At 39.6% G+C, this 66,815-nt stretch overlaps 2 protein-coding genes across 4 annotated transcripts; one reads left to right on the top strand and one right to left on the bottom strand.

Moving 5' to 3' along the window:
• The first annotated feature begins 6,912 nt into the window (after positions 1 to 6,912).
• Positions 6,913 to 8,953, top strand: LOC104604602 (protein RGF1 INDUCIBLE TRANSCRIPTION FACTOR 1-like). Its single transcript, XM_010269032.3, has 4 exons — positions 6,913 to 7,112; positions 7,252 to 7,431; positions 7,524 to 7,739; positions 8,393 to 8,953. The coding sequence occupies exons 1-4, from the start codon at positions 7,110 to 7,112 to the stop codon at positions 8,600 to 8,602; spliced, it is 609 nt and encodes a 202-aa protein (XP_010267334.1). The 5' UTR covers positions 6,913 to 7,109; the 3' UTR covers positions 8,603 to 8,953.
• Positions 8,954 to 23,638: 14,685 nt separating this feature from the next.
• On the bottom strand, positions 23,639 to 49,816 carry MAA3 (P-loop containing nucleoside triphosphate hydrolases superfamily protein). Of its 3 annotated transcripts, none has more exons than XM_010269030.3 (20): positions 49,601 to 49,816; positions 49,370 to 49,520; positions 49,102 to 49,235; positions 46,927 to 47,127; positions 36,606 to 36,797; positions 36,343 to 36,378; positions 34,285 to 34,370; positions 34,049 to 34,099; positions 31,797 to 31,908; positions 31,608 to 31,713; positions 27,493 to 27,590; positions 27,295 to 27,408; positions 27,128 to 27,220; positions 26,616 to 26,669; positions 26,072 to 26,130; positions 25,905 to 25,989; positions 25,263 to 25,631; positions 24,546 to 24,668; positions 24,362 to 24,451; positions 23,639 to 24,282 (listed from the first exon to the last, which is right to left on the bottom strand). In XM_010269030.3, exons 1-20 carry the CDS (start codon positions 49,700 to 49,702, stop codon positions 24,064 to 24,066), a joined length of 2,475 nt encoding a protein of 824 aa, XP_010267332.1. In that variant the 5' UTR covers positions 49,703 to 49,816; the 3' UTR covers positions 23,639 to 24,063. The 3 variants fall into 3 exon arrangements, with proteins under 3 accessions (XP_010267332.1, XP_010267333.1, XP_088746292.1); XM_010269031.3 differs by having other exon boundaries at positions 49,370 to 49,517; positions 49,601 to 49,815; XM_088890166.1 differs by lacking the exons at positions 49,102 to 49,235; positions 49,370 to 49,520; positions 49,601 to 49,816 and adding an exon at positions 48,634 to 48,758.
• Positions 49,817 to 66,815: the final 16,999 nt, after the last annotated feature.

Genomic DNA, 66,815 nt, shown 5'->3' with positions numbered 1-66,815 from the left:
CTATTGTAGATGAAAGCCATCCACACAAAACAGAATACCACATTGCCTAATACCATCCCATTGACATGCCCTAAGGATATGTGGGTCTAGGTCAGGTCAGTCACTGTCTTGAATCGATGGATCTGATCTGACCCTACCAACTCATTTCCACCCGCAATTTACGCATTTCTGTTGGGCTATTTAACTGAGTTAAATATTCCCTGATTGGCTTGTTTATTGTATTATGGCTTCTGTTTTACTAGGAATGTCAACAATACTTACTTTTTAATTTGTCTTGAAAGACCTTACAATTTATTAGTCAATTACGCTTTGGGGATAAAGTGACATAACAGAAAGAAGTGCTTGTTTGTAGCTGAGATGTATAGATGTATAGGTTGTTAAAGGAAAAATCAAAGATATGGGGTACCCAAACCAATCAAGACACAAAATCCATATGATTGGTTACCCGTTCATTGAATGGGTTTTGGTGGGTTTGCTGAAATTAAATTTTTTATTACTATATTGCAATTCATAGTTTCATTTCATATCTTGGATAATAAAATTTTCTTTTACGTCAATTTGGTTGCAATATAGTAATTTTTTGATGCATCGAAGACATTATCAGGTGGTCCTGGAGGGGGCCGACGCACACTTGTAATGGCGTGGGTGCATGGGTGAGTGCCCTTGACGAATGCGAGGACAGACCAGGCCCCATGGCTATGGCTCGCCATACACAACACTTAACCCAGCATTAAAAGTCCACAGGCACATTTTTACAAGCATGTGCAGGACAACACTGTTGAGGCTGGGGCAATGCATGCGGTGTTTATGAGCCGCACATACCACCAAAGGTACCACGCACATCCACTCCCTTTTGATGGGGAGAGGGTAATTGAATACTATCATTGATCACTGACGCAGGACACAAGCTCCACTTTGTGTTCCGATGGCACCACGACCATGGAGGATGTAAATTTATGGTGTTATGGTTCTGTTAATGATCAATAACGGTAATCTAAATCTGAAGGAAGGTGAGTTTTGGACAATAAAATTCATGGAGGAGTTATCTGGAGGTTTTGAAAAATCATGATAATTTTAAGAGATATACAGAAAGTGAGTTTTAGATAATATCTCTAAATAATATAACTCGGCAACTTTGAGGCATAGAAACTAGAGGGACCCTTTCTCTCTCTCTCTCTCTCTGCCCCTCCTCCTTTCAGGATATCAACTTTGTTCACATTTGTGCTTGCGGGGCACCCCGTGGGGCACCAATGTGCTCGATCTCATGTTATAGAGACAATATTGTCAAACTTGGATTGGACATAGATCTATTTTGGTGACTTATCATGGGTTGAATGTGAATAGAATGGAATGGTAAAGCAGGATTCATGTAGCCAATCCCATATAGTTGGAACAAGGCCTAGATGATAATAATGAATGGTTTAACCATTTGGTTTAACTGCTCAATTCATTCAAATAAAAAGTTGTATAAAAGAAAAGATCTTCAAATTCAAATGAGATAGAAGAAAGAAAGAAGGAAAGTGTTAGGTATTGGATGAATACATCAAAAGCATTAAGACTGTTGGAACATGTCAAGTCAAGATATTTAACCTTTGGAAAGAAAGGAAAGTCTGTCTAGTTCAGGCTATGAAACCTAGAGAGTCCAAATAGAACAAACTAATCAAGAAAAGAAATACCCAATAATTTGATAGGAAAAGTCTTCCATCCACTTGAGTGAATTTGATGTAAAATAATTTCCACTTGAAATCCAACAAATGTGGTCCATTCATCTCCTTGCAATCAGGCTGCCAGTACCTCTTGCTTGTTAATAAGTCATAGTTGTAATCCGAAAGATGGATCGGACCTTTTGGATTTATGTATTTATTTATTCTTAATGCTTTTATTCATTATCGTTGAAAGAAATTGGATTTTGTTGGGGCATACCACTATTTCATTTTTGGGTAGTGATTTAAACCAGACCGAATCAGCCCCCCACAATATCCCACAGCACATCCCTGCCGTGTATTGGGAACATCTCCCAATGATGATATCATCATTTTCAGTATTATCATCAGGAGATATTCTCAATACATGACAAGGATGTGCTGTGGGACATAATGGGGGGCTGATTTGAACTCGATTTAGATGAGACTAAAGTGAGAGATAATCTCTAACAACCAATGAATTGGAATATAATGGTGGGATCCATCAATGTGCATGTGCCTGGTTTAATAATTTAGGTGGTGTTTGATATGAACTCCCATCTCTTACCCATAGCTCTACATTAGGAACATTTTCCCATGAATAATAACATGTAAATACCAAAGATATTCCTAATGTATGTACATGGGGAGAGAGAGAGAGATTTTCCTTTAAAACTAGGAAGTTGACATAACTTGAGTTTTGAGAAACTTGAAGGCTAAAGAGAATTAATTATCTTAAACCCTACAAAGAGAGATGAGAGAAGAGCACATAACATCAGCACATGATAGATTAAAGTGGTAATAATGAGCAATAAACCAATAAGGGAAAGTTATTGGGAGGAGCATGTTCCCATGCATGTTGCCAGCTTTCTTCTCCTTATTTCTCACACAAAGGGATCTATATTATCAAGTATCAACACAACTTAATCAAGCAATGCATACTTATTAAATCTAACTTCTTTCAATTTTTTAGGGTAAATTAGAGACAACCACCCTGTACTTCAGGAGTGATAGCACACTAACATTTAGACCCCCAAACTTTTAGATTCCAAACAGTACTTTACCGCTGACCTGCTATATGGGGTTGACTGTGAAAGTAAATTCACTAAATTGCCCATTGGAGACTCTACGGTCTAACAACAACAAATATTAAAATGCTGAAAATAACCATTCTAAAGTACAAGTCATTCTCAGGGTGTTGAATTGATCATTTTCAAAGTCTCCTTAAAATGAGCTTTGTTGAAAGAAAATTGAGATAAACATGTGAGTTAGGATTTCATAAGATAAAGGGCAAAATAGTCTCAAAATATAAAATAGGGGTAATTCGGAGATATAAAAAATGTTTAAAGGAATATCCATGAAGTTAATTGATGAAATGCTTATGGGAGGGTCAAGACGCTGGAATCCAAAAGTTCAGAGGGGTTTTTGTAACAAAACAAAGTTTGGGGGGCTAAATGTTACTACCCACCAAGGACAAGGTGGTCATCTATAATTTATCCTTTTTTTTTAAATTACTAATTTCCAATAAATTTCGTTATATACTTTTCTAAGGTCCTCTTTTATCTACTTTAGAGATTGTAACCATATATTTCATTTGGCTTATGTAAGGGAAAGCTTGATATAAAGATAATAAGGTTATCATGGTTATTTCATTACATGGCCTGCATGTAAAGAGAAAGCTGCTTGTTATCCCATGGGTCCCAATTAAGATATAAAATTTGTGTTTTTCATTATTGATTTTTTTCGGTAATTAATGATTTAACATAGCTGATTCATTGATAAATGTTGTTATAAAACCCCAAAACAAAACCTTATATATACATCATAGATATATTTATTTATGTTGATTTTATGTTTAGTAGTTAATTCTTTTGAGAATTTGTATACTAAATAATAATTACCATCCATTAATTAAATATGGATATAAAATATGAAGTTAAAAATAAATAAAAATTTATATAGATAGAATTTGAATTCTATGTGTAGGTAAGGATAAGGGTGCCAATAGTATTCAAAAATCTGATTTTGAATATGAAATTCGACATAATTGAATCGAATTTGAATATGACCTGATTTTATTCGATAAAGATCTGAAATCAATCGATTATATAATTTATATATATATATATATATATATATTAATTATCTAAAATAATTAATTGATCAAATTTGAATCAAATCGAATAAATGGAGATGGGTCCAGCACAAATTCAGCCCAACTCAAAAACCAACTAAGAGATGGGAAAATTATAGAATATGAGGAGAGCCAATTACAATAAGCAATAAATAAGATACTATTTGGATATTAACTGTTTGGTGTGGGTTTTGTACAAGGCTGTCTATGCAAGATTCAAAATATTGATATGCCTGATACGTTGGTAGGGGTGTATCGAGCGATATCGATACTGTTTTTTTTTTTTACTTTTTTATTTTTTTTTCAAAACCAGTTCAGGAGCCGGTTTAAGGCTCCTCCACCCCCTGAACCAGTCAGAACCCCAATACACCCACTGTAGGGGCGTATCGAGGAGGTCCCAGAATGATACATATCGGTCGATATAGGCCAATACATGTTGATACTTTGAGCCTTGTGTCTATGATATCTGATTACTTATTTGGCATATATACTCAAGCTTCAAAATTCAAAAAAAAGGAAAAAGAATTACAACCTATCGATCAATATGTATCGATTTTGAGGGTCAATGATATACTAAATACAAGGATCTAAGACAAGTGACTATATTCAGGTATTAATACTCTGGCCAGAGATGGCCTGGTTCAAAGCTTGAAACCTAAAATAATTTCTATGTATGGACATCATATCCGTCAATGCTTTGAATTCATTGTCTATAGAGATTTAATTCAATGTGCATTTTTAGAAATATTTTTGAGCTTAAAATAAATGTAGCAACCACCCACTTGCCTGTAGAATAATTAAAACTTTGTTTGGAGACTAGGTGATGGTATTCAATATCAGCAAGCATAAACAGTGCTCCATAAAACGAGTGGTCCAGGTCCATGATGCAAGGTTCAAAGTATCAGCTGATACTTATTGTGCCGATGGCTTCCTGATACGCTCCTATAGAGGTTGTATTGGGTCAGCCACTGGTTTAGAGGGTAGCCGGGCCTTAAACTGGCCCCTTTAAACTGATTTTGAAAAAAATAAGTACAACATAAAAAAAAGCATCGACACGATCTGCCCATGTCGATATTTAGAACATTGCCATGATGTTCATGGGTGATGATACCCTCTATACTACCTAATAGCCAGTTTTTAATTGCAATTTTTAGGCTCAGTACAAATATAAATATATAGAGTGCAAATACAGGTTTAGAAGTACAAAATATAAGGTTTTGCACTATGCATCTTTGTATTTGTCCTTTCCCAAACATAAGGTTTGGTTGCGGTACAAATTTATTTGTACTAATGCAAAATATTGATGGTGCACTGGTGCAAATGATTTGGCTGCAAATTCTGATTTATTTTTGTCTCAAATTTCACCTTATTTGTTTGATTATAGTACAAATGAGATAAAGTAAGACCTGAAGCAGAATAAATTAAAACCCAAAATAAAATAAAATTAAAATTTGCATTCTTTTCATTTGCACTCCCATTCTTTTATACTAGTGCAAAGAAAATTAAATTGCAACCAAACACAGCCTAAAAGAAAAAATAAATCCAATTGCAAATGATCATTTTGTAGAGCATGGAAAATAAACAGCGGAATTGCTTATTGGATGATTTGCCCACCAGACCTACCATAGAAGGTGGGACTTGATTCCTAGTTTCTGTCTAGTGGAATGTCTTTTCAAGTGTCCTACCATGTCTGTAGGGATTAGGCATATAAGAGTTGCACCAACTCGTTGCTTATAAATAAATAAACAATATATATTTTTTTTTCAATTTTATCTCGATGACATACTCGACCTAATTCAACGTCAGCCCAAATATTACCATTAATAAGTTTTTTGAATTTGGAGGGCATTTTGGTAAATTAGTTTTCCTGTACACCCCCTATACTTTCATGTATTTATTAAAACCTTCCTATTATTAAAACACTTATTGCAGTTTGTAACCGCTTTATTTAATTCAGTTAATTGACTTTGTATCATCAACTATTTGTATTTTTGTTTAGGAATGGTCTCAAGGGACTGTTTGGTTTTTAGTCGGAATTGGAATCTAAATAAATTATTTTCCTTATCTGTTTGATTTAGATGAAAATTGGAATCGAAAATAGAATGAAATTGAGATTTTTTTTAATGATGACTTACCACATTAGAATTTATAGGTAGGGTTCATTTGTTCGAGGGGGCATCGAGATGGAAGGAAAGAGGTGTTTACAATGGAATTCTCATTCTTAGGGGGTGGGGAATGCCTTTCTGCCATTCTGATTCTAATTCCAAACCGTTATTCCTATAAGCCAAACAAACCCTATAACTCAGTAAAATACCATGGCAAAATAAGCATTTTTTTTTTTCATTTTCTTTTGATTAATTTAGTGGAATTGATACAGGGGTAAAAAATGTGAATTCTTTCTCATGTCTAAAGAAAAGTGATAAATAAGCCGGTTGCAAAGTGCAAAGAATAAGAGATGTCTTAATAATATATAAATTATAGGATAGGTTTTGTAAATTCATGAAATTGTAGGGGTGTCTATGTAAATGACCTTTTTCCATTATTTTTTTCTTAAAAAGTAAAAATTAGGAACACCTATGCTTTCGAAAGTTGAGCCACCCAAGAATCTTTTGTGGCAAATTGATATTTTACGTCAAATTTCAGTCTATCTTTTGCCACGTGGCCATAATAAATCTTTCTTTTAGGAAACTTAATTGGGAATATTAAAATATTAAAAGTTTCTATTTCTACTGCCAGAATAACTTTGGGAAAGAGTAACTGGTGGATTGAGAGTAGGCGACCAAACCAGAGGGTCCACTAGCTTGGATTTGCCATGTCATCCTTGTCCGTTTCACTTCATCACCCAAAAATAGACCATGGGAGCCCGCCACGTCGACATTAATACACACATGGCATCCACGTGAGACGGAAGTTCACGAACAGCTTTCCTTCCCATACATAACATAGCTTGTTGCCGACCAAAGAAGAGTCAAAGCAGCGTAAGCGCCTAAGCCCAACTCCTCTCTCCCCATCCAACGGTCGAGACTCCACTCGAACCACAACGGTCAATCTCGACCGTCAATGTCCATATTTGTTCATGTGCTTGTCCCCTAGTCGAGGCGTTGTTTTGTCGTTGAATTCTAAGTCGCAGGTCGTTCGTTTGGGCATCGCCCACTCCCACCCACTCTCTCTCTCTTCTCGCTGTTCATGTCTCTCTGTAAATTCTCCGGCATTATCAAGAGGATTCAACGGTTATCAGTCGAACAACACTTCCATACCTTCAAACTTCTACTTCCAAAGGATCGGCCTTCATAATGGTAATGTTCAGCTGCATGCAGTCTGAAACAGATTCAATTCACAAAGCAAGAATCGATTTATCTTCTTCTTTTAGTATTATTTCCCGTTGCTTGATTTATGATATTCATGGATTTGTGTTCTCCGGCGGGTTCTTGACAGGGGTCAATGTTGGTGCCGCCGTGGCTAGAACCATTGCTGTCGACGGCATTCTTCTCCATTTGCCGGACGCACGGCGACGCAGCTCGAAGCGAATGCAACATGTATTGCCTAGATTGCAACCGTGACGCATTTTGCTTCTATTGCCGTGGGTCGAAGCACAAGGATCATCGAGTGGTTCAAGTGGGGATTCAACTTTTTCTTTCTTTTTTTTTTCCCTTACAGATTAATTATGGCGTTGGAGTCTGAATTGGGATTTGGCTTTTCGGTTGCAGATAAGACGGTCGTCCTATCATGATGTGGTGAGGGTGGCTGAGATTCAGAAGGTTCTTGACATCAGTGGAGTTCAGACCTATGTGATCAACAGTGCCAGAGTTCTGTTCCTTAACGAGAGGCCTCAGCCGAAAGCCGGCAAGGGAGTGGCTCATATATGTGAGATATGCGGAAGAAGCCTGTTAGACCCCTTTCGTTTCTGCTCATTGGGATGTAAGGTTAGTTGAAGCTAGCTTCTCTCTGTCACACTCATCGCCATTATCAATCATCCATCTCATCTACCAAAACCCATTAATTGATTAAGCAAGCTATGCCATTATCACACAAAACAGTAGTGTTTGTTAATGTTGATGAAATGGGGTTGCTTGGATTGATCTTGACAATAATGGGTTAACTTTTTTATTCATCGCCATTATCATCCATCCATCCATCCATTCATCTACAAAACCCATTAATTGATTAAGCAAGCCATGCCATCACCGCACAAAACAAGCGGTGTTTGTTAATGTTGATGAAATGGGGTTGCTTGGATCAGACTTGTCGAGAATGGGTTAATTTGTATTCATCGCCATTATATCATCTATTCATCCATCCATCAATCTATCCAAACCCATTAATCGATTAAACCAGCCATGCCATTATCACAGAAAACTAGTGTTTGTTAAGAATGGGTTAATTTCTATTCATCGCCATTATCATCCATTCATCTATCCATCCATCAATCTATCAAGACCCATTAATTGATTAAGCAAATTATGCCATTATCACACAAAAACAAGTAGTGTTTGTTGTTAATGTAGATGAAATGGGGTTGCTTGGATTGGTGTCGACTGATTGACAATAATGGATTAATGTTGTGTTGTTGATGTAGCTTGTAGGAATAAAGAAGAATGGGAATGCGAGCTTTATCTTAGACACCGAGAATGAAGCAATGGAAAGAGGAGAAGAGATATCGAGGAGGAGAGAGGAGGAAGAATTGCGTGAAGGTAGGCAGCAGGACATCTATCCTCCCACGCCTCCACCTGCTTCAAATCCAAGGAGAAGAAAGGGTATCCCTCATAGAGCACCATTGAGGTCCTAACTGTACAAAAGAGAAAGCCAAATATACCCAACATTCAATCCTTCACAGTAATCCAACCCAAATGTCTGTCTCTAATCTCTACTCTCTGCTAGGGGAGGGCTCTGAGAAGGAGAAGGAAGGAGGAGGGTACAGAGTAGGTACCCATTTGGGTTTGGGTCTTAATCAACATCTCACTTTCTATCTTTCTCTTCTTTTATCTTTTCTTTCTTTTCTTTCTTGTGGAGATGGGGATCGAGGAGATCAATAATGTTGAATTATTATTATTATTATTATTATTATTATTATTATTATTGGAAGTTGCAAGGTGTACATGTAATTAATTTATTAATTAATTGAATTGATAAATAAAAGTAAGTCATTGTGGAATCCATTAAATAGTTTTATAGCCCCACCAACCACATGGACCTTTTATACAAGGAATCAGTCGACCTTTTGCTTTCTTTTTCTTATTCATTTCTTTAACCCATGGAATGGGCAAATCAGCTTTCCATCTTTCTAACTGATTTGGTGGAACTCCATGAATGTGGGTCCTTTTTATTTACCTTTTACGTGAGAAAGAGAGAGGTGTTTGGCAATTCTTTTTAGGTAGATCTTTCAATAGCCCAGCCCAGTAGATGAAAAGATGCATTAACATTTTTGGGTCTGGTCTTTAACGACCTTTCGTGGACTCGTGGTCTATCAGCATGTTAAAAAGGGATGGGAAGGCTATTTTCATTGTGGAAAGATTAAAAGGCTTTTTCAGTCTTTTCATGTGTTAGTTTTCAGGTCTTTTAATCTATAGTTCTATACAATGCCAAACGGGAAAAGACAATTTTTTATCTCTTAAGCTTCTTACAAACCGAAAAAGGTTCAGTCTTTCGGCTGTTTACAAGCTGGACAGGCTTGATTTTCAGTCTATTCCCATTTGATTCTCAAAAATCTAATTGCTAAAAACTGGAGCACCAAAAAGATGTAAGAAGCTTATTTTGGGCAGATTTCAGGAAGTTCCAAATAAAGTTTTTCGTGTTTTTTACATTTTATTTTCGCGTGGAAAGACACGGAAAGATGTATATCTGCCAAACTAGCTTCGGGCTGCTCAAATCTTCATACAAAAGCTCAATACGTCATTTGACTGCCAGAGCTACCAAAAGATCTTTCCAAAAAGACTTGTCAAACGGGCCCTAAATTAATTAATTAATTAATTAAATGTGAATCCACGTTTGTCATAGCCACACCTTAAATTAGATGAAGTTAGTTCTTGGTGGGTCCTTGCAGTAGATTCAAGGCTATGATTTTCTGTTTTAGCCCTGTGTTGCGACAATGTTGTGACAAAAGTGAACTCATTAAGGCTCTGTTTGTTTCACAGAAATAGGGGTTTGGAATCGGAGTCAGAATAGGTTATTCCAATTCCAACCGTTTGGTTGGGTGGAATCGAAATCCCATACCCATTTCTAGTGGAATGGCATTCACCCAATTAAGAAAATGTTCATTCTCTCCCCCTCTTGGGAATGAAATCCCATTCCTGCCAATTCCAATTTTCATTTTCATTCTTGTCTGAACCAAACAGACTATGAGAATAGACCATTTCGATTCCAAAGTATTTTGATTCTAATTCCAACTACAAACCAAACAGACCGTAAATGTTACTATTTCCCTTCTTTTTATAACTCCAGCAAGTAGTAATGGAGTTTATAACGGTTGTTTCAAAAATCACATGAAGCAAAAACAGAAACCAAATTGCTTCCATGTGTAGATGGTATCATGGTACTTGGCACGGAGGCCAAGATCAAATCCTGAGCCAGCTTAACTGGACCACGACCGAGCCTGGCCTGATCGTAGCACAGTCCAAACCTGGTCCCAACTACATAATATATGATAGTTAATACGTACAATAAGCCCTTTACCCACTAAGCCCGACCCAGGCCCAACCCCAACCGAAGTGTGTCAGTTTTTAATTTGGGTTGGGAAATCGGGATTATCTTTGGGAGAGTCTGGATTTTTTGCCCACAAGAATTCTGTTCACATTTATCCATATAATATCGCAGTCACACATGAGGAACATCTCATCCTCTTATACGTACGGGAAGATATTCTCAATGCACAGAGATAGTATGTTATGGATAGATATGAATAAAGTTCTTGTGGACAGAAGATATAGAGTCTCTTTGGGATGGATTTGGGGACGGGCCTCATACCCAAACAGATGGAATTGAATTTGGATTGGGGTATATCTAGATTCAAATCGATGACAAATACATGATATCCGAATTCAATTCGAGTCTGACGGATACCCCATTTTTCTCTAATTAAATTTGATTTGATTGATTAAATGGATATGCGGTTCAAATTTGTTTCAATTCGACAAGGAGATTCAATAGGCCAAACAGATCTTTTAACGGTTTAACCATTCAAATTGCATACAAGATTAAACACATATTCAATTCTTATTTAAAAGTTTCAACTCAACAACTAGGTCCAACGAAATATAACACAGAAGAAAATTCTATTTGCAAAAATGTAAAACAGAAGAGAAAAAAAAAATAGTTCTATTGAAACAAAAATATAACAAATAGAGACAAAATGGTTAATAAGTTTTGATGATGCGCAATCCGGCCGGTCTTAGCTGTCAACGACCTTGCCTTTGAACCGAGTTACGGGGGACCTGAAACGGAGGAGATGAAAAAACTCCGGGGAGAATCCGGTGTAAAGGCTCTGAAGCTTAAGTTAGAATCCTTCAAAGGCAAGATAAACCAGATAGCGCAAAGTTTGCATACCTCCTCTTTGGGGATGGAGAGCCTTTTATAACCACCTCGCGCACTCACTCCTAGACTCCTGTCAGGTCGGGAATGAGTATTTCCGTGCTTCTGCCAGTTCGGGCGTCATCGCCTCTACTGGGGCAGAACCGTCACTGCTCCTTTTGTCGGAGCCGTCTCTGTAACTGGAGGCAGTGGTGACAGGTGACGGTGGCAGGTGGCAGGTGGCTGTTTGAAATGCGGCCGTCAAGCGTCAGATCCCAAGTCAGTCAAGTGCGCCGCCCCTGGATACGGACTCCTTCGGTGTCAGGTACGGCGCGGTTCGTCCAGTTCAATGCTCCGGAAGCGAAGTGCCTAGAGCGGTGCGTGAGGCGAAGTCTCGAGTTCGGATAGGGGGGGGGCCCGAACTGCCATAAGACGGGCCAGTTCGGGTCTCTACTTTGTGTGACTCGGGGTCAAAGGGAGAGTTCGGGCACCCTGCAGGGAGTTCGATCACTAAGTATGCAGTTCGGGCACCTTGCAGAGAGTTCGACCACTAAGTAGGGAGTTCGGGCACCTTGCAGAGAGTTTGGGTTCCTTGTAGGGAGTTTGAGCTCTAAGTAGGGAGTTCGGACCTGCCGGTCCCTTCCCTTTGGCGTTTGTACCCTCGGTACACTGTTTTAAGTGCCGAGCTACTTGCCTTCTTTGCCACGTGTCGTGATTCGTGAGGTCGGGCCAAATCTTCCTTCATCAATTGCCCCCCAATCCTCGTGCTAAGGGTCTTGCCCTGGCGCGGGGAGTTCGCAAGGTGTCAGGTAGATTTGTCTTGTACTTTGAATCTTGGTTCTGCTGGCGCGAGGTGCGTTGTCAGGGTTTCTTGGGTTTCTTCGAGTGTCCATTTATGCGGGAAGCGTGTCGGCCTGTCTAAATGCTGATAGATGTGGCGGCGCGCGCGTTGCTTCAAAATTTCAAAAAAAATGCGCTACTTGGGGGCGCGAAAGCGGGCGTTTTTTCAAATTTGAAAGAGACGTGCCGCTGCCGTTTTTTCTGAGGAGACGTGCGCTATCGTTCCGTCAGTTTCGAAAAGATGCGCGCCGTTGCTGTCAGTTTCAAAAAGACAAGCGCCAATCACGTCTCGGTCTCGGGCGATGTGCGGTCAATGCGGCTGTAGGTCATCGGATTGGCTTTGATCTAAGCCGTTGCCTTTTGGTCACTGTGAGCATAAATAGCGGGGGGGGGGACCCCAGTTGTTGTCGCTTTTGTATTTCTCTCGAGCTCGCGTCTGAGTTTCAGCTCGCATCCAGTTCGCGTCCAGGTTTTTTTTCAGTTCGCGCTCAAGGTGTTCCGTTCGTCCGAGCTCCTGTGGTCTACAGCTTTTGTCCGGGTGAGTACTTTCCTAGGTCTCGTCACTCCCAATGTCTAGCTCGGATGGCTCTGATAGTCATTTCAGCGGGTCTATGCAGGTTCTACGAACCAAGTTGCATCCCCCGATAGCCTCAGCGAGCCGGAGGTAGAGCTCGAGGAAGAGTTCGAGCCTGTAGGCCGTGGCGCTTCGGGTAGTTTGGTGTCCACCTCTCGCCGGGGTCAGATGTTAGACAAGTTCGGCCCTTCGACTATGACGCCCGAGGGGCTCCAATCACTCATTACTTACTATAACTTCCTCGGGGAGTATGCTTATTTTATACCTTCGGGTGGCTTTCCTTGGGAACACGGTCCTGATGAGATCGTAATATTTCGGGAGCAGCTCGCCGCGGGGCTGCGATTGCCTTTCCACCCCCTCTTCGTCGAAGTCTTGAACCACTTCGGCGTGACAGTCGGCCAGCTTCACCCGAATTCCATTCGAAATTTGGTGGGGACAATCTCCCTTTTTTGAGATGAGAGCTTTCCGTTGGACTTGGAGATTTTTTCTTCAATCTTGATGCTTAAGAAGCAAGCGGGTCCTCTCCCCGGGCGCAGACGGGCTTACTACTTGTCTCCTCGCCCGGGTTTTAAGCTTTTACACGAGCTCCCTAACAAGGTCCCAGCATGGAAGCGGGACTATTTCGGGGTGCGAAGTGTGCTGGGGTGGCCTTTTCAGACCGGGTGGGGGATGGCCGCTTCTGACTCCGGGAATACGCTTGACAAGGAGACGGCGAAGGGCCTCCGGCAATGGGCGCGGCTTGGGCTGAAGTGTGAATAGTATCTGACGGAGGCCAAGCTCATTGCGGCCGGCCTGAGCTCGGGTAGGTTCTTCACTTAGCGACTCTTATATTGCTGTCTTTCTTGCTTTTTACTGACGACGAACTTCTTTTCGCAGGTGTGATGGATTCGTGAGGGACCCAAGGTGGGCACTTGTTTCAAGGTATGAAGAGGAGAAAACGGGTTGCCAAGCGAACTCGCGCCGAGGTGCCTCAGGATGCGGAGCCCGAGGTGCCGGAAGATCCGCCCAGGGGGCCCGAGATGGCCCCTTCGATGCAGGAGCCGGCGGGGGGGCCTTATGCTGAGACTACATACACAGGGGCTCCTACATACTCTGGGGCTCCAGCTTGCTCTGGGTCTGCTCATACACGAGCTAGGCCCTCGGGCTCGGGGGCCCTGGGGGATTTCAGGAGTGTGTTGACGCCGACCCATGCTCTTCAAAAGAACAAAGAGGCAATCTTCCCCGAGGAGGTCGCGGCGTGGACTGATCTCCCTCTGCATCAAGTGGTCTGCCGTGCTGTTACCCATGCCATGGTGGTAAGTGTTCTCCTTTTTTAGAGCTCTTTCGCTTTTGTTTTGTTGGTTCTTTTGATCATTCAGTCTCTTTTAGTAGGTGAATTCTTCCATTCACGCCTTGGCGAATCAGGTGGAGAGGAGCTCAAGGCAGGCGCGAGCTGCTGAAGAGGCTCATCGTGCTGCCGAGGAGGCTACTTGTGCTGCTGAAGAGACTGCTCGTTTTTCCCGGATCAGGCAGGCGAGGTCTTAGAGAAATGCCGAGGCCATGGGACTAGTAGTGAAGCACATGGCGGACTTGAGGCTGGATCTGCAACATCAGGTCGAGTATCTTCAAGAGGACATCAGGGAGAGGACGCAGATCTTTTCTCAAAGTATCGAAGATGCCAAGAAGAAGGCCGTCGATGAGTACATCGCTTCGCAGGGTTTTGATGATCTGATGGTGGATTCATATAGGAGGGGTTTTAAACTAAGCCGGTGGATGATCCGGAATACATACCCCGAGCTTGATGTTAGTGCCATATCCACTTCGCGCATAACTCAGGAGATGGCTAATGCTGCTGACGCCGAGCCAGATTCCGAGGGCCAGGCGGGGCCTTCGGGTTTTGTCGAAGTGCCTTCTGATGACGAAGAAATAGCTTCGGGCTTGTATTTTTTTTTTTTGTACTACCCTACTTTTTGGAATGGAATGATTTGTTTAAGTGCTGGTTGTTCTCTCCTGAACTGAGCGTATTTGCCGAACTGAATGTATTTGCTGAACTGACTATACGTCCGGTCTGTTTTCTACCTGAGTTACCGCACTCGCACGGATTGTTTTCTTTGCTTGCTTGTGCCGAGATTCCTTCGTTAGCTCGGCATCCTAGCCCGTAGACTTTGGTGGTGATTTTATCCACTTTGCTTGGTGGTCTATAGGTAGTATCGCCTTAGGTTGACAATGTTCCATGCTCGGGGTACTTGTTTCCCCTCTAGGGTTTCGAGCTCGTATGCCCCTCCGAGTGCTTTCTTTACTCTATAGGGTCCTTCCCAATTTGGTCCAAGTTTTCCTACGCCGGGTTCGGGTACCATGACCTTTCGGAGAACCAGGTCGCCGACGCGGAAGTTCCTCTTCTTTACTCGTGCGTTATAGTACTGAGCTACCTTTTGCTGGTAGGCCGCAGTTCGGATGTGCGCAAGGTCTCTCACCTCGTCTAGTAGGTCGAGGTTGGTGCGTAACTCGTCTTCGTTTGTCTGCTCGTCGTATTCTTCTAGTCGCAGCGTAGGTACTTCGATTTTCGCTGGGATTATCGTCTCGGTGCCGTAGGTGAGGTTAAAGGGGGTCTCTCCTGTGGCGGTTTTTTCTGTGGTTCGGTGATCCCATAGAACACTTGGTAGCTCGTCCGCCCATAACCCTTTGGCTCGGTCTAGTCGTGCTTTCAGTCCGCGGAGGATGGCTCTGTTCATTACTTCTGTTTGGCCATTTGCCTGTGGGTGTGCGACCGACGTGAAGTTCTGACTAATTCCCATACTTTGGCACCATTCTTGGAACTTGATATCCTCAAACTGTTTGCCGTTGTCGGAGATCAGTACCCGAGGTAGCCCGAAGCGACATACTATGTTCTTTCAAAAGATGTTTTGTATGTTCCGGGCTGTAACTGTTGCCAGAGGTTCAGCTTCTATCCACTTTGTGAAGTAATCTACTGCCACCACTAGGAATTTTCTCCTGCCTGTCGCTGGGGGGAATGGCAAGGTCGATGCCCCATTGGGCGAAGGGCCATGGACTGGTGAGGTATTTGAGATCGGCAGCGGGCTGATGGTGGATATTGGCATGCTTCTGACACTTGTCGCATTTTCTGACGAGCTCGATGGCCTCTGTCTTCATCGTTGGCCAGTAGTATCCTTGTTGAAGTGCTTTTTGGGCGAGGGCTCTGCCCCCCAGGTGTCCGCCGCACAAGCCTTCATGAGTGTCGTGGAGTACGAGCTCGGCTTCGGCAGGGCGCAAGCATCGCAGGTAGGGGGAGCGTGTAGGATCGTCGGTACAACCGTTCATCTATTATGACGTATTTGGCTGCCTAGCACTGCACCCTCTTGGCTGCATTGCGGTCCGCAGGGAGGGTTCCGTCCAGCAGGAAGCTCGCGAGTGGGTCGATCCAGCTCGGCTCTGCTTCAGAGACGGGAGTGACCTCTTCTGCCCCACCGAGAATGCTGGGCCGAGGTAAGTCCTCTACGTACACGGTTCTCTTGGCGTTGTGGCTCGTGCTGGCTAGTCGGGACAGAGCGTCGGCCTCAGTGTTCTCTGACCTCGGGATTTGCTTGATGAAGTGTGATTGGAAGTTGAGCAGAGCCTCCTTTACCTTTGCCAAGTATGCGATCATTGTGAGCTCGCGCGCTTCGTATTCGCCTGTAACTTGGTTGACCACGAGCTGGGAATCACTGCAGATAACTACGTGCTTTGCTCCGACCTTGTGCGCTAGGTTCAGCCCGGCTATCAGTGCTTCGTACTCCGCCTCGTTGTTGGATGCCACAAACTCAAAGCGTAATGTGTATTCCAACTTTGTTCCGCTCGGGCCGCGTAGCATTATTCCAGCCCCACTGCCCTGCTGGTTCGAGGAGCCATCTACGTGAAGGAGCTAGGGCTCCTCATCCCAGTTCGCGTATGGTATAACCAGGAGAGATGCTACACTGGCTGCTACTTCACGGGGTTCGGACTCGATTGGCTTGGGAGCATCGAGCTCGCCCGAACTGGGGATCTCGGGCTCGACCGGCTCAGGGGCTTCGAGGCTAAACGTGCATTCTGCGATAAAATCTGCCAAGGCTTGGGCCTTAATAGCAGTTCTTGGCTTGTACTGGAGGTCGTACTCACTGAGTTCGATGGCCCATTTCGTCAGTCAAGACGATGACGGTGTGAGCCTGGAAGTACGGGCGGAGTTTCCGAGCTGCTATCACCAGTGCGTATGCTAGTTTTTCTATCTGCGGGTACCTTGTCTCTGCTCCCTACAAAATTTTACTAACATAATATATGGGTCACTGGACCCGGTCTGTTTCCTTTATTAGTACCAAACTGACCACCTCGTCGCTTGCCGAGAGGTATAGTTCTAAGACCTCGCCCTCCTCGGGCCGGGCTAAGGTTGGCACACTGGCGAGGTAACCTTTTAGCTCGTCAAATGCGAGCTGGCAGTCTTGGGTCCACTCGAACCCTTTGCCTTTGATTGCTTTGAAGAAAGGTAGGCAGCGGTCTGCTGACTTGGACATGAAGCGGCTTAGAGCGGCTATGCGGCCGTTTAGCCTCTGAACTTCTTTTACTTTCCGAGGTGGTCTCATATCTAGGATGGCTTTTATCTTATCCGGGTTGGCCTCAATACCGCGCCGATTGACAATGTAGCCTAGGAATTTGCCTGAGGTGACGCCAAAGACACATTTGTTGGGGTTCAATTTTATGCTAAACTGACGCAGGATTTGGAAGACAGAATCTAAGTCTTGTATTAATTCTTGTGAAAATTGTGTTTTGACGACCATGTCGTCTACATAACACTCTATCTTCGTGCCAATCAGGGGCCAAAGCAGCCTATTTACAAGTGTTTGGAAGGTCACCCCGGCATTTTTTAATCCGAAGGGCATGACCTTGTAACAGTACAGGCCGAACTCGGTTATGAAAATAGTTTTTTCCTCTTCGGACTGGTCCATCCGGATTTGGTTGTAGCCTGAGTAGGCGTCCAGGAAACTTAGCAACTCATGTCCCGAGGTCGCGTCCACTAGGCGGTCAATCGTAGGGAGGGGGAAGCAATCTTTCGGGCAAGCTCGGTTCAGGTCGGTGTAGTCGACGTACATGCGCCACTTGCCGTTCGCCTTTTTTACCAGCACAGGGTTGGCCACCCAGCTCGGGTAATGGACTTCCCTTATGAAGTCTGCTGCAAGGAGCTTCTCGACCTCCTCGTCGATTGCCCTCCAGCGTTTTGGGGCTAAGTTGCGTTTCTTCTGTCTAACGGGTCTGACTACAGGGTCAGTGTTAAGTTTGTGAGTTATAAGGCCAGGGTCAATACCGGGCATGTCAGCCGCGGCCCATGCAAAAATATCTAAATTTTGAAGTAAAAAACTCACCAGTTCGGTTTGTAGGGGTTCCTCGACGGAAGCACCGATCTGGAGTGTGCGAGTTGGGTCCGTAGCCGAAGTCGGGATTGCGACTGTTTCCTTTGTGAGCGAAGCTCGTTCCTCACCTTGCTCCGCAGGCCGCTCCAGTTCAAGGTCGTCAGCTGCCTTGGTTTTTCCCTTTAGGGTGGCAACATAACACTTGCGGGACTCGAACTGGTCGCCCTGCGCTACCCCCACACCGAAGCCCGTAGGGAACTTCATGGCCAAATAGTAGGTGGAGACCACCACCCGTAGGATATGCGTGATCGGCCGCCCTATTATGGCATTGTATGGGGAGGGGGTCGCGACCACCAGGAAATCATGGTTGAGTTTGACCGCACAAGGCCATGTGCCGACTTCCACAGGTACTGTTATTTTTCCGAGGGGCCTGACTTCCTCTCCGCTGAAACCCACCAGGGGAGTGTTCGCGAGCTTCAGTTCGCTCCTCTGTAGCTGTAGCTGGTCAAATGCTGATTTAAAGAGGATGTCCGCCGAGCTGCCCGAATCTACGAGTACGCGTCTGACCTCGAAGTCGTTGATCCTTAGTTTAATGACAAGCACGTCATTGTGGGGGTAGTGGATCCCTCGCGCGTCGTCCTCCGTGAAGAAGATTGGTTCTTCGGTCTTTGGTCTCTTTGGGGGGTTCCGTTCCTCGAGGGCCGCTTCGTGAACTGAAGTCCGAGCTGCTGCCGAGGTACATCCTGCTACCACCAAACCTCCCACGATTACATGGACGGTTCCCCGAACTGGCCTCTCTTCCGGAGGCTGTCGCTGCAACGGTTCGGCAGGTCTACTACTAGATTCGGGGGCATCCTTTTCGTGTTCCCCTGGCCGACCTGCCTTATTGTTATTATGGTTGTGTTGTACAAAGTTTCTCAAGTATCCACAACGGATGAGCCCCTCTATCTCGTCCCGGAGATTATTACATTGCTCAGTGCTATGACCATGGTCTCTATGGAAACTACAATACAAATTCTTATTTCTTTCGTTCGGATTTCCCTTTAGGCGAGGTGGCCACTTCACGTATGGGGCGTCCTTGATCGTCATTAAGATTTCGGTCCGCCTTGTGTTCAGTGGCGTGTAATCCGTCCGAACCGCTAGGGGAGCTCGGAACGACTGGTTCGGCTTCGGCTCTTGGGCCGGGTTCTTCCGGTCGACTGGGTTAGAGGGCTCGCCTTCCCTCTTTCTTTTCTCATTCCCGCCCTCGGTTCGTTGGTTGATTTCTTCCTCTGTCCTCATGAACTTGTCCGCGAGCTTGAGGAATTCGACCACGGTTGCGGGCTGGTTAGCTACCATGTGCCATTTGAATTCTTTGTGCGTTACCCCTCTTTTTGCCGCCGCGAGCTGCACTGCGGAGTCTAACCGCGGTATCTGCAAGCATGCTTCATTGAATCGCTTGATGTAGCCCCGTATGGATTCTCCTTCCCTTTGGACTACTCCGAAGATGCTTTCCTCTGCTTTGGGGCACCATTTGCTGGTGACAAAGTGTGCGGTGAAGACCTGCACGAACTGAGCCCAGCATTTTATCGACCCGGGGGCCAGGTTCCTGTACCAAGTGCGGGCTACCCCCTGAGGGTGGTGGTGAAGGCCACACACATGCATGATTCGCTGGCCCTGGCGAGGTGCATTTGGGACTGGAAAGCGTCAACGTGGTCGTTGGGGTCGAAGGACCCGTCATACTTGTCCAGAGGTGGGAGCTTGAAATCTCTAGGCAAGGGGACCGCCAGGAGTTCTGATGCGAGGGGGGAAGGAATTGAGAGAATCGGGGCAACTCCTACCTCGTCCGAGCTCGTCTCTTCTTTGCCTCTGAGCTCTGACAGGACACGGGTGGCGGTTCGGCGACTTTGCTGGCGCCTTCGCTGTTGAGTGGGCCTTGTACTGGCGCTGCTGGCCTCCGTGTTGCCGAGCTCGATGGGCCCGGAATGCTGGTAGTCTGTTGCTGTTAATGCGTCGAATCGGTTTTCCGTGAGTGGGAACTCGGGCTTGGAGCGCCGAGGTGCCGATCTCACGGGCGAGGTTCCCGACCCGCCTGCGAGCTGCGAGGCGGGGATGATTTTTTTCCCTCTTCGGCCTGGGGACGAGGCCTAGCTATTAGGGGGGTTCTGGGGCCTGGAGGCCTTTCCTTGGTGGGGACGCCCATCCTGCGGGGAGGCCTTGACCGGCCTCAGAGCAGGGTGGCGAGGTGGAAGTAGTGGTTGGTTTAGCGGCAGTTGGGGGAACTGCTGTTGATAGTGATACTGGGAGATATTGTGCAGCACTTGGTGCTGGTGAAGCTGGTGTTGCTAGAACTGTTGCATTTGGGCTTGCATTGCCCGCATGCACTGCATCAGGTCGTCCAACCGGTTTTGGCAGGCTGCCGGGGGGACGGCAGTTGCTTCAGTAAAGGTTGTCTCAATAGGGGGAGGAAAGGGGATGCTTGTGGCAGGAAGGTTTACGAGCGCCACTGCTTGTGGCGCATTCAAACTGGGGATTCCATCCACCGAAAGGGGGATGGTGAACTGTCCAACGCACACCACGGGAACTTGAAGCTGTTCCTCGGTGGTGTTTGTCTCCGTGCCGCGTCCGGCGTTGCTGGAAGAGGCCATGAGTGTTGGGTTATTTGAAGAAGAAAAGGGGGGTATGAGAGTTTGGAGGGAGGCTTTTTTGAAGCGTTTCCCACAGACGGTGCCAATTGATGATGCGCAATCCGGCCGGTCTTAGCTGTCAACGACCTTGCCTCTAAACCGAGTTGCGGGGGACCTGAAATGGAGGAGATGAAGAAGCTCCGGGGAGAACCCGGTGTAAAGGCTCCGAAGCTTAAGTTAGAATCCTTCAAAGGCAAGATAAACCAGATAGCGCAAAGTTTGCATACCTCCTCTTTGGGGGTGGAAAGCCTTTTATAACCACCTCGCGCACTCACTCCTAGACTCTTGTCAAGTCGGGAATGAGTATTTCCATGCTTCTGCCAGTTCGGGCGTCATCGCCTCTGCTGGGGCAGAACCGTCACTGCTCCTTTTGTCGGAGCCGTCTCTGTAACTGGAGGCAGTGGTGACAGGTGACGGTGGATACGGACTCCTTCGGTGTCAGGTACGGCGCGGTTCGTCCAGTTCAATGCTCCGGAAGCGAAGTGCCTGGAGCGATGCGTGAGGCGAAGTCTCGAGTTCGGATAAGGGGGGGCCCTGAATTGCCATAAGACGGGCCAGTTCGGGTCTCTGCTTTGTGTGACTCGGGGTCAAAGGGAGAGTTCGGGCACCCTACAGGGAGTTCGACCACTAAGTATGGAGTTCGGGCACCTTGCAGAGAGTTCGACCACTAAGTAGGGAGTTCAGGCACCTTGCAGAGAGTTCAGGTTCCTTGTAGGGAGTTCGAGCTCTAAGTAGGGAGTTCGGACCTACCGGTCCCTTCCCTTTGGCGTACCCTCGGTACGCTGTTTTAAGTGCCGAGCTACTTGCCTTCTTTGCCACGTGCCGTGATTCGCAAAGTCGGGTCAAATCTTCCTTCATCAAGTTTCATGTCAATCCACACATTAAAAAAGAAACAAAAATACTGCAATAGTGCCCAACTGAACCCTTGAAGAACAGAACTACAAAAGGGTTTGCTCTCATATCTTTGTCAAATAGGAGCTTCAAACGAACAATGAGGCTCAGTTTGGAAGGAGTACAAATACATACAAAATGTAAGGTTTTGCACTCTACATATTTGAATTTATACTCCTTCAAAATTGAGCATGAGATTTGTAGCTCGGTGATGCAATGCCAGTGACAATATCTCTAGCACGGGTGAATCTGATTATTGAAGGAGGTATCAGTTTATGAAACATTTCCAAAGCATTCAATCTCAATGTTAAGGCATCTGAGATTAGAGATGAAACAAAAGAAAAAAGTTTCAAAGGGTATAAGAGGGAGAGAGAGAAAGATCAGTAAATGCACTGGCATCCATTGTTGGCGATGCTCGAAGGGAGCAAGAAGATGCCGGTAGTCTTTAGTGGTGTCGGCATCCTTCAGTGGTTCAATGTAGTTTTGGGCAAGATGTTAGGGATGAGAGATGGTACTTGTAACAGAATTTGTTCTAATGAGTGCTATAGATGGTCTTCCATGCATGTAAGCAAACCGCCTCAGTCTACTTTCTCTCATTTTACTGTCTATTGGAGCTATTCCCAGGTTTCTTTCTATGACTTCATTTTTTTTTACTATATCCTCTTTAGTTTTACCACTCAGCTAAGCATACATATTTTTGCCGATCAAACCTTAGATATCTAATCTCCAAATCTAAAGGTTTTGAAGTATGGGAAACACAGAGTAAAGACAATTCTAAAAAATGTATTGCCAAATGTCTTGGAGATACATATGGTGGAAAAATTAAAATATGCATGGATACACTAGTTTTAGATAACTATAAATAAGTTATTTAAACATAAAAATAATTTTTATAAAATGTGAGATATCGGGGCACAATTAGTAATGATAGATGAACTAAAAGATGTGTGTGATTGTCTTTAATGTAGGAGTGATTAAAAAGTTAATGCATGAAATAAGAATTAAAACAAAAATTTGAATTTGAAAAGTTGTAAATTAATGAGAGAGAGAGAGAGATCGTAGAGGGGCAATCCTCAAAAGATGTTATGTATCAGCATTGGCAAATATCGATTATGGTTATATATGCACATATATAACCATAATATTTAAAGTAGCACTAGTAAAAGTTGTCTTCTTGCCTGACAAGAATGGCAAAATCGAACTTGAGAGTAGGGGTGTCAATTGGACTGGATTTGATGCAATCCGATCCAGTCCAATGTGAGTCCATTATAAATGGACCTTCCAATCTGTTCAAGTTCATTTTAATTTAGATCGGTTTCAACCCAAACCCGGTCCATTGACACATATATTCTCATCTTATATCAATGGACCAGATATTGGCTTAATCCAACCCAATCCAATATAAATTTATTATGGATGGACCAGGTCAAATCTAATCTAATAAATATTTTGGATTGAATTAGTCCAGTCCAATGTGTCTTGTTGGTCCATCCAATTCGTCCAAATTGATTTTGGACTGGACGAGGTCCAATCCAAAACCGGTCCATTGACACCCTTACTTGAGAGCAGTGCTTATAATGGGCCACTAAAAAATCTAAGCCCAGAGCAGCCTTGTGAGACCATAGACACGAAAACTTATGAGTTTGAACTTTGAACTTCCTTTCAAGTTTCGGATTTGATCGTCAAATGCTTGTAGGTGCTTAAACAATCTGCAATGAAAGTGTTGCCCCAACTATTTAGGGTCTACCAATCTAAGTTATAGGACGAACCGACGCAGTCACTTACATGTGTTGGTATAAAATATAAGCCAATTCAAACTTCAGATACTTGAACCCCATTTCACAGTAGCAAATTTTGGAAATGTGAATCATTTTCCATGAAAATCATTCCTAATCCTTCATTTTATGTGCAATCAGAAACAGCCTAAATGAATTTAGTGGAACGAGTTTGCTTCAAAATGGTCCTTTAAGACAATAGATAGGTAGTTCTATTTTCTGAAAACAAATGCAGCAAAGTTGTTGACATTAAAGAATTTTATAATAAATTTACAATGCTCTACTACATAGTTCAGACAGGGTTTTTGTTCTCAATAAATCAGTTGTGTTAATGCTAAATAAAGTAATAAACAAATGTGTAAATCTCAATATACATATAGCCAAGTTTTGGTACAACATTCCTCTTCCACTGCTCACCAATCAATGTTCCAAAACCGGATTGGAGTGGACCAGTGAACCAGGCAAAAGAAAATGACCAATATCCTGGGTCAATAATTAGTGAATGATCTGATGGTATAACTATTCCTGACTTCGCCTTCCACTGTGACCTTCGATCCAGTTTTACAGACATTACCACCAAACCACAAGCTGCAAGTATTTTCTGAGACCTACCACACCATGTTAAGGTGGGACTTTTACGCAGAGCAGTTTGACGAAATATGGGACTAGTCCTCATCAAAGCCCCCATCATCTCCATCTCCATAGTCATCTTCATCCATTTGTCCTTGATCACCCTCACCAACACCAACAGGATTACCAAAGAGGACTCCAGTATTTTCAATCTCATCAAGTTGGTTTTCCATTGCTTCAAGCATGGTTTGGTGCTTCACTTCCATGGATTTTAAGTTCTCATCAGTGAAGAATGATTTGTAGGGTTTCAAAACCTGCAAATATAACTAATAGATTATGACTTTCTGGTAGAGGAGAATATTGCAATTCAGAAATAAAGGAGAAAAAGTTCACCTTAAAGAGACAATTTCGCTGTTCAGCACTCTCCACCAGATTCCGCCAATGCTTATCTGCTCGCCTTAGTGTTGATGCAGAGCCTACCACCTAAAAGCACATCTAAAATTCAGTACCTAAACCAGAAGAGGAATTCAGTTTTATCTAGTCTCACGGGAAAATATCTGAGCTTGAATTGACCTACCAAGACGGAAGACCTTGCTCTGGTAATCCCAACATTCATTCGCCGGAAGTCCGCCAAAAACCCAATACCTTTATCACTGCTTGCCCTTACACATGAAAAGATTGCAACATCTTTTTCCCTGCCCTGTAAAGAACATGCATTTTCATTACTTAAGGGTAATTTTAAATGGCAAATGCTAGTATGTGAAAAAACACTGTATAGACTCTATGCTATGAGAATGAATTGTGACCACACAACTGCCTTTGTATTGGCATGCATGCCACTCTTGTGACCCCGGGTCCCACTTGATGACCTCAGCTTCCATGAAGTGAGATATTAAGGTTTTCCTTTACCCTATGATTCTCACCAACTAGTATAACCCCATCTCCACCAATGGCATCAGGAATTAGGCAACACAGATATTCAACCAAAGAAATAGTTGTATATGTTCTTGATGAAAGGTGGAGCTTGCCCTTAGATAACCTCCTTCAAATATCTCCATGGGCAAAAACTGACTCGATCATAAAACAATTTATACTAATTTGGGAAATAATTAAAATAATCCATTTGAATTAGCTTCTTCTCTAAGAAACCTCTAGAATCCCCATGGAATAGGAACCAGCCATTACATGTTAATATGGATTCTATGTACGAAAAAAAAAACATATTTTTTATCAATTCAATAATTAACTACCCCTAATTTAACAGAAAGAGCTGTATGAAATATAGCTACATCACCTGGAATCCGTCAACTGTGTTTATATCTACTAATTTATCTGATTCCACACCAAAAGTATCATGGAAACGTTCACGGAACAGCTTCACTTGATGCCTGTAAGGAGATATAATGGCTAATCGAGAGCTAGACTTCAGCTCTGGAAATCTTGTCACTAATTTATGATACATGAGGAGAATAAACTCGACCTCATCAACATTTATCCAAGAACCACTTCCAGAAGGCTGTGATTCAATCCCTTCTTCTATATCAAAGAAGCAAAATGGTGCAAAACAACGGTAAGCATGCCATGAACGTTCAGTTTGGTCCTTGACATCAGGTCCATCTTCCAAAGCCTCATTGTAGAACTCCCTTGAAGGAAAGCTTCTTATCTGTGTGAAAGGTGGATTTGAACAATTAATTTACTATATAAATTTTGTCTTGATAACTACTAGAGGTGATCATAAATTAGCAAACTCTGTTCTTCTGCAAGGTCACATATTCAAGACTTTTTCCCACTTTCCAGTAAATTGATCCATTGAAAGAGAGGCATAGCCTATTGATAAAAAAAATATAGAGAGAGAGAGAGAGAGCCAGGTAGCAAACATCTTTTCTATTTGAAGAACAAGATAAATAAAAAAATAACTCAATTCTTATAGACTAACCTCTGGATGCATGCGGTATTGGGTTTTCAGCATCTGAACCGGATAACCAGCCCTCTGGAATCTCTTGAACAAGCTCATGCCATATCTACAATGAAAGATTTTAAACATATCACACCATTGAAGAGGTATTAATTAACAATATTATTACAAGATAAGTGTTACATTACCCGAATCTCTCAGCAGTAGGAGATATTACAGTTGCTGGCAATTGAACTGGATCACCAACCTAAAATTGATAAATCATCCATGAGAGAAAAATCAGATATTTTCTCAATAAAGAAGCCACAGAGATATCACATAAAGAATCAAATACTTTATACATGAAAATGATATGGCAAATAGCAACTTTAAGAACAGATTGATTATTTTGAACATTTACTCCATGATTTTTTTTATTTTTTTTCTTTTACCAAGTCCACACAGGCAAGCTTCATTTTATGTGCTTCGCAACTAATGCTGATGACCAATTATCACTATCAGTTTTTTTAACCTGGCATAATGCTATTTTGACATTGCCAGAATCTAAAGTAGCAAAATTTGTTCAGCTTTGTGCAATTGCAATTTCTTCTATTTTGCACTTGATACCACCAATTGTATCCATGAACAGGAAAGAATAGAAGCTATGGAAAGATTATAAAATAAATGATTTCCTATATATAGAAAAATTATAAATTTACAAGGAATCATTAAAGAGTCAGCACAAGAGTATACCAGAAATACTTGTTTGCATCCATTAGCTAATGGGACAAGAGTTGCTGGTTCCACCTGTTAACAAGGGATAATTAGATATAACATGAAATAATTACTTGTGCAAGATTAAAGATGGGCAGGAGTAAAACAATCCTTTTTTTGAGAAAAACGATCTTCTGATATAACTGAATAGAGATTATGGCATGGTCATTGTGAAAATTTGAAAATGTATTTGTATACTCCTATATAATGCATCCCACAACTGGTAAGCATACAAATCATCCCCAATGCAGCTGAATAGAGATTATGGCATTGTCCTTTTTGTAATTGCTGTGGAATTTAAGTATGGAAGAGGTAGAAAGAAGAAATAGATAGGTGTCCATCATGTGGAATATGGTCCCTACACAACCAAAGGCTTCAATATAGCATGCAGTCACAGAGTGCAAAATCATGAGGAAAGCATGAACCGACTAAGCAGCAATAAGCATTAAAGAAATTTATACAACATAATCACAATAGGTCAAGGAGCTTACAGCTTGAGCAGCTTCATCTATTATAACGACATCAAAAACATGATTCAATTTACTGAAAAGATGTGAACCACTGAAACTAAGGGTTGAGAAAACCTGCATAATATCCGTAAGTTACCAATACGATTAAAATGATGTTGTAAATCACTTTCCATGGAAAATGCACATACAATGGCTGCTTCATTAAGAACGGAAGCACGGGCATTGTCCAGATCTTGTGGTCTAGCACCAGGTTTTCGTGTATCAGCTATAGAATGATCCATGCCAGAAAGTTTTTGTTGCACCTGCAGAGGGGAATTAATCACACTATATGGATTCAATCAGAAATATGGTATTCCCTTTTCTGTTCATAATTGTCATATACGTACAAGATAATCCATGGATACTGCTTGAACAGAATGATGTGGCTTTAGACCAATTCGCACTATCTTTGGATTATATGTATGGTCATTTTCATCACGAATACCTGACAGCATTTAACTAGAACAGTAAGTACCCTTGTTGTTGAAGGAAAAATAATGTATAAGTTCTGAAGGTGTTGCCTTAACACCTTTATAGGTTGTAATCTTTTTATTTTTCTCGCATCTTAAGCTGTTAGGTGAGGTCCCTGAGTAGGCCTTTTTTATTCTCTAACACACCGCCTCACGCGAAAGCTCATTGGGCTTGAAGTGTCAATAAGCACAGGCTCACCCATACCTTGTGCTGAAATTTAATAAATATAACGAGGAATGAGGATGACAAGGATCAAACACTAGATCACTTGGTCAACAGGCTCTGATACCATCTCACGAAACCATTTGGACCTAAAAGCATAAGCTGTTACATGAGGCCCCTGAATAGGCTTTTTATTCTCTAACAATTTTAATGAAATTCCTTTTCCTTTACTAAGAAAAAAAGACACTGAATACCTTTTAAATTTTGACTATAACAACAAGAAAGAATTCCTGATCGGCTACAAGAAGGGTTCAAAGTATCGATACTCTTCTGTGTTGATTTTCACATTTCAGTTAAGTATAATACCTGTTGCGGTACCAACGGTATAGTTGTTAAGATGGCACCTAGACAACATATAATTCTATTGGGGGGGGGCGGAATTGGTGTAACACCCCAAGTTTAGAAGACCTTTGTTGGATCGTAAGGTGGGGGAGTGTGTTCCATTGTTGAGTAGACTAGAGAAGAAGAAGATTTCAAACTCATCAAGGGATGAGTTGTAGTAGAAGTACTGAAAAATGGAAGATTTAGAGAGAAATCTATCTATGCAGCTTTAGTTGGAGGTCAGATGGAATCCTCTTCTCTTGAAGGTATTTGAGGTGTGGTAATCATATACCTCTGAGAGTGGAGGCTGGCTTTTGCATGGATAGTGGATCACTTGAAAAGTTGAGGTTACAGCATGGCTAGTGTGTCCTACATTTGTTGAGAGGAAGATGAATCATTTTGCCACTTGTTCATCTTATGTAAGGTTGCTGAAATTTCAAGGAAATAAGGTTGGGGCATTTGGAAGGAGAGGAATAAAAGGACTTCTGAAGGCAAAGTCCGGAGAGTGGAGAGAGTGGTGACAAATATTGGAAAATTAGTTGGTGATTCAGTGCTGATTTTACCAGGCTTTACTCAGATTGATAGATAAGAATTTGGGGGAAAAGTTTTGGGACCTGTTAGAGTTGCAAAATTCTGCTAATGTTTGTATATCGGATTAGTCAGTTTACAGGGGGTCAGTCTGCTAATTTTTGTATCTTTGTTTAGTCAGGTTTTAAGGTGTTGTCTTCACACCTTTATGATGATGAACTCAGTTACATTTTGAGTTTTAATAAACTCTTTTTTTTCTTTTTCCATAAAAAATGGTGATAAGACTATAGACCCAAATGGGTGGTCCCTTTAGCTTTCCATAAGCATGATTTCATTAGGATGATGAAATATTTTTTCCACCAATCCAATCTCTAGAGTAGCAAATTTCACTGTTGTTACTGGGAGCATTAGGGGTGATTGCTTGGTGTAGTGGTTAGTAGTATCTTTGGCTGACAAGCATGACAATGCAGGTTCAAGTCTGAGAGCATCCACTTTGTGCAATAAAGTACTAAAGGTTAGGTTCATATCCAGTCCACTGCTCCCAAGACTCAAGATAGCTAGGACCAACTTTTGTTTTTATATCAATTACAGGTTAGCTGGGACCAACATTGGGTAATGGCTTTGATCAAACAAAAAAATAAAAACATTGGGTAATCCGGTAATGGTCTTTTTCTTTTAACTTAATTGGGAACATTTATAAGCTAATCTCCAAAATTCTAGCAAATTGCTTGAGAAAGGTTCTCCAATACATTCTCACTTTTCTAGAGGATGCTTATTGCTGGGTGTCATATCTTGGATGGATTTCTTATTGCCAATGAATGCTCTAATTTATTTGGGCCTTCCTTCAGGTAAGAACTAAAGTTCCAAGGAGACATGGGATCTAATAATGGAAATATTCAGGAGGAAATTAGCTGGATGGGATGGGAGGAGGGACTCGTATTAATTCAAATTGCCTTATTAAAACTACTATTATAGTTTCTCAAAAGAGACCAACAATCTTTATCCCAGCCTTGATAGCCACAAGATTGGAGAAGCTAAAGAGATGATTTTTTGTGGGACTGTCCCAATGATTTTAAGGAAATTTCATCAAGTGGCATGATCACAAGTATGCACCTCTAAAGTTAAAGGTGAAGGAATCAGATCTCTAGGGATGATGAATAAAGCTCTGGAAGAGACGTAGTCTATGGAGAAGAACCATCTCTAATATGGACAGGATCCCATGCATTAGGAGACAAAACCCATCCAGAGCACCTACAACTCCAGTATCTAGAAGGGAAAAATGTATATAACAAATAAGCTCTCTAAGTACGTGACTTTTAAACCAGGAGGAGGTGAACCAGTAATTTTTCGTGTGGAGACAGACCTCTGAGTGAAGAGCATCCAGATTCAAACCTTGCTTCAAATAAAGATGCCATGCAAAGAAGTGTTATGATTGTGAGTGTGGCAACACTTTATGGTTATCTTTTCCTATTGCACAATCTATATGATTTGCATTCTTTGGCAGCTTTATTGGAGACACTCAGCCATACCATATTCTAACCAGGTACTTCTGATGCTAGATTATGTGGGGCAAATAGCTTGGATAGTTCTTGGTAATGGTAATATCACTTTATGACAAACTAGAAGGCTTAGGATCTGATTCTCCCATGCTGAGGTAGCTACGAAAAAGCTCATTCCCAATTTAAAGTCTTATTTTTTTATATGGACAGGCACTTTGAGTTTGGACTGTATATTATTAAGAATTGGCCATCTACCTGACAAGGATATAATAATCATTGATGGATGCAGTCTTTGTGTGGGATTTAGTGTAGTGGTCAATTACTTGCTAATTCATTGCAAAGTCACTTGTCTAGTGTGACTTGGAACCATTTGCTACAATTGTTCAAATGTCATCAGTTCATGCCTCAGAATCCACTTGGAGTGCTTTAAGTGTGGCATATGAATGGTCTTAGTAGGAGGTGTAAAATACTCTGGAATCTGATCCCACTTGTTGTATATTGGGGTGAATTGGAAGGAAGTAACATAAGGATTTTTTTAAATACTTATTGGGCTTGAGCAAAAGAGCTGTTGGAATTTGATGCCGAGGTCGGTAAAAGAGCTGTTATGCTGCTGGCATATCTTGGGCTTGAGCAAGAAAAGAAGACTTTATGGAAGATGATTCCAAGTGCTGTAATTTGGTGTATCTGGACCGAGAGGAATAGAAGGGTGTTCAGTAACAAGTTTCTATGTCTGGAGGACTTAACCCAGAAGTTAGTGGGCAAGCTGATTTCTTGGTTGTCTGTGGTGGCAGATTTTAGAAACTGTAATGTGTCAGATGTATTATTTTCTTTGTCTTGATGGCTTGTGTAATTGCTGAATAGATCAGTCAGCCTGTTTTGGGACTGATTTCGGCCTCTTGTGTGTATTTCTTTCTCAATAAATATTACTTTACCTTTTCCAAAAAAAAAATAAATACTTATTAGTAGAATAGAGTTGAAGGCATTTTACTGGGTGAGCATTCTCAAGCTCTCCATGGGCTTCCGGCAAGACCATTTCAGGAAGGATGGGGTCACATAATTGTTTAATCTGCTTTTGAGGTGTGAAGAAAATTTTAGTTTACTCAATTGTGTCATGCTAGAGAACCGATGTATAGTATCTTTTCCTTTTCAGTACCTCACTTTACTGAAATTCCACCATTTATTAAAAAAAAAAATTCAAACTGAGCCAAGATAAGCAAAGGCTGAAGGTAATTCATAAATAGAAAACATGAAAATTATTAAAAAGGATAAAGATGATCTTAAACATGAAGTTTTCTTTAAAAGGTAAAAATCATCCAGAAAATCATCAAATCACCTCAAAGTTTGCACTCCACCCAATTAAATTAGTAATTAGCTGAAATATGAAGATATTGTGAAGTTGTGCACAATAAAGAAACTCCTACCAGTGCTTAGAAGGCGCAACACAATTTCATCTAGTGCAGAGTTGGATGGAGCACAAACCAACACACGAACACGATATTTGCGATGTGAATTAACTACTTCAGGTTTCTGCACAAAAAAAAAGTGAATTTAGAAGGATCGTGAATATATACAGTCATCAATGCCAAAAATAAAAGAACAAATATACTTACCAACTCATTGCCAGTGGTTGGAAAAAAGCCATCGTCGCCATCAATGGGCATGATTTTATCTCTAGGATTAATATCTGTCAACCATGGAGATGCATTGTTCCAGTGCCTGTATCTGTAAACCTCCAACGAGATGCCTAATAAGCCCTTCTTACTTAGATTGGTGTTTACTACCAATTATTCTATTTGTTTTACCAAAAAATCCACTCAATGCAGCTTTAGTCTGAATTATTCTGGGCTTGCTACACAAATCTTGTCCTGTCATTGTGCTCTATTAAGAACCATGTGTCCTACTTTTCTTTTTTTTTTTTTTTGAGTGGTGGATAAAACATTGCAAATCATTCATAATCATGTATAGTTAGGCACTATACAAAAGAAGGCTAAACTATGGTAGCCAATATACAAAAAAACTCAAGGAAAAAAATATTTCTAGGTTGAAGCATGCATGATATGGAGAATTTTTGTAATTTGCATATATAATATCCTGAACTGATAACGGATAACCAATAAATAATTGTCCCCATTGACCTTATAATTGGCTCCTCATATGAAGAGCTTTTTGTCCTCAAATATTCTGAGATTTTTCCTTCCATAGACATCAAGTTACAATAGCTGGGACCACACACCATAATTTTCTCCCCCTTCTATTTAGGTTTCCAATCTTGCAGGACTTCAAGTGCTCTGGCATGCACTGGCTCAGGTTTACAAGATTGCAAAAATAATTATACACCCCACTGGCTATTGGACAGGAAAAGAAAAGATGATCTGTAGTCTCCCTCTCCCCTCCACAAAGCACAAAACTCAATGATTGGAGCGCCAAACAGCCCACACCTCAACTCTGCAGGCAGTCCCTGGTTAAGCACTTGTCTAACATAGCAGCCCATAGTAATTATCATAAAAAAAAAAAAAAACATAGCAGCCCATAGCAGACAAGCCACTTTGGAGGGGATACGAGGCACCCAAACTTCCTTGTATAGGAAATCGATCTACCACCTAAGCTTAGGTTCTTGAAGAATGACCTCACTGAAAATTTCCTGGAGCTTTCCCATCTCCATATCTTTTCATATTCCTGATCTAACCGTGGGAGTGAGGCATTGAGCACACTGACCAAGGATACCAGGTCCTCAATTTCCCAGTTGTTTAGATTTCTTCTAAATGTTAGGCACCATGTGACAGCTTCACCATGTGCCTCTACAGATCTGACACCAAAGAATCCATATTATTTGCCAAGATAAGAAGTGGCAGGAACCTATCCATCAGGGTTCCATCATCACACTAGGTGTCTCTCCAAAAGCATACTCTATCTCCCACCCCTTATTTTAATCTAACACCTTGCAGAAAGCTAAGATGAAACTTTCTATGGCCCCGCCAAAATAAACAACCATAACTCTCATTACTGAAACCTGGATCCCAACTGTAGTTCCTGGTACCAAACTTTTCTACAATGATTTGCCTCTAAAATCCTTGAGGTTGAGAGCTAAACGTCCAAAACCATTTACCAGTTAGGGCTGTGCATTCATCAATTTTAGTTTTTCAACTCACAATCCCCCAGCTACAATCGGTTGGCACACCTCATCCTGATCAACTAAGTGCATCTTCTCCTTCCTCCTACCTCTCCATAGAAAATTTCATTGTAATTTCTCTAGTTTTTTGCCACTTCAACGGTTCAACCTGCATTTGGAATGAAGACATGAAAAAAGTGGACACTTGAGATAATATACTCAACAAGGTGGTTTTTGCCCCTGTGAGTAGATACTTGGATTTCTACGTGGCCAATTTTCTGTCCACATTTCCACAACAAGATCACATAAGATTTTTTAAGTATTTTTTCACCCCAGCAGAAGACCCAGGTATGTAGTGGGCACCTTGCCCACCTTGCAACCAAGGAAATCTGTCAATTGCTCATAAAGATGTACATTAGCATAAAATCTAGATAAGCAACTACCATCCTTAACATTGATTTTCCATGCAATTATAGTATACTCATATATCGATATATGTGTGTCCATGTGCATGGTATAACTTATTGAGGTTCTCATACAGACTTCTTTGAAACAAGCAACAGTGATTATAAGCAAAGGCAGTGTAATCTACCTTCTACAAACCCTTTTCTTCAGAATATATTACTTAGAAAAATGACTAGGAAATTTCACCATACTTCAGAAAATGATAACCTAAAGAAAACACTGATCCTCTTAAACCAACTCTGAACACCAAAAGAACTAAAGGTCTAATATTAAGTAATTGAAACATACTTCTCCTCAATGGGAAGTAGAGGCCGACGTTTAGCATCATGCAATGCTCCCCTGCATCAAACAGGAAATAGATATCAAATGTCTCAAACTGATAGAAGTATGAATGATGACACATCCAATTTCTTTTATCTTATTTTATTTTTACAGGAATGAAACCAAAGAATAACACAATTTTCAAAATAAAATGTAATTTAATTATCAAATAATTGTGGAAACAAAACTTGCAAAAGATTTACTTGGATTGCACTCTTTCTGGTGTTGCATGCAGAATAGCACTAAGGAGCCCAAGGATGGTTTGAGTTTTCCCTGTTCCTGGGGGACCCTAGAAGGAAGCAAATGGTCAGGTGCTACGGACACCAACATAAGAAGTTCCTTTTAGTTATATGCATATTTAAAGTGGAAAAAGCCTCTGGTATATAAACATACACAAGTAGTGCAGAGGTTTTTTCTTTTTCTTTTAACATGCAATATTGTACTCCACCTTAATTTTAAGAGTTGAGTTGAGTTGAGTTGAGTTATCACAATGTTTTTACAATGTTGATAAGAAAATGGAATGTTAAGGTACAAGCTAAAACACGTCAAGCTTGTTAAAAATACTCCACAACAAGAATAAATAATGCTGACCTTGTAATGGATTTAACCAGAATGCTAAAAAAATGGTTTTAACTAGAATAACACAGATGCCTTTTTTAGAATACTACAGATGCCTCATAACATCTTCAATCTTGACAGCAGCATAATTCATATTTTTCTATGAAGCCTAGAAATTAAAAGTGTATAACCAAAAAGGTCAAAGCTCATAAATATAGGCATGCCATTCAATGAACTGCTCTCACCATTTGTCCTAGTTTAATAACATTTAGAAGATCAGGCCTACAAACTGTTAATTAATAGGAAGCGCAAGTCAACAAAAGGATTTTGTTTCATTCCACTCATGGGTATCTCTAGTTGTCTACCTCAAGAACATAAGCATCTTCTTGTAGAAGAGGAAAACCTCAATAAACAGATGAATGTAGGATGTCTTATAACTTAATACCAGTAAAGCTAATTTTAACACAAGAATGAAATGCACAAGTTAGGAAAGATTTTAAAGTGTTCACCTGTAGATCTGCACTCGGCAGAGTCCTTGAACAAGAGATGTTCAGAATGTTATCCTGTAGATGAATGTCTAGCACAGTTGAAAGAGGACGCTTTGGACTGTGCAGAGATAAGGTGATTTGGTCATGATTTGTGGAATAGGGGTGCAACATGGGTTGGCCCAACCCAAGCCCTATCTGACCCAACCTAAAATTTAAGACGGAGTGGGATTAGATTTTCAGTCCATGGACTTGGGCCCAAAACCCCAGATTTTTTCATCTTTCAGGCTAGGCCAGCCTAGCCTGATCCTAGCCCAGCCCAGACCTGGCCCAACTACATAATACATAATAATTAATACATACATTGGACCCATTAGGTCTGCCTAAGGCTCAAGCCCAACTGATAACTCTAGCCCAGCCCAAGCCTGAGCCCAACCCAACTCTGTCAATTTTTAGTTTGGGTTGGGCTTGGGTTGGAAGAACAGGCTTATCCTTCAGCTAGATCTGGGGTCGTGACTTAGACCAAGCCTTAGGGTGGGGCCTTGGTTGACCTTAAACCTGACCCAAACTGCCCAAGTTTCACCCCTATTGTGGAAGGTGACTTGTAGAAGGAGAAAAGATTCAAGATTTTTTTTCCCCCATACTTCCTTTTCATTTTCTTCCTTAAACTTTTAACTGGAAAATAATCTAGGAAAAGAAGAGAAAATCAAGGAACTGATTATTCTTCTATTTATGTTTTTTTTTTCTTTTTACATGTGCGTGATGGGGGGGTCTCTACACAACAAAACTGTAAAAACTAGGTTATTATTTCACTTCCATTTATTTTCCTTATTTTTTATCAGTACATTTATTTTCCTCATTTTCTGCACAACCAATAAAAAATGTTTCTGCAATCTGCATTTGATTTATTGTACAAATCAAAAAACTAACCTAAAGATAATACCCACATATTATACTGCACCCAGAAAGTCTAATAGTTCTAGTAGCATGTATTGAATATGCACTTGTTAAAGCATCTCTAGATCAATCCAGTTCTAAGGAAATTGTTCACTTACAAAGAATCTCAAATATTCTTTTTTTAAGCAAACTCCCAAATGTTTTATTAACAATTAAACATGCAAAAGCAATTTTAGAACCAATAAATACAACCAGAAAGTGGGATATGCATGATTTAAATTGAAATACACAAAAAAGAAACTGATAGAAGACAAGTCGAACCTGTATCAAGACAAAGGTTTTACGTGACAGGCCTGCCTGCATTTTGAAGATAATTTAGAAAATATTTGATGGAATACTAATTTTAAAGAAAAACAGAAACAAATGAAAAGACCATTCTATAAGGTTGTTTCAACAAATAAAGAAATAACATCCTAAATAAGGCTAGTAAAATATGCCCTTGCAGATTGACTTAGTCAGCAGATAGGTGATACCTATTCTCAACCAAGAATTAAGAATATGTTGTAAGGATTTTGGAGACTCACACGTATGGCTTCAAGTTGCGATGTATTATGATTACTTTCAAGAAACTCCATAAGTGCTCTAGGAATTTTCCAGGCCCGATCTTCAGGATATGCATCCCTTTCAGCAGCCGACAATATTAAATCCTTGAATGGAAGGGAGCCAACAGACCGCAGAGCCGCATATTCACGAAGAATAGTTGATAAACTGCAAATCTGCAGAGAATATTGCATTTCAGTTAGGATAACTAAATTATGATTAGAAATTGAACAAAAAAGCCGATACCAATGGAACGAGTTCATATATAAAGGCTAAGCATTTTCCTGAACAGTATGACAAATTTTGCATCTAATCTGTAGGTTGTTTCAATTGATCAAATAAACTTTTTATTAGTAAAAAAAATAATTGTCTTAATATCAAAAGAAAGATTTAGAGGAAACAAAGGGAGAAAATGAAGGATTAGGATGAAAACAAGTCATCGCTGTTGAAGCCTCGAAGCATTGTGAATCTAGTTTAGCTTGACTGGGATAAGGTTGTTGAGCTACTCCCAATCATAGCTTATAAAGAATGAGCAATTTAAAATAATTTAATGAAGAGGATAATTGGGTCTGCAGTAGACAATTAAATGGGCAACAAACCCTAAACTAATTTAAGGGCTTGGACCATGTTTATAAGGGGTCTGCTTTGTCAGTCAACTAGGAAAACCTATATAAGTGGCCCGGCCTCTTCTTATTTATGAAGTGTCCCATTACTCTAATTGGGACATCACATATCTTCTCATAAAAAGAAGCATTATTTCTCCCCTTAAGCCCCTCTTTAAGTGGACACACACGGCACTCTGAGAGAAGCAGGGTAGGATAGTTATCTAACCACCTTTGTTTCTATTAAAGCCCATCTTGTTAATGCTAAACTGTTAAGTAACTTTCCAGCAAGCTATGAGCAAAAACTAAAAGAGAAAGAAAAATAGAGGCATGGAGAACAAATAAAGGAGGAGAAATCTCAGTCCAGATTCATTGAGATAGGGGTAAGATAATCTTTCATATCTTCACTGCTAATCTGCATACCCTCGTCTACGAGGAAAAACAAAGTTCTATTTCTAATTTCTTCTACCTCTATTACTATTTTGTGTCTCTACATAAAGAGATTTAATTTCACGTAGGGGAAAAATCTATCTACAGCCTTGTTCACAAAACCAGATTGATTATGGTTCCCTACACAATATCAACTTAAAAATTTTAACAAAATCTCAACTTTATGTAGGGGAGAAAGCCATCTACAGCCTTGTTTACAAAACTTGGTTGATTATGGCTCTCTACACAATATTAATTTATAAAATTTAACAAAAGCTTAAATTAATGTAGAGAGAACAGCCATATAAAGCTTTGTTCATGAAACGCAGATGATTTTGTATGATAATAAAATAAAAATATTTATTAAAAATACAAGAGGACAGGGGATAAGGTATAAGCTAACTTAGAGAACCCCTTAACACCACAAGGACAACAAACCCTTCAACTAGAAAACAACAGAGATGCCCATTACCCAAACCCTTACACAATTTCTAAACAAACACATCCAGAAAAAAAAAAAATGCCAATTAACCCTTTGACCCAACCCCACCTTTTCAAATTATTATACCTTACTAATTCCTTCATTCAATCACATCTCAAACTCCTCATTCTCTAATCCTTCAACCATTTCCTTTGAATCCTTCATTATTCCTCTTCTCTAGCTTCCAGAATGCTTTTCTTGAGAACTACTCCCCACCCAAAATAATCCCATCAGTTTACTAACTTGTACTTCCACATTCAACCTCAACTCTTCACCCCCGCCCCAACCTATCATACTTGGTCCATAACAGCATCTAACTCTTCCCCTTGTTCTTCTGTATATTTAGCACTAGGTTTTATTTGCCCCTCTGATTATCCTGTAAACTCTCCATTTCCTCCTTAATCCTTGCAAAAATCTCCTGATCTCCAACAGCCTATTTTCCATAATTCTTTAAATTATTCAATTTAATTTTCACCCTCCATCTTATGGACTTGTTACAAGGCCCTGCACCAATAAAACCTTCAACCATGAAAGAACTTTGGTAACATAAACAAGATGGCTATTACTTGGTCCTTTAAGTTTCTTTGGATTCAATTAGAGGTGTCAATTGGACTGGATTTGGTCCAATCCGATCAAGTCCAATGTGAGTCCATTACAAATGGACCAGATCCATTCCAATCCAATGAATATTTTGGACCATTTTGGACCAGTCCAATTCAATGTCTGGACCGTCCAATCTGTTCAAATCCGTTTTAATTTAGATTGGTTTCAACCCAAACCCGGTCCATTGACACCTATATTCTTATCTTATATCAATAGACCAGATATTGGCTTAGTCCAACCCAATCCAATATAAATTTATTATGAATGGACCAGGCCCAATTCAATCTAAAAAAATATTTTGGACTGAATTGGTCCAATCCAATATGTCTTGTTGGTCCGGCCAAATTGATTTTGGACTGGACGCGGTCCAGTCCAAAACTGGTCCATTGAAACCCTTAGATTCAATGCAGGCTATGCAGCTCCACTCTCTTCATCTCTTTGAAACTTTTTCCACTATCTGTCAAGATCCTTTCCTAGTTTACCAATAATCACTTCTCTCACTAACCCTCCATATCCTCTTTATTCCTCTACTACCATATCTGCTAATTCAATAGAACCAATAGCACCACCAACATTATTCTCAACATTTTCCATCTCTAAACATTTTTTAAAGATAAATAAAAAATTATATTAAAAGAAAAAAGAGAATACATAGAAAAGGTGATAAGCAATCACCCAAGAGAAACAACAAACCTCCAAAGCCCCCAAACAAAACCAACCACAACCACCCAACAACACTATAACAAGCCCAACAACCAAACCCCTACAATTCGTCCAATAAGGAAAGCATAAAAACAAAAAACATTACACAATAAAAGCCCCAAAACAAAATGATCCTCAACCAACATAGACCCCAATTATTCCCTTGCAGATTAAAACTTCTTCAATTAACTTGAGACTTTAGCTCCTTGCAAGATTTCTCCTTTTCTTCTTTTAGTTGGCCTTTTAGTTTTCTTCATTATCTTCTTAGACCTCACCCAAACAATCCCCTTTAAAACCTGGAGAACACCTTTGAAACTGGAATCTGTTGCTGACTCTTTTGATTTTTGAAATGCCTTACTGCACACGAAACTTCCTTATCTTCCTTCAACCTTTCAGAAGCGACCTTACACCTATCTGAATCCAGAACCCTCTCTTACACCCCCCCCCCCCCTTCACAGACTTCTCACCATTCCCCTCTGATGTTGTCTCCTCTTGCTCCAATGAAACATCAGAAAACCAGTATCCATTGAGAATTTTGTTCTCTCCTTCTCATCATTCCTTTCCTCCACTGACCTGAATGCTTCCCTTGCAAATTCTTCCCCTCATAAGAAAAACATCCCAAGATTTGGCTCACCTCTACTTTCTTGTCAACATCATTCTCAAGGGGGAAAGTTATATATTTTTTCAGTTCGTACACTCTTTCTGCATCCCACTTTCTACTGCCTTCGACCTCTATCTTGGCTTCCTCATCCCTTTTGGCGTGTTCCTCTCCCCTAGTCTAGTGTCTTCCAACCCCCCAACATCAACCTCGCCTTTCTTCCCAACATCCTAAATACTCCCTCCCTCCCTCCAAACATCCCTTTTGGCTTACTCTCTACTGCAGTCACTGCTCTAGCATTCTCCTATTCTACTATGAATTTTTCCTTTCTCCCTCCATCCCGCCAAACCATCTCGTCATCCCCTCTACCTTTATGGATCAACTCAATATCCATTCCACTCTCACCAACTTCTTGTCATAGAGCACTCTCTATAGTAAGAACTTGACCATCACCCCCATCATCGGTTGAAGCATTAACGTCCTTCAATCCTTTCTCTAAAACTTTCAAATTTTCCATTTCTCCAAAATGTTCATGCCTCTCCCTTGGACGCAACCCCTTATTTTTATAAAAAAAAATGGTGTTCTCCACACAAAACCCTATGCATCACATGATCAAGATTCTAATACCTTCTTCCTTATCAACAAGCCAACTAAGCTCTCTTTCTGCCTACACGAAGACAAAGATAGACCCAAACTCTAGCCTATTGACAGACCATCACCTTTTGACCTCATGTGCAATAAAAAAGGATCATGTGCCTCAAGGCTCATTGGCCCATAGAAACTCGACCCATCCCCTCCCGCTTTGCTATCAATTCGGTTCATGATTCCATCTTCGGTGGGCCAATCAACCGAACCGACCCATGAAAAACCTCCAACTGATTTATAATTCCTTCTTTAGTGGGACCATCCGGCCCAAAAACAAACTCCAACCGACCATCCAATCGAGCCCCCATGTGGTCAATTAACAAGTCACATGTAAGTTGTAACATCCTGCCCCACTAAATCAACATGTGGTATTCGACTCAAGCCCTCATCTTCAACGGAAATGCTCAATCTCCATCTCAATCCCCCTTGAGAACCAAACCCCAAAGCATTTCCTTTCTTGTTCTCTCTAAGCATTTTTTTAATTATTCTCTCTGAACATTTCACAACCCCATTACTACCACAAGTAACCACCTAGGAAACTAAACAATCATGTGTTGACTTTCCTTCTTTTCCTGGTTCCAAAGCTTCTCCACTAAACTCCCATCTTTTTCCTCTACTCTGAAATCTTTCTCCCAAACTTTTGAAACTCCTCTTCTTGCTTAAGCCATCAAGTCATTTCCTACCACGTAGGCTTTCCTCTTCGGTCCCTTCATCTTCCTCCCGACGAGCATCCTTCCACAGATGTTGTCAACCAGGCAAAGTAGCACCTCTGATCAAGGAACATCTCAACTTCCTTTCAAATCTCCTCTAGTTTAAACCCACTCAAGCAAATGGCAATAGAGTGAAGATCAAATGCAAACACACCCTCCAATCCCACAGTGCAAAATGAAGCAATTGAAATAAAAACTTCTTCCTTCCACAAATGAAAAGGAAGACCCAGGATCCATACAATGACATCATCTTCAATCTCCAATCTCTTCTCATTTGAAAGTGGACACCAATTCGAGGCAGTGATGAAGCCAGATCCAACCTCCAAATGCATCATTGTAGTTTCCATTTCAACTTCCACTAAATCAACTAAGACTTTACATCTTTCAGAATGATGATAACAACACCCTTAAGCTTCAAGCTTCTAATAAGTGTATCTGCTATCATCCTCCAATCATGAGAGTTACCATTGGTCCCCACTACTAATTTCTTTTTCCAATCCCCTTTCTCACCATTTGCCATCATTTTGAATTTGCCCCTTTCTCTATTAACAACTCTTTAGTCAACTCAACATCTTATTTTCTCCTTCCAAACTCCCCAACTCTATTGATTGTGACCTCCTTTTGAATCCTATCTTCAAAATTCAAAAACTCTTGCAGCACCCTACAAATCTTTTCCCAGTCTTTCTACCCTCAAGAAAGCAAACAACATGCCTTTTTCCTTTCCCAAAAAAAAAATCGATAAAAGAAATGTACCTCCCCTTTGCATTTTCCTTTTTCTATCAAGCATCAATTTCTTCTTCTGTATACTTTTTTTTTATGAATAATAGTAAGTTTATTGATTCAGAAGCAAATTAGAGTGAGTTCATACATCATCCCAGTGAGAGGCGCGAGCTGCAGCCCCTCCTTGAAACTTACAAGTAAACTAGGAAAGAAAAACAAGAATCACAACTGAGCCCAAAATAATTCTTCCCTATTTACCTCTTGCTTAGCTAACACATCTGACAAGGTATTTGCTGATCTCCCCACCCACTGTACAGTGACCAACATATTCCTTGTCAACCAACTAAATTTCTTCATTTCATTCTTGTATTGCCACATAGCCTCTTTAGAATTTTTCAACCAACCCACCACCACTTTGGAATCCCCCTCGATTATTAGTTGTTGTACCCCCAGCTGGTTTGCAAATTGGACCCCTTGTACAGCAGCTAAAAGTTCTGCCCTGATGGAATTCCCAATTCCCAAAGGACCTGAGTAGAGCAACAAAATCTCTCCCTTCTCATTTCTCAAAGCACCCCCCATTCCGAATAATCCTGGATTACCCATGCTGCTTCCATCAAAGTTCAACTTAATTGAGCCTTCAGGTGGAGGAGACCAGCTTGTAATTGATTTGGTCTTTAAAGATGAGCACCTTGCTACGGCTAACCAATTTCTCCAAATGTCATTAAAGGAGAATTGACGAAAGATTTCCAAGGTCTTCAGCCAATGTATTGCCCTGTTTAACACACAGTCTTTCAAATCTTGGCTGTTCCTTTCCTTATCTTGAAAAATTATGAGATTCCTTTCTTCCCAAAGAGTCCAAGTCAAGGCAGCACGAGCACATCTCCACATAATTCTCCCTATTTTTATAGGCCAATAAAAGGTAGAATGGTTGAAGAGCATGTGAACTTCTGCTGGTAGACTCCAACTACCCCCAAACAATGAAAGTAGCCAAGCCCAAAGGTTTGCAGAAAAGGGGCAAGATACTAATAGATGGTAACAATCCTCACCGTGAGCTCTATAGAGGATACACCAATTAGGAGAAATACAGAGAAAAGGTCTTCTCTTTTGTAGGTTGTCTAAAGTGTTTACTTTCCCATGGAAAACTTCCCAACAAAAAGCCATAATTTTTGGGGGGACTAGCCTACACCAAATTTCTTTTGACGGAAAGGGTTGGTGAGTAGAAAGTTGAGAGATGGACTTGAAAAAAGAAGCACAAGTGAAGGTTCCATTGGGTCTAAGAGTTCAAACCCTCTTATCTAGCTTGGAGGGATCCAAACAAACCTGATTAAGACACCCAAGCAAAAAAGAAAGAGACTCAATTTCAGCATCCCTAAGTCCTCTACGAAAACCAAAATCCCAAGTAGGATCTAAGGGTGTTCCCAAGGGTGAGACAAATTTTGAGACCACCTCTTTTTTGTACAAAGAAATAGAAAAAAGCGAGGGGAACAAATCCTTTAACGGTGTCTCCCACCCAAATATCCTCCCAAAAAAGGATAGAGTTGCCAGAACAAACTTCATACCTGATAAAATTGAGGAATTGAGGAAGGGTGTTGTGAATAGCCTTCCAAGGTGCTGCTAGGTTAGCTTGCCTCGATACACCAGCATCCCATCCATTCTTTGACCTCCCATGAATGCTTCCCACCACCTCATGCCACAATCTCTCTCTTTCCAAAGGCCATCTCCACAACCATTTCCCTAATAGAGCTTGATTCTTTCTAATTACCCTCCCAATTCCCAAACCCCCCTCTTCTTTACTTCTGCACACAATTTCCCAATTAACCAAGTGATCCTTTTTCTCTTGTCCCGGCTCCCATAAGAAGTCTCTCATCAACTTCTCCAGCTTCCTAGCTTCCCTAACTGGTATCCTAAAGACAGACAAATAATAGGTAGGTAAGTTAGCCAAGGTAGCTCTTATTAGGGTAATTCTTCCTCCTAAAGAAATATAGTTCCTCTTCCAAGAGACTAATCTCTTCTCAAATTTTTCTAATACTGGGGTCCAAAATCTACTCTCCCTAGGATTTGCCCCTAAAGGAAGCCCTAAATATGACATAGGCCAAGCAGAGGTGGAACACTCAAGACACTCCGCAATAGCCTCGACCTCCCCTACCTCCAAATTTATACCTGCCACGCAACTCTTTTCCAGATTTATTCTCAAATTAGAGACACTTTCAAATCCTTTTATTAGCTCCTTTAGGTTTGCTACCTTTTCACTAAGACCTCATTCACAAAAAATCATTAGGTCGTCTGCAAACTGAAGGTGGGTGACGGGGACTTGGTGTCTCCCTATTCTCCAACCCCTGATGGCATCTTCGTTGTCAGCCTTAGTAATGATCCTACTAATCACATCAGCTACTAAGGTAAAAAGGAATGGTGAAAGTGGATCCCCTTGCCTGACACCCCTGCAAGCTGGAAAAAAATCCCTCACTGTACTATTTACCAGAATAGAGTAGTGGCAAGTACTGATACACCCAAAGATCCAACTACACCACTTGTCCCCAAAACCACCATTCCGCATAACCTCTAATAGAAACTCCCAGTCCACCAAATCATAGGCCTTTTCAAGATCCAATTTACAAATGAATCCTTTCCTACTAGACCTTTTCATTTCCTCCACACACTCATTCGCAATTAAGATCTGATCTGTTATTTGTCGCCCTTGAATGAAAGCCCCCTGAGTTTCACTAATGATGATAGGGAGGACTGTTTTGATTCTCAATGAGAGCACTTTAGCCAGAATTTTATAGATGCTTGTCACCAGACTAATAGGCCTATAATCTTTTAGGTGGTTGGCATCATTCTTCTTAGGTATCAAGGCCAAAAATGTGGCATTAATTCCAGGGCTTATAGTGTGATTGTCTGCAAATTCCTTAAAGACTTCAGCTAGATCCTCTTTCAACACCTCCCAATAGTCTTGATAAAAACCCATTGTAAAGCCATCTGGACCCGAAGCCTTGGATCTATCCATTAGAAAGACAGCTTTCTTAATCTCTTCTTCCTCGAAATCCCTTTCCAGCCACCTTGCCACTCCATCAATCCTTGGCCAATCCACCCTTTCCATGACTGTTCTCTCACTCAAAGGCCTTCTATAAATCGATTTGAAGTGGTCCACAAATTTCCTGGCTATGTCATCCTGGTTGGTAATCACCTCCTCCCCTATCTCTAGCTTGGTCACAAAATTCTTTCTTCGTCTCCCATTGGCCAAATCATGGAAGAATCTAGTGTTCCCATCGCCTTCCTTAATCCACTTGTGTCTAGATTTTTGTCTCCAACTGATTTCTTCCCTCAATAACACTTCTTCCAACTCCTTTTTTAATTGTCTCCTTAACACTCTGTCCTCCTCGGTCAGCCCATTGTGAGATTCCTTTACATCCAAATTCTCTATTCGAGAGATTAGGCCCAATTTTTGCTCCTCAATTCTACCAAACTGATCTCTATTCCACTCTACTTATAAGGTCTATTTCTTGTTGAGAAAATAGCCTCCTCAAAAAAATGTAAGCACCACTCAATCATCTCTCTTCCTACCAAAAGCACCATTGCCAAATTTTTCTCCTTTATTTTCAGTGAAGTTTTTACACTGAAAATGTCTTCAGAACCCTACTCCAAGCCATCAATCGAAAAGTAAAGCACCCTACTCCAATTCCACCCTAAACTTACATCATTGATGTATTCAGCTCGGGCTGTTGAACTCATAATTTTCAAAATATATCCTTGAGTGTTTGGGCTGCCACCATCTCAAAAAGCCAATACATTCATGTTATCTCTAGCAACAATCAAATCATACCCACAATCATCATCTTTATCGAAAGCATGTCTATCCTTGCTTGTATCTGTTGAAACTTGAAAGTTGTGGCACTGTGCCCATGTCCTATTCCAACATTCCTTGACAAGTTGTGTCATCCTCGCCCTCCACTACTGATGAAAAAACACCATCACACCTGGAGAATATAGTTTTCTAAGAAAGACCATCCCTCGATCCACCCTTGTCACCTATAACAGCCAACCCCAACTCCTCTTGTACAGATGGAATCCTCACCTAATCATCAATAGGATCAACAGAAAAAAAAAAAAAGTCACATTCACAAGCAGACATATGAATCGCCTCTTTCCCATTTTCTTCAGCCTCACATTGAACCAATACCTTCTCTCCTACCAACAATGTCATTGCATCAACCAAGCTCTTCTCCTCAACATTTCGCACATATCTTGTAACCACCCATTCCCACCTCTTTGTTTCCTTTTCCTTCTCTAAAACATTTAGAAACCAGCTTGGATAATTATGGCTTCCTATACAATATTAATTTATAAATTTCAATAAAAATTTTAACTTTACATGGGGAGGAAAACCATCTACAGCCTCATCCTTGAAACTTGGCTGGTTATGGTTCTCTACATGAAATAATGTCAAAACAAAGTCCTACAGCCCACAATGGGACAGGACTGATTGCCATATGTAAAAATTCTATCTATTTGTTTATTTCCTTAGGATTCTCTTTCAAACAAAAAAAGAGGGAAATATAAACCAGATTTTTCAATAGAAAATTTCTGTAGTTAAACTTTATTTAGTTTATTCTATTGATTTACACTTCCATATCAGAATCATAAGGTTTTCTCTGCCCTTGGTAGAGATAATAATTAAAAAGAATATCGATGTGATATCTCAAATGGACCTTACCCAAATACTATAAACCCAGTTATTAATATAATTGGTGAATTATGTTATGTAAGACCTTATCAAATTTTCCATTAACAATCACTATTTCTAGAATAGAACCATACCTTCAGCATCCACAAGAATTTGTCTAGTTCTTTAACAATGGTACGCATACTCAATAGCCTTGCACTAGGTTCAGTTTCATCTACACTGATCTGTTTTACCTCTCCAGCCAGAAACATGCGAACTTGAATATGATCCTTGCCCTCACGATTTTCCACAAATGCAAAAGCATAGGTATTCGGAAGTGTTGCCCCCTCTTGAAACTGCAAAAATGTCATTCCAATTTGCACCAAGCAATAAAATTAAAGATATCATCAGCCAATACATGCTTATCTTATAACAAATGCTATTTTTCTTTTGCGATCATCTTTACCAGTGCTAAACATACTATTTTTTTATGAATAATGCTAAACATACTATAAATCTAGGTATAACTTTATTTAGTTTCCATAGTGGCTGTAGAGCTAAAAAGTAAAAACAATAAAAGTAACCGGACATGAAAAATGTAAACACAGCATATAACTTACAAAAGAGAAAAACGTTCCTTTGTATCTCATCTAACTGGTATATTCTTTGCAAATCTCACAGTGAGGATTGCTACCACTTACTAATCTCCCGTTCCTTTACTGCAAAGTCATGGGATTGGCTTTTTTCAATGTTTGGGTGCAGGTGAAATATGCCAACAGAAGTAAGCATGATCTTTAACCCTTTCTACCTTTCTCTTGGCCTAAAAAAAGAGGAAGGATTATGTGGAGACGTGCCAGAGGCCCAGAGCAGCTATGATTTGGACAATCTGTGAAAAGCTAGAATCTTCCGAGAGAAGGAGAGGAGCAGCCAAGATTTGAAGGATTGTGTGTTGAATAGGACAATAATTGATTAAAGATGCTAGACAGGATGTCGGTGGTAGATGACCAAATCTCATAGGGGTACAACAAGGAAAACAGGTGTTATTTATGTGGTGGAATTTGTCTTCCATCTACTGATCCACTGCCATTCTCTTTTGAGGTCTAGGCTCATTTTATTGCTCTGTTCCAACAGAAGGTTCTACAAATAAAGCTAGCCATTGATGTTTCTAGCATTTAAACTTATTAGGTGTGCAAGGGTACTTGAAGAAGTTACACAGCACCGCCCCAACCTTCGGACCAGGCCCATTTAAATTTTAACAAATACTCAGCCCAAGACCACCCAAGTTGCATGCCTACAGTTTAGGAGGGCAGGCATGAAATTCAAAGTGAAGAGACCATAAACCTCTAGGATCAATTACAGATGTGTCAGATCTAACAGTTGGCACTGGGTATTCAAATCCAATAGAATCTTTTCATCACTTCTTCTGCCAAGAGGTGACTCATAAAAATATTTAAAAAAAAAAAAAAACCAATCCCTATCGGTTACTTCAACTTAAGAGAAATAGTTAGTGCCTATCTCCTTATCTCCCTATGTGCCCCTATCTCCCTATGCCCTCTTACCACTAGAGTTAAGATCTTGTCAAGAGTTTTGTCCTACACAGTTTTGTGTGCCATTTGGGAAGGCAGGAACATCAGAACGTTTCATAATTAGGCAAAACCCTTTCACAAAATGGTAATGGTGTGATTCATACTGATTCCTGGCCGGTGGGACCATGGGAACAGGAAACAAACTGAGAGAAAAGATGTTATTCCTTTATCAAGTGCTCCATTTAGCTCTTGTTATGAACCATAAATGTCTTAAAATAAAGGGAGATAATGATAGCTCAGATGGGGGAGAAGTAATAAATCCATAGAAAGCTTTACCATCAGATTAGAGAGGCATGGTGTCTCTGGCTGCCAAATTGGAACTCTTGTTTATATGGAGCCTCAGATCCAAAAAGGCACCTGCAGATAGTCTTGCAAGAGGGTGAGTCACAATGAGTGTGCTATTCTAGGGATTTTCTTTCCCAGAATAGCCCCTTCTTTTCCTTCCCTTTTTCCCTTCTTTTTTTGTACATGTTACATAAAGGAGTTCATCTTTATTAGCAGGATCTGCCTCTTCCTTATTCTTATTTGTCCTAAGAGCTTGTACACTTCTACTCTATCTCACATCATAATTGAAATAATTTCATCTGTATTGGTGATAAAAGAGAAGCATATTTAGAGGACGCCTTTCCTACATATCTCCCCTTAAAAGAAAACAATTAAAACAATCAGAATGAAATATAAAAATTCAGAGAGCATTCGTTAACGTAACAAATTGGGGAGAATTCAAGCAGACCAGTAGAATACCTGTTCTTTGGAAAGTAACACAAGATCATTATCCGATATTGCCTTGCACTCGTCAGAATTATAGCCCAATTTTACTTTCAGAAACCCATCAACCTCACTGCATCCCCTTGTAACACATCCAGTCCATTCCGACGCTGCAATCAAAAAGACAAACAAAGGGTCCGAAAAAATCACCAAACAATCAATTCACACCTTTGGGTCTCACTTAGAATTCTAAGTCCACAAAATCATGCAAAAGCCAAACGCATAAAGTTACAGAAAGGAATACCCTCTTCATCGTCTTTTCCTTGAACGACCTGGGCTTTCACCTCCTCGAACAGGAGCGGCTCGAAGGTGCCAATATATTCGTTAACGTCTTTGTAAGTATCTTTTATTTTGTTCAGACCCAGAGCAGCCCCATTTTCTCTGGAGTTCTTCTGCTTCACAAGACAAAGAAAATTACAACTAAATTCAAATTCTAAAGAAGAGAGAAAACAGAGAAATGAGTTAAGTGTACTACGTCGGATTCCTTGAGGAGGCGTAGATAGTCCCAGCTAAGAACTATTTTGTGAAAACGATTATGATGGAAATCATCGCGATGCTTAACAGTCTCAACTGTCATGTCTTGCTCCTTGTGTAAACAGGTAAGAGAGACGAAGAGAAAATCAGAGCCAGGAGCTGTCTTCACCAGTCGCAACTCCCAGACCCCGAGTGGGGAGTGCGCTGCGCGGGCAACAGGGTTTATAAGAGGGTTTTGGGACGAGGAAACCGGAAAACAAAGAAACGGGGAGTGATCGTGGACCGGGCCGGGCTTAGCACCTATGATAAGGGTTATAACCTGGGACTAGGCCCAGCTTGGCCTGGAACCCGGATCTAAAATGTAAGCCTGGGCCCGGCCTAGTCACTTCTCTCTCATCATATATTGCGAGTTGCGCTGGGCTTGAAGTGTTGGGCCAAGGCCTAGTCAAAAGATTGGACTGAGGCAGGCTTGGTAAATGATTATTTTTTCCCTCCAACAGCTACACAACGAATTGGGATATGCTCCTCACTGCCACATCCACCGTGTATGGGAGCATCTCCCTATGAATAATACCCCCCTCTCCCCCTCCCAACCCAGGTGCAAGTGTGATTTGATTACAAGCATCCGCTATAATTAGCATTAAACCTTTTTTTTCTTTTTTTTGCTTGAAGAGGCTAGCCCAATACCCCCCAACCCTGGTGGCAACGGCATTTAATCCCAAGTATCTATTACAACAAGTCAAAAATCCTACCAATTGAGCCATCATCAGCAAAAGACCTTATCAACCAGCTAACTGGCACCTTCCTTTCAAAATGTTTGATTAATCTACATTGTATTTAGAATTATACTTATGAAAAAAATTGTATTAACATTAGACATCACCATTTTGCATAGCGTATTATAATATACTAACGGAGACCTTTTCGATGCACGAGATTTGTTAAGTGAAAGCTAAACAATAAAAACACATAAGAGTATACAACTATTTTAGATTTTTAACTTTTTAAAATAATTAATAATTATTTGTATTTTGGGTTTGACTATGATATGGGAAAGATATGATATCTGAAAATTTGTTGACCAACCAATTAGTATCATAAACGTGGTAGCTAGTCAAGTGTTATTTATCAAAATTCATGGGTAGATTTTGATTGGTCAAAACTCCTTCAATACCATATATTTCCCGCATCATAGATTTCCCCTTATATTTTATATACTACTTTTAATAATTTTTTTGCAATAAAAATAATAATAATTAATTTCAGTTAGAATTGTTCATCATACTGATGACCTGAGTTGGTCGATTTCCTAGTATTTCCAATTGGCTTTGGTTCAACAATTCCCCAACCCGACCAAGTTGGATCAGTTTCGTTTTATCTATTTGTAAATCGACCAAAATCGAATAACCTGATCATAGATATATATTAATATTTTATCTCATAATTTTACTTTTTAAATTCATTTTTAATAATGCCACCATAACTTTCTTAATTTAAATTTAAATACTTTGAATTGACCAACTAAACAAAAAAAATTGACCCAAAACGATACAACCCGAGTTGTCCGGTTTTCACTAATGGCCAGTTAGTTTCGGGTGATCAACTTCCTAACCTGACCAAGTTGATTCAGTTGGCTAAACAACCTACAACCGACCAAACCAACCCGTGAACACTCCTAATTTAAACTAAATTAATAGTCTAATCTCTAATAAATAAAAATAGTTTAATCTCCAATAATTATTAAAAAATTATAGTGAAAAATACACAACTATTTAAAATATATTGGTAATGAAAATACAATAAATACTAAACAATATATTAAATTAGTTAATAAGTACAGAAAATTAAACTTAAGATGTTAAATAACAATAGTTTAACCTCCAAAAATTATTAAAACTTTTTTGTTAAATAACAAAACAAAAATAGATTTATACACAACTATTAAAAATATATTTATCACAAAAAAGATAAATTATTGTTGAAAGTAAAATAAATATTCATTTTAGTATATATAAATATATAATAAAATATAGATTAAGATTTTAATATTTTTTTCTGAAAATTATTTCCTACAATTATTGATATAAGTGAAATTAGTTATTTATAATATTACTTATTTATTTAAATTTTAAATTATTCATTATATATTGAATTTAATAATCCACAAAATTATAATTTATACTACATAGTTTCTTTATTAATTTTGTAAAATATTAAGTTATTATGAATTTAAATATTATGTTATAATTATTTTTCTAGTTTTAAGAGTTTTTTAATTTATTACATAATTTAATTATTTTAACTATTTAAAATCTAGTTATGTTAAATATTATGATTGTTAAAATATTTATTTATTTAAATATTTAAATAATATATAAATATTTAAAATTGTTGTCCTTTGAATTTTATGTATTTTAAATTTATTTCATAATATTAAATATTTTGTTATATAGTTATTTAACTATTTTTAATGTTTTGTTATTTAAGATATTTAGTTACTGGAAATTTTAAATAATATTTTATTTTTTAATGTTAGTTTTTTATTATTTGAATAACATTTAAATTGAATAATCTGGAAAGTCATAATTTATATTGTTAATACATAATTTCATGATGAATTTTATTACTTATGTGTTTTAGTATATTGGTTGTTTAAAAAATGACAGAATAAAAAATAAAAAAAGGAAACAAATTCTAGACTAGTGTGTTTTAGTGTGTGTGTAAGAGAGTACTAAGAAAGAGAGAGACTCCAACTTTTCTCTAAAAACTCCCCAAGTTGTTTGTCTAGTCATTAATTATCTTTAATGACGAAGCTAATCTTGAGCGGTCCCTCCATCTCAAACATTAAGGTTGCATTTGAATGCAATGTAAATATTTTTTTATGTAAAAGTACATTGATGGAGTTCAACACCGATTGGTTTAAAGTTGCGAACCGTTATAAGTGACTATCGACATAAATATTTACATCGATTTTATCGATGTTGTAAAACTACTCTCCATCCAAATACTGACAAATATAGACTAGAGTGTTTAGTTACACCAATCCGTATTTACACCACAAACAAGCGGAGCCTGATCATTTTGATGACTAAACTCCACACCCTTTCTTAAATACTCCATCTTCGAGAAATGGCATCAATACTGATTGTTGCCTTTGTCCCATTGAGTGCTTTACCATCGTGAAAAACGTTAGTCAATGAAACTTCATTCTTGAAAGCATTTATGTAAACATCTACTCTTTCTACTCCATGCATTTTCATCTTTTGTCTAGTGGAAAGTTTAGTGAAAATAAATTGGATCAGTTTTTTAATACTTTGATGCATCAGTATTGGTGCATATGGATGCAGGATACACTGTGAATATTAGTGTATTGGTCCTTACAGAACCTTGCTCACACCATTCTCGCATCCTATTGCAATTGTGCATTGGGAATATCTTCATACTTGTATGTTTTTATTCATGGAGAGATATTCCCAATACATGGCTGCAATAGGTTGTGAGGATGGTGCAAATACAAAATCCAGTGTGAGGATAGTTTTGTGAAGACTAAATCTGAATATTATATAGACCCATATTAGCACATATTGCATTCCATCTTACATGCACCAATTATTCAAACCGATATTGTGCCACGTTTCTCTATTAAGAAAATACCATAGTGTGATTTAAATCACTAAGCCACTATGTAAGTTGCTTTTACACTCAAACTTTAAATGTAACCTTAAAGCACCAAACTGCTTTGTTTATTGTGATAAATGAAATATAATGACTTATATTTACTTTTGTGTCCACATACACTCCAAAGATTTGACATGTATTCATGTTCAACAACTCCAACTAGAGAATAAAATTCAAAATTGGTATTTTATAAACTAATAGATAAATAATCTATCAAATTCACATTTATATCAAAAAATGATTTTTGATCTCAAGGGATTTATATAAAAAAATATTAATAAATAAAATATTTTTTAGTACTTAAAATTTATATATATGCATATGATAAGCATCTTAAAAATTTTATATACTTTTATAAATTATTAATTATCATTTTAATTTACATTAAATAAGAGCATACTTGTTTTTTATAAAAATAAAATAAAATGTTTACAAAATATTAGAGAATATAATATTAAATTGAATGTATCAAATCCAATAATCTACATTTATATCAAAAAATAAATTTTCATTCAAAAAATATAGATATAAAAATATGAATAATAGAATAATTATTTTATTAATTACACAATTTTAATAACGTATTTAAGTATTGTTAATCAAAGCATTTTATAATTTAATATTTGATAGAAGTTTTAGTTAATGTTAAAAGTAAAAATAGTGAAAAAAATAATTTATGTAATAATTAAAATATATTAGTTGCATATGTTTTGTGCCTTATACTTAAATAAAAAATAATAATATAATCACATTAATTTATGAAATTCTATAGAATATGTGTATTTGATTATCGATTGATGCATTATCATAAAAAATTGTATGATATTTTATGCAATCTGAACTGAGGTGGACAAGCAACAGATGAAGTCCTACCGACTTGGACGAGCCCAGGTGGAAAGATAAAGTGGTGCATCAAGCAGAATTTGCAACCAAAGCATAGTTAGAGGCCCCATGGAAGAGGTCCACAAGGAAGGCCCTCCGACGCTTAAGTTAGTAAGAGGTGAAGAGCTCGGTCAGGCCAACGTATTGAGACCGAGCAAGTCCGGGCTGAGCAAGAAAGCAGGAGAACAAAGGGAGGTTAGAGAGTTGAAGGAGTGAAAAGACACTCTACCTTCAAGGGAAATGCTTTTAAATAATTGAGTGTTGTAATTTGCTGGACTACATTTTGTGTTTCGCGTGATGTCCTACTTAAGAGGCCAAGGTCCGTGATCTTTTGGGTTTCCACACTCTTTGGCGTGGGAAGAGCTATAACTTATCCGCCTAGGGTCTCTGCTAGATGACAAATGCATATGGCAAAATAGTATTTTCATTTTTTTTTTTGAGATTTTTTAGAGCATAAGATCTTATTAATAATGAGAGATCGAGTATGATTCACTATTCAATTAAGTCCCCTCTTGGATACCATTTATTGCATTAAATGACCGTTAATTGGTACTTGGGATATAATTAACGTTTCATGCATGCATTATACATGGCACCAAAGGACGATCCACCTCTAACTGATGGACATTTAAGGTTTGCCACATCATCCCTTGATGGGACTGATGGGGATTCTTCTAATTGTGAAGGAATAAATTAGTAGGTGTTTGACATTGATGCCATTGTTTCAGAGACGTTTTATGAGAAAACAGTTATATATAGACATCACATCAGAAAAAACAATGTTTCAGAAAATGGCCTCTTATTTGATATCATTTTTTCATAAAAAATACTGCTTCAGACCATGCTTTGGAAATCGAGAAAGTATGGTCTGGAGCAATGCTATTTGATGTTTTATGGAAAACAGCTCGTTGCTTCCAATGGTGCAATGATGTGGTATCATCTTAGATGTTGGATGATATAACTAATGTTGAAAATGGTTCTATAACACTGGTACCAAACAAAACCAGTGCTGTTTTGTCATAAAACAGCGTATGTGGCAGCACCGCTTCCAAACAAAAAATAAGCACCATTTTCTCATGTCCAACAACATTTTTATGAGAAAATGGTTCAGTGTTCCCAGTCTTGATGCCAAACACCTACTCAATTTGGCATTTCTTCAGACACACTTTCCTGATTTTTAAGGTGTAGTATGGAGCAATGTTTTTTCTAAAAAAGTGATGCCAAATAAGAGACCATTTTTTAAAGCACTGTTTTTTCTAACGTGACACCGATGTGGTGCCGTTTTCTCAGAAAACGGCATCAATGCCAAACAACGCGTTAGATGACTCAAAAGCTTTCCACGTCGCAACATGGCTTTACGGTAAATGACCTATACTTTATTTTTTCTCAACCCTAGCTTTGATTGTAGGGATGACGTTGACTGGGATACAACTCCGGTCTCTGGACACATAAAAAATTTCGAAGTTGGTTATAGGGATCACATAGACTGGGGATCCAATCATTTCATTTTAATAATAATAATACTAATAATAATAATAATTGAATGTATAACTCTTTGAATTTTGAATTAGGATTTAGGGATAGAGATTCAGACAAATGAAAAGAGATGAAATACAAACAATGGAAACATGAAAGATTATGACTTCAGCGGAACACAAAAACTTTGTCTAAAAAATTCACGCAGAATTTCCGGCCCAGACCGGTCCAACTTTGACTAAAATCATTCAATGAGGGCCACAAATCCCCATATAAACTAAAAACATAGAAACTATGCAAAATCGTGCAAAACAGAAACATTGCGACTTCAATGGAATCCAAAACCTCTTATATCCACCTTTTGAGAGGCCAATATGGGTTGGCATATTGCCTAGCCCAGCCCAGCCTAACCCACCGGGCTTGAGCTGGTATGGGCCTGTAGCATAAACCCCTGGCCCATCCTGGACCAACTCTAGGCAGCCCATGCAAATGCATCTAAACATATGGGCCACATGTGTTTTATTTTATTTTTTACTCTTAAAAAAAGATGAGACAAATCTGCAGAGGACAGTCAAGGGATTGGAATTGGGTCATGATCCAAATAGTTTGGATTGAAATATAAGATTGTGTAATTGAATTGGGATTAAAATACTAGAATTAGATTGTTTGATCAGATTATTCCATTTCTTTGTCGGTGGTTCTCTGTCTTATCTGTAACCACATTACTGCTCTTGAGCAAATCTTGAATCAGCTGAACTTCTGAAGCTAGATCATATCCGTACATATGGGATCTTAGTCCAGAAAAATCATCCATAAACGAGATTAATTAATTGTAGAGACTAGAGAGAGAGAGAGGACATTGCATAGGAATGGGTTCTAGTTGTGTCACGGCCCACTCTTTGATGGGCCCAGATAAAATTCATAGTAAACAAATCTTTTGATGCATGGGAGCCATTCGTTGGTGGGTCCCGATCTCTAAACATGAGACACGTTGGTAGTTTTAGGGAGGGGCCCCGAATTCCTTGGTGGGTCCCTTGCGTGCCATCAAGTTTCAAGGTATTCATTAGTTAAGATAATCAAAGCCACTGACTATATTCAAATATGGGCCCCCAATCAAGCAGGCTGAGAGCGGCCTGAGACCATATGCCCTCATTATGGGTTCACTGGATTTGGCTTGGTCTGGTCTGGCCTGGAGGCCCTGGACCATGGCATCCCAAGGCCCACCCATCAGGCCATCATCACCCATGTGATGGCGGATGCTGAGAGCCACTGATACACCACCGATCCAAAGGCTGAGAAGGTGACAAATCATGTGGGGTGGGGCCCTCGTGCAACCGTTATCTAAGGGAATCTGTGACGTATGAAAGGCACAGAGACAGCATAGAGAAAAGCATTTTGGGTTTTGGGATCCCATGCAAATGCAAATGCATGAGTAGAACATTCTTGTTCTTGTTTGTGGAGAACACATCGTCATAGATTGCCGTGTAAGATACCTTTCCCCACACAGGAACCCAGATCAGTTCAAGTACAAAAATGGTCGGTCGGATCTTCTCTTTTCTTTCACTTTCTCTTGCTTTTTCCCTTTTATTTTTTGTTTTTTCTTTCGGCACAAAATTAATTAGAAATAGAGAGAGATTGAAGGATAGGATACCCGGTACTGTTTGGATGGGTATTTAAAAAAGGTGCTGAAATAAGCACTTTTTCAAGGGTCAGGATTCGGACCGCAGACCCGCTTTTCCAAATTCCTGCATCCTTTATACCACATTGTTGTTATAATTATTCTCAGTCTCTCTCTCTCTCTCGTTTCCAAAGAACAAGAGTAGTGCTCTTTATTCCGTCAAAAATTAGGAAATGGGAAGAGTAGCTTAAGCTCTAAGCTCTCCCTTAAAGCTTCTTCTCTCATCATTTCACAGCTTGTGGCGTGAACTGTGAAATGCAAGCCTGTTTCTTCATGACCCGACCCGCCATACAACCATGGTTGTTGTTGAGGGTTGTTTGGGTCGGGTCGGGTAATACCCATAATCTCGTTAGCAGTTTCTTGAGCTGGATGTGTTGGACCGTTGCAGACTTATTATAGTTGGAAGGTATCTAGTCTAAGACGAGGCTAGAGGCTAGCTGACTGGAATATGCCCCATAATTAAATGAGGTATGTGTTTCACATCTTTTGAGTTAGGCCAGCAGCTTGTGGGCCCACTACTGGATCGGGACAGTCCAACAAACAAATGGACACTGACATGATCTTGATCTCTCTCCTTCTTGCTTCCATAACGTCCAAACATGTATGTACAACAGCTCACCATCTACGAGTTCAACAGTAGGAATATATGATGGTTATTAGGAATTTTGGACTATTTTTTTTTTCTTTGGTAGATTGAGAGATGATTCCTTTCTTAAGAGTTAAATGCTAGCTAGGCTGGATCAATGAACCTGCCCATCCAAACCATGTATTAGTTATTTTGAAATAAAATAGGGAAGAACCCTAATTATTAATGTTACAAATTAACTATGCAAAAAACAACTTTTTTTGACTGTTAATTTATAGGGTGTGCCCAAATCACAACACTCGTGTATGCAGTTTTATACTTTTATTCCCTCCCCCAATATAAACCATGGTGAATCACCAATGTGAGCAGCCACACATAGGACTACAGGTAGGATTGCTTACGATTCAGTTAATTGAATCGTGGGGTATTTTTTGAAATCAAATTGGTATTATTGGTTTTTGGAAAACTAGTAATCGAAATTAAATCGAAGCTAGTCTATAAACTAGTTGATCGGTTTGTCAGTTTTTCGATTTTTTAATTTTTACAATATATATTATAAAAAAATATATAAATATATAATAAAAAAATATAAATATGTATATAAAATATTATATTTTAAATAATAAGTAATATATCATATATTAAAAATATATATTTATATATAATACATATTTATTAATTTATAATATATAATATATATATATATATATATAATGTATATATATTCAGTTAACCGTTGGTTTTCTATATTGATTAATTGAAACCGAACTGGTACCTTCGATTTTTTAAAAATACCAAACTGATCAAATTTTCGATTCGGTTTTGGTCGGTTCAATTTTTCGATTTTTTTTGCTCACCCCTAACAACAGGTGAGTCTCCTATGGTGATCTCACTTTCCTAATACAATTGATTTTTAAATTTGCAAGATTCAAAATATCACAATGTATCGATGATATTGGACGATATATATTGATTTTTTAATGCACCAAAAAATAAAATATTAGGGTAAATGTAGGAGAAAAAAAGCCAATTTTAATTGTTAATACCCTTTTTAGAGATGCCTAGTTCAAATCTCGAAACTTGAAACAATTTATAACCATGAGCATCACCCCTTTGAATTGCACCAATATATTGATACTTTGAACCATGCCAACTTGCCAAGAGGGATTTCCCTGCTGGTGTACTTAGACTTGAGTAATGAGTACTATATATCAATGGGATCTTGGATCTCTGCAGGCCTCACCGTAGAGAATATCAGGTCCTTGGGTACTTATTTGATACTTCTTCCAAGTAGCCTTTGGGATGCTAAACTGCTACAATAACCAAATTGTACAAATTTAATTTGACGTCAAACAAACCCAATCAGCCCCCCACAACGTCCCACATCACATCTCTGTTCTGTATTAGAAATATCTCCCCATAATAACATTATTATTCCTGATATTATCATCAGGAGATGTATTGGGGGCTGATTTACTTTAGAATATTGATTTGGGCACTCACCATTTTTGTTTTTCCCTCCTCGTTAATAAGGAAATCCGCCTTGTTTATATTAAAAAAAAGAAAAAAGAAAGCTTTTAGATGAAAATAACCCTAATTACCATTTCGTATTGTTGCAAACAAGAGAATCTTTTCCCTTTCTAGGTGATGATGTGTGCTCTAATCATAACCCATATTTTAGCGTTAGCCCGACGCACAATCAACCTCTCATTGCTCTTCAAAAGGTGAAAGCAAAATTTGTCTATTATTATTATTTTTATTATTATAGTCTACACATAGCTTTTAGTAATTAATATATAGACATGGGTCTATATGTGAGCAGCAGTTTGCGGTAGTTGGGGTCTGTGGGTGATTGAAATATGATTAATTCTTATTTTCAATATTAATTAATGTCTAAGCTAGTCGATCTATTAAATTAAAGAAAAAGAAGGATATAACGAGTTGCATGAAAGATTGAATGTTGTATGAGAGATTCAGACTGAGATATGACTATATTCAATGTCATTTCGTGATCAACAAAAAATAAATTCAATATTTTCTGATTTCTTCCCTTAATTAATTTATCAGCATCGCAAAAGCCGTGTCAATCACTCAAATACAGAAAATGTCAAACGTTTCAGAATCAACTCTTCAGACAGACGTTTATCTCCTCTTCCCATGACAACGCAACCTACCCGCCTGAAAGTCATCTCTCATCTTCCACAATCCACAGAAGAAGAAAACCCAGAAAAAAAAAAAAACAGAAAAACCCATCAAACAAGAGCTACCCAAGAAGAAGAAGAAGACGTAGCAGATTGATTGATCTGAGAAGTGAGAATGAATTTAGGTATAGATATAGATTACACTACTGGCCAAACCATGGAAGAGATCATCCCAGAATTAAGGATCATACTCTGCATCACAATTATCTAAATATAGCTTATAGCCAAGTTCATGGAAAATGGCGCATATTATGATGAATTAGATACATAAACAAAAGAAGTAAATTAAAAAGAAGAGATTTAGTTATAAAAATTGGAGAATTGTAGAGGAGGCGGCTGAGACAGCACTGGATCATTCACTCGCACACCTTCGTTTCTTGACGTTGCGAGAGATGACAGGAGCTAAGAAGAAGGACTCGACTTCATCGTGGCTCACAATTTCGAAAAATCGCAGCTCTGACAATTTTCTCTTACACAACACCACCTTTCTTGGCTTCCTCGGCGCCGGCGGGCAGGTCTGAATGATGGGTATCTTGTGTTCTTCGGAGGTTGGCGTTCGGCATTCGTCCTCCTGGTTTTCTGACTGAATTATTGCTCCACCCTCCTCGCTGGAGCGCTCTGTCTGGATCTTGATGGGCCGTAGTCGCGTCTCCGCCGGCAAATTGCACCGGAATTCAAGATCTGTGGACATGGTGAGTGGCGAAGAGTTGTGCAGACAAAGAGATGGAGGGGAAGCGTGTTTGTCTCCCTATATGAAAGAGAGAAAGCTGGGAGGCGTGCGTGAGAAGGCAACAGGAGAGAGAAAGAGAATTAGATAGAGAGAGAGAGAGAGGAGCTGTTGGCCTGCTTTTATTCTTTATACAAAACCCTCTTATATTTTTCTCATCTCTTATCTTCTAATTTTCATCTCCGCCTTATGTGATCTGTTTCATGACTTTTACTTTTTTGTCTGGGCATGTGGAACATAGTACTTACGTTAGAAGAAGAAGAAGAACAACAACAATGGTGGTGGCTGGTAATAACTTACTAGTGGCTTAGCTTTTCACCTTATCTTCTCTTTTCACCTCTCTCTCTCTCCCCTATTTCTCTCTCTCTATATAAATATATGGGTATGTGTATCTATCTATCAATTCTCTCTAGGACAACGTGCATAGGATACCATATTGGGATTTGAATTCTTCTATATATCTACCAAATGACTATAAAAACAAATTAAGGGTGGGGTGGATTACCAACCATGATTAATGCATCTTTGCACGTGAAGTGCCTGCCAACCATTGCTTGATTTTCACAATTGAGAAGAAAAGCTCAGGAAAGGAGGAGTCTGAGGTTTAAGTTATGTTGGCTACTTGTACAACAACATTCCATGTCATCCATTCTTCACCCTTTTAAGCTACAAAATCTCTCCGCTTTTCTTCTTATTCTCTTCTTCTTCCTTCTCTCTTGATCCTTATTCTTCACTGTTCTCATTGGTTGGCATCAAGAACCCAGTTCTGGGGGAGGAAGAGTTCATATTACGCCTCCTTTTCAGATCCTCTCCTCCTCTTTTTTACAAGATGAATGAATCATTAAAGAGATGGGCATCAAGACAGATTGTTTGGTCTTGGTCTTGTTCTTTGACTGGGTTAATGTTAATTATTCCCTTGATTTCTTAGAAAACCATGGCTTTCACTTTCCTTGATTGGGACTCTTAATTTGTAGGACAGTCTGGCTCAGCTCCAACATTAGCCCATCTCTGGGCTGATCTGACCTATTATTCTTGGCTCAGCCTAACTAGACAAGTAGAGTAGGAGGTATGTTGGTGGTTATTCTTGGCTCAGCCTAACTAGACAGTACATTAATTAATGAGCCATTGACAAAAGAAACTTTACCATGTATATTTGATCTAGCTACTGCAGTGAATGTGACGAAATCCACCCCATGTGAAAGGCTTAGAGTTTAGTCCTTACTAGGGGTGGCCACGAGCAGAGCTCTTCATGAGTTATTTGAGATCGGCTCATAAAAAGTTCGGTTTGACTCAGTTTCAATTGAATTTCAAGCCGAGTTCAAGCCCAATTTATAGACTTGATTAATAAACTAGCCAAGCTCAAATAATATATATATAATAAAATTATAGAATAATATATAATAACATATTATAATTCTTAATTTTTTAAATATCAAATAAAAATAATTTTTATATATACTTTTTATTTTTATAAAACATTTTTCTCAAATCGAACTCAAACCTTGTATTACCTTGGTGAACCGAACTCGAACCTCATACTATTCACCTCGGCTTAGCTCGAATCCACCCCTAGCCCTTACTTACAGTGGGTCCAAGCCTCCATGGCCGTGCTTTAATATTCTAAGGCTTACTTCAATCTAGGTAAATTTTATGAAGAACATTCAGCTGTGTCCTAGTACTGCCATAACCATGGTAATAACTGGCTTCTGGTGGATAGTAGCTTCCATCCAGACTGTATAAAACTAGCTGTGTCCAACCAAAATTTAGCTCGATGAGGTTCTTCTAACCAGTAGAAGTAGAAACTATTTTTGATGAATGGTACTGAGAATGCAAACAAGATGTACCCTTCTGACTTCTGATCGTGCACCCCCCTCCCCCCCCCCCCCCCCCAACTCCAATCCAAAAGAAATAGAAAAAGAAAAAAAAAAGCAACCTCCTTGATTAATTCAATAATAAATTTTCAACTTACTTTTTCTCTAAAAAAATATCTTGGATTTGGTTTCCGTAGATTAATAGTTTGAACTCATAAATGCATTTATTGCAATATGGGCTGTACCATCAAAGTTCAAAACTATTGTGCTACTGGGGTACCTAGCTAACTTGTGTCTTAAGCAGGACGAGATGGGGCTTAATGATCAGGGCCCAGGAGTGGCTAATGAAATATTTTACCCATTTTTGGTGCATCTTTTTCTCTTCTTTTGTGGACAAAGCCAGATTTGCAGGGTGATGTCAACAACTGAAAGACTGAAACTAAGCAAATGAGCCCAGCCCAGATGCTGAACAGGTTGCATTTGCAGGTTTCTTCACAAACCCATTTGAGGGAAGATGAGATCCCATTAAGCGAAGGGGGTCTTTGCTCTGATCTTGGTCTTTTCAGGCATCTGTTTGTTAGAAAGCCTGAGAGAGAAATGTGGAAGAACGGCTATTTGCTAGTGTGTGCATAATCAAATGGATGCCTCCAGCCCTCCTCACAGTCGTGAGTGGAAATTTAATGAAGACAATCTGTTTGATCATGATGGGTAAGTTATGAAGAAGATGTAGTTTTGTAGGCATACGAGTGATAGCAATGAAGCCTAAGCATCATTTAAAGCCTGGCCTCCTTGATTGGGAGGATGTCGCTGTTGGTGAGAATTGGCAGAGCCCAGGCCAAATAGCTCTGTGGATAGCTTTTAGCCTTTATTGTGAAGTGCTTGCTCAGCATGGGCCACACGGGGAACGGTCCAGCAACAGGGGTCCATGTCAGGGCAGCTTTAGGACCAGGACAAGACATGATTTTGTGGTGCAGTGTACAAAGAACCTGAGTTTGGCCCATGTTTGAAATGAGAACAAACTTAGGCCTGTACTGGCCCGATGTTCATGTCCTGGGCTCCTGGCCCAACCATATTAGGCTTTTTGTGTCTTGTGGGCCAGACTGCCTTTCTAGGACACTCCCACGCTTGGGCCGACCCCATCTTGGCCCAGCAGATCGCACGGAGTTGGGATTTGCTATGGTGGCCAACCGGACAGTACTTTTGTCAATATATAGGAAGAGAGAGAGAGAGAGAGAGGTAAGTGATTATTTACCTGCATATGGTGTATGGTTAATTAAACCCTAATTTTCACATTCTGATGTGATCAATGTTTCTGAATTCAGCCCTAGCCAAATGCTTGACTATGGAATGTCTTGATAGGAGAGTGAATTGGGTCTAATGAACAATATTGATTGAATGCTTCTATATATGCTCAAACTCCCTAGACTCTGCTATTTAGCAGCTGGCAGCTAAAGGGTTTAAGTGAAAGGGAGGAGTCTCTATAGTCCATGATGAGGTTCGTTTGCTATTTTCTGGGATATTTGGTGTGAAAGAAGCTTAAGGCCAAATTTGGCTTATTCTGGTAATCACTTATGAGCGTTTGGTGATTTTTTTTTTGAAGCCAAATGTCAAAACTTCAATGAATAATGGCCATAGTACAAACAATGTAGGTAGGTAAAAATTGCTGGTGGTTAGCTTCATATTCAGTCCATCCCTCCCCTCCTAAGATCGATCCTGGATAGTATAGTAGGTAGCAGCATCAGGCAATGGCCTCTACATGAATGAATGAATGCAAAATTCGATCCGGTTAAGGGTGATCAAAATTCAATCCGTTTATAATTAAAATGAATATGGGTCTGCCCCTATCTGATCTAAGGAGTTATTTGCTCAAGTTTTATAAATTTGTTTTAATTTCAATATATATATATATATGTAATATTTTTATACTTTTTAATTTAATTATTAATGTTATTCAATATGGGAATGGAATCTGAATTTGCGAAGTAACATCAGAATGGTACCATTTTTGCATAAATAGCATCAACGATGAAACGTGATTTTTCCCATCTATGTTAGAATTCCGTGCCATTTTGTTCAGTGTCATATCATCTCTCAACTATATGGGGTTGGCTACATTCTCCATCTGCTCAGTGCCATATCCAATTATCAAATTATGCATTCTTGAATTGTTTCTCACTGAGATGGGGATGAATGGAAAAACCAAAAAGAGTGGGGGTGTGTGTGTTCATCAATGTGAATGGTTTTGTTTTCAAAGATGAAAATTAACTGCATGTGAACAAGAACAATAATTGTTTTCAGGGGCGGGGGTCCTTGCATAAAGGCTGGGTAAAAAACATAGTAAAATGGGTCCTCGGCTCACCTCAGAACTTGAACTGAAATGTTAAGGATCATTCTCTAATGCTCCAACTCACAAAATTAAAACAATGTTTTTTTTTTTCTATAAAATAAAATCCATAATAGACCCAAACCTTCCTACCCCATTTCTCTTGAAAACCCTACCACGCCATGGTTGTTTTTCAATCAAAAACAAAATCATTAACAATGGCAATCGCCCCTAGGGGTGGTTGGTTCCAAATAGGTGATGGAAGAGAGAACAGATCTGGTCATGTGCATAAAAAACCATCACCAACACCCATATGAAAAAGTGATCTATTGTGAGTTAAAGGGGCTGAAACAGACTAATGGAGGGATGAACCAAGTTTCTTTCAGCTGCTTTGAATTGGTCCAGATAAACTATTTAAAAAGGCCGAAGAAGACACCCTTCAAATGATTGACTGACAGCTGATTCAGACTGTTTGGATTTTTCCTCAGACATAACTTATTAGCTGTATGTGTGGGGCCTACCTTAGAAAGCCAAAGGCCTTTGCACTTTGGCCCTTCCAAATGGGAATTTGGTTTGGCTCAACATCCTTTGAGACTGTTGAGTGCTATTGAGGTCCAAAAAGTTGGAACCTTGTACATATTAACGTCTGCTAAGGCTATTGTGGACATGGGGTAAGACATGAATTGGATTAGGTGATGTTTGGTACCATGGCTGTTTCTACATAAAGGTTTCTACTGGAAAAATAAATAAGGGGGCACGCCGAATTGATGTTTCTTCCATCATCTGCCAATTTGAAGAGACAGTCCAACGAATTGTTTTTTAGTATGTGTTTGGAATCGTAGCTGTTTATTCGTTAAATGTTTGTATTTGACTTGTTTGCAAAACCAAGAAAAGCAATAATGAATTTTTTTATTGACACTTAAGCATCATTAGGCACCACATCAGCAAAACAGTGAATAATGCCTATCCGTTTGGGGAAGCGCTAAAATAAAGCTTCCCCCAATGTAGGCACACACATAAATCAATGCTTGCTTTTGCAAGTCTCTATGTGTACGGATCCACATAATGAGGGAAATGCTGAATTGGCACCTATGTGGCAGCGTTTATTCAATAAATGCCCATGGTTCCAAAGAATCCAAACACATGCTTAGTTGGCATCCTATGTGGCAGTGTAGAGATATATATTGGTGCATCATAGCAAAGATTAGAGGTGTAAATCAAGCCGTGCCATCCGTGGCCCGACACAACACGACACCACAGTCACACGATGGCACACAAGCCATGCTAGGCCCGACACGATGGTCCAGGCCGTGCTAGGCCCGAGGTTCCTTGTCCACAGGCCTGTATGGCCCAACTCGGGGGTCCATAGCGGGCCACGCTCGGGGGGGGGGAGAAAGAATGACACACATGCCCCCCAACAACTATACAACAGCTAGTTTGGGAAGGCATTTTGGGTAAAATGATAAATAACTTTACAATGACCGAAATACCCCTCCCAACAACTAAAAATAGCTAGTTTTTTAAGGTATTTTGGGCAATTGAATTAATTTCAATTCCTATAAATAGCCCTATCCTCTACCATTCTCATCATACCAATTTAATAATTCTTATAAATAGCCTATCATCCACCATTTTCAATTCCTACAATGGTCAAAGTCAAGAACAATAGAGAAAATGATATAGTCAATATTGTTTTGTATACTCAATACACCTGGCAATTGGGTTGGGTGGGTTGGGTCAAGGTACTTCGGGTTGATTTCAGGTCGGGTTGCCAAATGTTAGACCATAACCCTAAATGTTCGGGTTAGGGTTACCCATGGGTCAATTCGGGTCATCCCAAAAAATAATTAAAAT

Source organism: Nelumbo nucifera, chromosome 6, assembly GCF_055504915.1.
Source record: "Nelumbo nucifera cultivar China Antique chromosome 6, China Antique-T2T, whole genome shotgun sequence".
Lineage (NCBI taxonomy): Eukaryota > Viridiplantae > Streptophyta > Magnoliopsida > Proteales > Nelumbonaceae > Nelumbo > Nelumbo nucifera.
This window is presented reverse-complemented; position numbering and strand designations above follow the sequence as displayed.

Excerpts from the sequence above, each read along its gene's own strand:
- MAA3 (XM_010269030.3), bottom strand. The coding sequence starts at position 49,702 with ATGACAGTTGAGACTGTTAAGCATCGCGATGATTTCCATCATAATCGT. Across the intron at positions 27,591-31,607 it reads GTTGCGCCTTCTAAGCACTG|GTATTCGTGATGAAAATGAC; the intron begins GTAGGAGTTTCT and ends AAATGCTGTCAG. Across the intron at positions 25,990-26,071 it reads CCTACTGCTGAGAGATTCGG|ATATGGCATGAGCTTGTTCA; the intron begins GTAATGTAACAC and ends CTTTCATTGTAG.
- LOC104604602 (XM_010269032.3), top strand. Across the intron at positions 7,432-7,523 it reads AGGATCATCGAGTGGTTCAA|ATAAGACGGTCGTCCTATCA; the intron begins GTGGGGATTCAA and ends TTTCGGTTGCAG. Across the intron at positions 7,740-8,392 it reads TCTGCTCATTGGGATGTAAG|CTTGTAGGAATAAAGAAGAA; the intron begins GTTAGTTGAAGC and ends TTGTTGATGTAG.